The sequence below is a fragment of the Rousettus aegyptiacus genome, unplaced genomic scaffold (genome assembly GCF_014176215.1).
Source record: "Rousettus aegyptiacus isolate mRouAeg1 unplaced genomic scaffold, mRouAeg1.p scaffold_m13_p_8, whole genome shotgun sequence".
NCBI classification, from domain to species: Eukaryota; Metazoa; Chordata; class Mammalia; order Chiroptera; family Pteropodidae; genus Rousettus; species Rousettus aegyptiacus.
The window spans coordinates 89,073,477-89,145,565 of record NW_023416311.1 but is presented as its reverse complement, the minus strand read 5'-3'; the positions used below and the strand labels follow the sequence as shown (position 1 = coordinate 89,145,565).

Here is a 72,089-nt window from a genome sequence, read left to right as displayed (position 1 = left end):
ATTTTAAAAGACTGAAATCATACAAAGTATGTTCTCCATCCAAAATGAAATAAAATTAGAAATCAATAACAAAATAAATTTGATAAACTCACAAATATGTGGAAAATAAACAGCATTCTCCTCAACAACCAATGGGAGAAAAAAAAAATCAAAAGAGAAATTTTAAAATATTTTGAGATAAATAAAAAAATGAAGACATAACATATCAAAACATATAGGATTCAGCTAAAAAAAACTGCTTAGTGAAAAATCTATAGCTATAAATGCTTATGCATATTTCTAAAATGAAAAGAAAGATCTCAAATAAATAACAAAACCTTCTACCTTAAGAAATGGGAAGAAAAAGAGCAAATTAAACCCAAAGCAAAAAGAAAATAATAAAAATTAAAATGAAGATAAATACAAAATCTAATAAAAAATAGAGAAATCAATAAAACCAAAAGTGGATACTTTATAATCAAGGAAACTGATAAACCATTAATGAGATTGATCAACACAAAAAGAAAGAATACTCAAATTACTAGAATCAGAAATGAATGAGGAGACATTACTAACAACCTTACAAAAATAAAAAGTATTGTAAAGGAATACTATAAATAACTGTATGCCAATAAATTAGGTAATCTAGATAAATCAACTAATGAAGAAATAAATATACAATCTGAATAGAGCTATAACAAGTAAAGAGTTTTAATTAGTTATCAAAAAACTATCCCCAAAGTTCAGATGGCTCCGCCAATAAATTCTGCCCAACGTTCAAAGATTTAACCCAATTCTTCAATAATTCTTCAAAAACCAGAAAAAGAAGGAACACTTTCCAACTCTTTTTATGAGGACAGTATAACCCTGATGACAAAATCAAAGATATCACAAGAAAACTACAGACCAATATCTCCTATAAATGTGGATGCAAAAATTCTCAACAAAATAGCAAACTGAACACAGCAATACATAACCAAGTAAAGTTTATCCCAAGAATCAAGGTTGAATTAACATCTGAAAATCAATTAACGTAATATGCCATATCAACAGAACGAAAAAGAAAATCCCATAATCTTTCAATAAATTATGAAAAAGCATTTGACAAAATCCAATAGAGAAGAGAACTTCCTCAACCTGATGAAGGGAGTCTATGAAAAACATAGCTAGCATCATACTCAATGATTGAAGACTGTTCCTAATATTTGGAACAAGTCAAGGGCATTATCAAAAAATGAAAATATAGCCCAAAGAATTAGAAAAAAATTTTGAAAATTACTTCTCTGATAACAAATTTTTATTTAGAATATAAAAAGAACTCTTACAACTTAATAAAAGACAAATAACTCAATTAAAAAATGGTCAAAGGATCTGGAGACATTTTCCAAAAATGCTATATAAATTGTCAGTAAGTACATGAAAAATGCTCAACATCATTAGTCATCAGGGAAATGCAAATCAATATCATAATGATATACCACTTCACGTCTACTGAGATGGCTAGAATCAAAAAAATCTGACAAAATCGAGTGTTGACAAAGGAGAAATCAGAACCTTTAAACTTATATAAGACTGTGGGAATATAAATTGGTACAGTCACTTTTGAAAAGAGTATGGGAGTTCCTCAAATGTAAATTGGTACAGTCACTTTTGAAAAGAGTATGGGAGTTCCTCAAATGGTGAAATAGTTAAACATAGAGTTACCATATGACCCAGAATTCCACTCCTAGGTATACAAGATAAATAAAAACATGTCCATATAAAAACTTATACATGAAAGTTTATGGGAGCATTATTCATAATAGAAAATAGGTAGAAACAACTGAAATGTCCATCAACTGATGAATATATAAACAAAACATGGTATATCCATATAATAAAATATTCATCCATAAAAAAGGAATAAAGTACTAATACATGCTACAACATAACTGAATCTTAAAACATTCTACTAAGCAAAAAGAAGCTAGTCACAAAAGACTACATATTATATGATTCCAGTTATAGGAAATATTCAGAATAAGCAAATCTAGGGACAGAAAGATTAGTGGTTATTGAGGGCTATGAGTATGGGCAGTTAGAAGAACAAAAAGTGATAGGTAAAAATAGTGGGTTATTTTTTAAGTGATGAGATGTTTTAAATTTTACTGTGGTGATATTTGTACTTATTTGTGAATAGACTAAAAACCATTGAACTGGGTACTTTAAATTTGTAAATTATATGATATGTGAATTATATCTCAATGAAGTTAAAAAACAAAATTACTGACATACATTAGAGATCTGCCCAGTTCTCTGCTAATGCTGAAAGCTTCTCTCTGCAGCTCCTTCTCCTAGTCTCTCAATTCAGAGCACATGGGCAATTTTGGAGTTTTATAAGCAGATCACTTGTATTACAGTGAACAATAGATCTTACCATTTTTTCTATAAGCATGCTAATTTAATTCTATATCTTGCTTTCCAAAAATCTGTGAGAATTGTATTTGGTTCACTGAAGTTATTAAGCCTTGTGCTGAATTGATGCGGTATAAATTAAGAGTATAAAAATGAGGAATTACTCTCCAAGATTGTCATGGCTAAGATAGGGAAATGAAAGAAAATGACTTGATAAAATCACTTTTGGGACTTATAAGGGTCTTTAGCCATTAAATCATCCTCTTCATTTTACACATGAGAAACCTGAAGCCCAGGAAAATTCAGCATCTGATTCAAAATCACGTATCTAATTGTTGACCAATCGGCTCAATTTGCCAGGGATAGGAACTAGCAGGGAGAAAGAACTGGGGGAAATAAAGGGAGTTCCCAGTGATAAAACAGAAAGTCCTGGACAGACCACAACAAACTGATGACCCTTTGTTGACAGTGGCCATCAGAGTCTCAGCTAGCTCCTGACTCCTAATCCGGTGGTCTCTCTTCAAGGCCATGTTCTCTCAGAGAGTGAGCCCACTCTCTACTTTGAAGAAACTTCTGTGCCTACTTTCCAATAATCGCCCTCTGGATGAGAATTTTTCAAAATCCAAATTAGACTGTTAGTTAATTTTATTATATAAATAAATACTTACTTTTCAAGACCTAGTATTAATTTTTGACCATGAGTTGATCATTTTACCAAAATATTTAATATAAGTTCAATATCATATCACTTTTCTTCTCATTTATCACATTAATTCCAGTGAGATTTAAGTTTTCATGTCTAGAACTGATGTTTGCTATAGCATGCTGCTATGGAATGGGTATGTGGTACTCAGAGTCTCTCATCACTGAAATAATACACACCAAAAACACAAATACATGAACGAAAACTGTTTGGGGTGACTAATCCCCCCTCTCCCCTGGGCTGCGGTTATTCCATCACAGTCATAAAGATGTTTATGTGGAATGAGTTTCTTTTTGTTTATCTTAATCAACTGCCCATCTAATGTCCACACGGCCATCTTAGGATCAAATCTACCAGGAAGAAAAATAAAGACCTTCATAGTCTAAGGCAACAAGGCTTCTTCATCTGGAGTCTATAGACAATGTTGGGAAATATGGGAGTCTATGCAGCACAGGAAATAGCATGTCAAAATTCTTTTGTGTGCCTTGCAATGGAGAGAGGAGTTACATCATTTGTTTCATTCTCAAAGGAACTGCTGAACCCCAAAATGGTCAAGAAATTTAGCCTTAAATCTTTCCTAGAACAATGGTATCTCATGTTCCCTATGTAAGACACAATGGAAAGTAAAGTGGTTAAGCCTGACTCAGTGGAGAAGACTGATTAAGCCTTGATTAGCTCCCTAGAGACTATGCAGAGACAAACACTAAGAAAGTAGATTAAGAATAAAGGTACCAAGAGGGAGAATGTAAACAAAACAGAAGCTTAAAATCATTTCTAATACAAAAGGGAAAAAATTAGAGTGAAGGGAAAAGGATATAGTTACTGTTGATGTTGAGGAGTTTGTCTACTCTAAGTAACTGAGACAGTTGGGAAGTTGGGATCATTATGAAATCTAATTAGAGAAAACATCAATGTCCCAAAGCATAATGAGAAACTGTGACCACCTGACAAGTTTTCTGTAAGAAACTAAGTTAAGTATGTGGTTGCTCTTCATCACTTAAACTTTTACCTCTCACTCTTGAAAAACACATTTTGAGATTGAGATAAAGCAGCCTCCTTTTCCTGACAATCTGCAGAAGTCAAATTGGAAAGCTTTAAATCTCATAAGCAATTGAAGCAGGCAATAACCTTTTCTTTAAAAACCAACCTTTGCATGATTGTGCCCAGAGGCAAGGGTAGAGCTGGAAGAGGATCAAGTTGCCCTTTACACTTTAATTTTCTCAGTGACTGGTATTAAAGAATGAATCAACCATATTCTCATCAAGTTCTCTTGTGTTCTCAAACATCTAAATACTGATTAACTATCTGAGTTACAACACAGTAAATGCACTGAAGAATATTAATCATAGTCAAGCAATTGATATTGAAATGAAGGGATATTAAAACTAAAATACATCAATCTTGCAATGAAAGAAAAACAACATTGGTTTCCGATCAAAAAAAAAAAGTGATCTAGTAATGACAGAGTTCTGAATATTTTACAAATCAGACTTAATTTTTGTTCCAAGGCCTTCTTTTTGCTCCATTTCTTCATTTTATGTTTGCCTTCATACATCAGTGGTTTCAATTAAGGGCTTTTCAAGATGCATTTTCTAAAATATATGCATAGACAATATATCACCAATGATTGCAAAACTGTTTACTATGCTGGCACAGTAAAATCATTTTATGGCTTTTCATGTTGTTATATAGAAAAATATAAAAATTTATTACAAATCTTGGTCTTTCTAAAAAGAGATTATGATCATTAAATGCAATGTTGATATAAATATAATTTTATAGGGGACAAAAATTCTGTCTTTTGAGTAATTTATGCCTAGTCTAATTCTATGCATACCCAGGCACTTAACATTATTCAATGAGACATAACACTATAAAGATGCTGGCTTACTGGTATTCATTTTTCAAGATGATGCTTTTCCATGAGAGTGGTTGGAAAATTTCAATGAGAACATTACTGTAAAATCGAAGTCTGAAAACAAAGCTCAATTCAACTTATCTAGCCATTACTAGAATATTACTATGTGTTGGTAGTATATTAGACACTATCAAGTTTATAAAGCAATATACAATATTTTATATGCTCTCTAGGAGTGTGAAAGACTATTAAAAATGCAGAACAGACACTGAAAACAATTGGAAAGCAACACAAACCGGCAAATGACTACATATCAGACCAGAGCTGGCCTTTAAAAAATAAAAATAATAATAAAAAGTAGAGATTTAGAAATCTTAAAATATAATTCAGACAAGGAAATAGAATCAGTATATCCAGATATGGACCTAGTACATGGGGAAAGGTAAAGGAGATCTTGACTAGAAGAAATGGGCTTCGTTCCAGAAAAAAAGAGTACATATTGAGCTATAGGGTCAATAGGTAACACAAGACTATAATGAAAACGGTTCTTGGGAATATAAGATAAATCTTAATAAACATGACTGAAAGGGGCTCAAACTCTCAAAACATAAAATGTCATAAAATACCCCTTTGTTTAATACCAAGAAAATCTTTTTGTGGAAATTCCATTTTAGAGAAGACCATCAGTTTTCAATCAAGAATAAGACAAGACAGGAAAAGGTAGCAAAATTACTCAGAGCTTTTTCATATCACTTATGCCCGTGTTTGGTGTCTAAAACATCCCTCTAAAACCATGTGTGAAAATCTTTGAAGAAGAATATAGCATGTCTAATTGGAAAAAGCCCTATGTACACCCTACTTCAGATGAGAACCAGAGCAGAGGGCTTCAGAAGACCATATAATGTCATCTTTAATCAACAACGCACAGCAACACTAATGTATCTTCTTAGCCCAATGTGCCTGACATTTAGTTGCACAGACTAGCTCTCCCCACATCCTACTGTTCTCACCAAACACATGGCTTGAGTTTTGTTTTTAGTTGCTGCAACAAAACCAAACATCTCAACCAGAGCAAGCAACTGAAGTTGAGCAATGTGACACCATGGGAACATAATAAAATCAGCCGTCATAAAAAAATAATAATTAAAAAAAACCTACCCAAAAGACAGTCAGGGGTCAGACACCACAGGTTTATAGCCTATGTTAACCTTCTATGACATCGGTTCTTGCGTCATCTGTTGGCATTACTATAATTCTTTAAAGATTTAGTAAGTGGAAGGAAAAATTTATCTTATTGAAAGGACATCAAATAGAAACACACAAAACAGATGAGCTCTTCTTACTGTTTATCTAATAAATAAATATTTCATTAACTGTAAAGTTTAGTCAAACATTTGGGGCTTTTGTCTTTTTATTTATCTTTATAGATTTAGAATTCTCTGGGTTGAAGTGTATTTACTGATGCAGGGAAATACATAATCATAACATGGCATATTTTGTGGATACCCAGAAAATACTACATCTAGAGTTAGGGACCACAGACAATCAATGTACCTATTACTTGAGAGAGACTAAGGAAACAGGGCTCTTTTTACATTCCTTTCTTAGGAGGCTTGAGGAAGTAGATTCCGTTAGAAAAGAAAAAAATGGTAGAGAAGTTTTGAACAAGAACCTCATTTTCTTGATTCTAAGATACATTCTTCCCATATTTTCTGAAATTGGAATACTTCTTTCCATAGGCACACGCATTTAATATAGAACTTTTCCCAGACACTGTCATTAAATGGATGATGCATCTTAGAATCAAGGATATTTAAAAATATAAGAGTATAAAAATAAGAGAATTTGTAAGGAGATTTGTGAAGATAAGGATAGTTAAGGTTGGACAGTCCATGGTCTGGTCAGTGAGCACATCCTGTGGTTTCCTTCCCACCTTCACCCTTCAATAAGCCTAGGTGATGTGATTGTAATAAAGCATTCCTGATAATGTGTCCTCACAACTATGTACTTATAATGAGATCCATCTCATATGCAGAGGATCATGAATAAGAGATATAAAAGGATGTGAACAATGCAATGAAAAGGCAAAAGCATAATGTGAGGTTCTGACTTCATCCCAGAAGGAGGAATTACCTCTGCCACCTTCGTCTCCCATTCATGTGATCAATTATCAATCCACCTTATGAAAAGGTAGGTAAAACTTTGTTCCTCTTGTTTCCGTCAAGAGAGAGTCATGGAAACATATCAGGTCGACTGCTGATAAATTATACTGCAGAATGGAGTGCTGTTTTACAGAGGAAAATGATCCAGAGAGACAGTGTGAGGATACAAAAACTGAAATTTTAATTCTAGCTTCTTCACCTGGGTTTCATATAAATGACTTAACCTTTCCTTGACACCTTTTGATTGTCCCCCACTGTAACATCCAACGGAGAATAATAAAACACTGACTCACTTCCCAGGCAAGTTTTAAGCAACAATGAGTAATATCTTCAAAGGCCTTTTCACTGCCATTATTAAAGTTTAAAATTTCCAGTCAAAATAGCTTAATTTTAAGTTACTTGCTTAGTAAGAGCACAGTGCTCTTGTGTTTAATAGAGAACTTCATCGGAAACCAAAGCTGAATTTGAGATGGCAAGAGGTGGGGGACTGGTGCAGAATAGAGTACGTAGGAAAGGGAACAGCCACAGAAACCAAGTTTGAAATCTCGTATGAATGACATATCATTAACTATCGGCTACTTTAAGCAATAAGCTTTCTTTTAAGTGCAGAGCTTCTTAACCACCCTCCATAATCCACTCTGAATTTGTGTGATGGGAGAATTCACAGATCCACTGCTTAGTGGTTGCCTAGATCTGAAAAAAAAAAAAAAAGAAAAAACAAACAAACAAACAAACAAAAACAGGGCTTTCATTTGTGAGACTCTTCCAAAATCTGTTTTTGAGCAACTTAAAGTGAAGGACAAATAGCTACAAACGGCAGTCGGTTGCCTTGTGACCACTTTGAAGCCATTAATATAAATATAGATTCTTTCCCTGAGGAAAAATGTGAGCAGCAATCATTATTAGATGGTCTCCATATGAGGAAAAAGTCCTAACTGTGTAAATTAAGCAGCTACCGGTAGATCAATATCAGATTCAATCATGGAAACACTTCTGTATGCGACCTTGACAAAAATCCATCTTATTCAAGGTGAACAGGGAAGTTTGAAAATTTAAATCATGCATAAAGTCTCTTTCTTCTTAATTACTAACCTAATAATTACTTCCCTAGTATCTGTAAGCTACCTACTGGATAGATATCAGCTTTCTTGAAGACCCCCTACTTGCTATGATATGAAATTAAGAGTTCAATGCTGGAAGTACCTTCATGCTCTTCCAGCAGTAATTCTCTAAATATAATTTTTTAATTTTTGTTGATTTTTTTATTTTTCAAATGCAATTGAATACAATTTTATATTAATTCCAGGTGTACTACATAGTGGTTAGACATTTATATAACCTACAAAATGATCACCCTGAACCTTTCCCTCAAATCTGCACAACAATCCTCTCAACTGTGTTTCTAAAAGAATCAAAAACATCTGCCTATGCATGCCCTTTCCTCCTCCTCCTCTCCCTCCATCTCTGCCTGTCTTTCTCTCTCTCTCTCTCTCTCTCTCTCTTTCTCTCTTTCTCTCTCTCTCTTCCCCTCCCCGACATAGTCAAGCACACTCATGCTTTCCCACACTTGATGCTTGATAAATACTGGTAGATCCATCCAATAGTGTTATTTCCCCACATGTAAGAAATGTCTTTCTCTATTTTATCAGGAAATAATGAAAAAAAATAGTGAAAAAATTCATTAAAGGTATTAAAATGTCACACTAGAAAACATTTAATGCAAAAAGAAAAAAAGCACTGTACATTCAAGGATGGGAAAGACAGAAAGCAAACGGACGGAAAAAGGTACATGATGCAAACAACAACCACAAGAAAACTGGAGCAGCTATACTAACACCAGCCAAAAAAGACTTTTTAAAGAGTTACTAGAGGTAAAGATAGACATTTTATAATCATATATGGTCAATCCATCAGAAATAAATAACAAATATAAACATATGCATTTAACGACCAAGTCTCCAAAATATATAAAGCAGAACTTACAAAATTGATTCAACAATAATAGCTATTATTTCTCTCTAGAAAGATAAAGAACTAGAAAGGTCAAAAAGGAAGTAGAAGAATTGAATAACAATAAAACAAGTGGACTTAACATACGTACATATATATGTATATATGTATATATGACACGCTAATCAACTACTGTAGAATACGTTTCATTCCTATAGAAATTTTCATGTGTGCTTGGGAAGAAGAATACACAGTCTCCCCAAGCACACATGAAAATTTCTACACGATCTACACCAGATGCTAGATGATAAAATAAGTCTCGATAAATTTAAAAAGATTAAAATCGTATACGAAGTATCTACAAGCCATAATGGAATGAAATGTAAACATAACAAAAAAGTTTAGAACACATGCAGGTAGGTACAAATTAAATAACACCTTTCTAAATAACCAGCAGTTCAAAGATGAAATCACAAGAAAAATTTTAAAATCTTAAGTGAATGAAAATAAAAGCACAACATATCAAATATGGAAGGCATATAAAGCAATGCTTAGAGGAATTCTTAGTGTGGAAATACCTATATTAAAAAGAAAGATCTCAAATTAGTAAATTAACCTTTGCCTTAAAATGCTGAAAAAAGAAGCAGGTCAAAAAAAAATATGCAGAAGGAAGGAAATGATAAGCATATGATTGAAAATTAATGAAGCAGGAAACAGAAAAGCGAAAGAGAAAAATCAATGAAATCAAAAGTTGGTCCTTTGAAAAGATAAACAATATTGACAAACTTTTAGCTATAGTGACCAAGAAAATTAGAGAAGACTCAAATCACAAAAATCAGGAATGAAAGAGGAGACTTCACTTCTGATCTCACAAAATTCAAAAGGATTATAGGAGAATACCGTAAACTCATCCCAACAAATTACATAACTGAAATGAAATGGAGAAAGACACAAACTGCCAAAACTGACTCACGAAGAAATAGACATCTGAATGAACCTATAAAAAGTAAAGAAATTACATTAATAATTTTAAAACCCTCACATAGTAAAACCTGGAGACTGCTGGCTTCACTGTGAATTCCACTGAAGATTTTTTTAAAACTTAATGCTAATTCTTCACAAACTCTATCAAAGAAGAAAGTGGAGAAGAAGGCAGAGGTACAGTTCCCAAATAATTCTGTGAGGCCAGTATCATCCCAGTAACAAAACCAACAAAAGACATCACAAGAAAAAAAAAAAAAAAAACCTGCTACATATCTTATTTATATAGTCTCAAAAGTCCTCATCAAAATAGTACCAAACCTAATCCAGCAACATATAAAAAGGACTGAACACCATGACCAAAAGGAATTTATCCCAGGAATCAAGAATGGTTTAACATTCACATCAATAAAATAAAAAATAAAATAAAAAAGAGCTAAAAGCCACACAGTCATCTCAATAGATGCATAAAAAGCACTTGATAAAATATAACACACTATACACAATAACAAAACACTCAAGAAACTCAGTATAGAAGGACTTCCTCAACTTGATAAGGGCAATCTACAAAAACAAAAAACCAGCAAACAAAATAGCTAACATTATACCTAAAGGTGAGAGGCGGAATACCTTATCCCTGAGATCAGAAATAAGAAAAGAATATCTGCCCTTGCTGCATCTACTCAGTGTGATGCTGGAGGTTCTAGCCAGTGCAATTAAGCAAGCGAAAGAAAGAAAAGGCATATAGATCAGAGAGAGAGAGAAGCAAAACAATCTCTGTCTGCAGATGAAATAACCTTATATATAAAACATCCTAAGAAATCCACTAAAAAAACTATTACAGCTGATAAATGAGTTTATAATGTTACAGGGTACAAGATCGATATATAAAAATCAATATATTTCTACTCAATAACAATGAACAATCAAAACTGAAGAAATCGATTCCATTCAAAATAGCAATAAAAAGAATAAAATACATAGGAATAAATGCAAACAAAAAAAGTACAAAATTTGGACTCTAAAAATTATAAAACACAGTTGAAATTTTAAAAATCTAAATAAATGCAGGCATCCATTTTTATGGACAAAAAGACAATTTTTGAGATGGCAATATCCTCCAAATGGATCTAAAAAGTCAACAAAATGTATGTAAATCCAAGCTGGCTGATTACAGAATTTAATGAGTGGAACTCTAAATTCATACGAAATTGCAAAAGACCCAGTATAGTCAAGACAATCTTGAAAAAGAACAACAAAATAGGAAGACTTACACGTCCCGATTTCAAAACTTACTACAGAGATAGAGTAATAAAGACAGTGTGATACTGGCAAAAGCGCAGACATACAGATCAATGGAATAAAGTTAATAAAATAAAAATAAAAATAAAATAAATCATTAAATGTAATACTTTTAATAAAATTATTAAAAATAAATTTATACATTTTAAGCTCAATTGATTTCGACAGGGTGCCAAGACAATAAAATGGGGGGGGAAGAGTCTTTTCAAGAAACAGAGCTGGGACAACTGTACATCCACATGAAAACAATGAAGTTGAACCTCTTCCTAATACTGTACACAAAAATTAACTCCAAAAGGCTATTAAACCTCAATATAAGAGCTAAAACTACAAAGATCCTAGATGACATAAAATTACATCTGAGTGACCTTGGGCGAGGCAAAGCTTCCTTAGATACAATACCGAAAGTATAAGTGACTAAAGAAAAAAATAGGTAAGTTAGACTTCACAATTAAAACCAGTTGTGCTTTGAAAGATACCTTCAAAAGACAATCCACAGAATGGGAGAATATTTTTGCAAGTCATATATCTGATAAGAGACTTGTATCTAGAATTACAAAAAAAAAAAAAAAAACTAATTTTACTCAATAATGAAGACAAACCAAATTAAAAATGGACAAAAGATTTAAATAGATATTTATCCAAAGAAGATTTACAAATGGCAAATATATACATGAAAAATGCCTGGCTTCATTAGTTATTAGAGAAATGCAAATAAATCACAAAGACATACCACTACATACACACAAGGATGTATATAATTAAAAAGACAGATAATGACAAGTGTTGGTGAGGATGTAGAGAAATTGGAACTCTCATACATTAGGAGCAGAATGTCAAATGTAAAATGCCACGGCCACTTTGAAAAACAGTTTGATAATTCCTTGAATGTTAAACATAGAACTATGATATGACTCAAGAATTCTCTCTTAGGCACACACCCTAGAGAAATGAAAACATTCCACACAAACTCTTATAGATGAATGTTCATAGCAACATTATTTATAGTAGCCAAAAGATAGAAATAACCCAAACATCCATGAAATGATCAAGGGATAAACAAAATGTTGTATATCCATACAGTGTAATAAAATTAAAGGCTCACAACATACTGATACATGCTACAACACAGATAATCCTTAAAAATACAATGCTAAGTAAAAGAAGGCAGATTAAAAAAAAAAAAAGGCCACATATACTATTCTAGTCATCTGAAATGTCCAGAATAGTTAAATCAATAGAGACAGAACGTAGATTAGTGGTTGCCTTGGGTGAGAGGTTTGGGAGAAAATGAGGTGTGATCACTGATGGGCACAGGATTTGTTTGAGGGGTTGATATTTGAGGGATGACAAAATATACACAAGTGGACTGTACTGACAGGTTCACAAGTCTGTGAACATACTAGAAATTATATCTCCATAAGCTATGAAAGAGGGAAGACAAAGAGAGACAGAGAGACGAAGGGAAAGAGATATAAACTGAGAGAACGGAACTTAGAATTTGCAATGGCTGCCATATCATATCCAAATTGTTGCCTTTCTAGTCCCTCCCTACTCCACCATCTCAGATCTCATATTACCTTTCTCTTTTCAAAATTATTTCCAACTGTATTAGTTAACTACGGCTATGTAGCAAACTACCCCCAAATTTAGCAACTTGAAAAACCAACATTAATTCTTTCACCCTTTCTATGGTCAGGACTCTGGGAGTAGCTTAGCTGGGTCCTCCGGCTCAGCCTCTAGGTGTCTGCCCGGGCTGTAATCACCTCGAGGTTTGACTCATGAAGGATTTACTTTCAGCTCATTCACAACATGCCTGCTACAACACCTTAGAGCCTCACCAGCTGTCAATGAGATGTCACAACAGCTCCTTGCCACGCGGGCCGCTCTACAAGGCAGCTCGTCACATGCCAGCTCACTTCCTTCAGAGGAAGTGATGGCGCAACAGTGTGAGCGGCACGCAGGTCAGAGCCTCTTTGTGACCTGATCTTGGAAACGGCATGCCATCACTTTTGCTGCATTCTATCGCTTAGAAGTGAGTCACTCAACCCAGGCCACCCACAAGGGAGGGCACTGCACAAGGGCATAAATGCCAGAATGAAGAATCAATGGGGGCATCTCAGAGGCCGCCTGCCACAACACCTTACGCCCAGGAAGTCTGCTTTCCTCGCCACCTCACATGCCGATTTCACTCATTCTTGCTCCTGTGCTTTCACTCTTAACTCACTTTATTCCTCTAACTCCTTTACCAGTTCAGTCAGACCATTATTTAAGATGAGCTCAAATTCCATGTGTTCCACGAAACTTGCCCTAACTGCCCTTCATTACTCTCAATTCCTTCATGTTTTATAATTATACCACGTAATTCACCCCTTAATTATCTTCTGTCTTGCCTTATTATTAAAAGCATGTCTCATCTGACAGCACATGGTTCACCTGAGAATTTGTAAGAAATGCACACTCTCGGGCCTCAGCCCAGACCTACTGAATCTGAACTTGCATTTTAACAAGAGTCTAGGCGACTTCCATCCACATAAAAGCCTGGAAGCACTGCTGAACTGTACCATTCCTTATCGTTTTACCTTTGTAAGTATAATATTTCTGCTAATTACAAATAGTTGGAGAACCAGTAGCATTTCTTCTGGTCTTACACACAAACACACATACAAGCATATCAAACAGTGCTGAGCACATAGTAGAACACAAATTAAACCTGCCAAAGAAGAAACACCACTATGAACTGACTGACCTTTAAAAGACTAGAATACATGAAAGAATTAGAGACCAAAACTGTTAGGGTTAGAGTTAGTGTCACTTTCGGCAAGTCACTCAATTACTCTGCATTTTCATTTATCTGAAAAATGAGGGGACTACCACGGACTCTCTAATGTTCAATCTATTTCTAAATATTTATTAATCTACAATAAAATGTCTAAATATTTATTAACCTGCAATAAAATAATCCATAATAAAATTAGAATAAATACAATTGGATATTGCTTAAGGAATAAGAAAGCATTTTTGAACTCCTTTAGTGCCTAAATGTGGTCAACATGAACGGCAATAGTAAAAGCATTGCAGATGCGGGAAAATGTGGCTTAGTCCAGGTTGGTTAGTAAAAAGCACCTAATTGTGTGTCTTGTATTTGATTCCTCTTATAACCTAGGTCACGCCACATGTCAACTCAATTGAAGAAATAAAGTGCCAAAGCTCAAAATAAATTTTTGGCTAGAGAACAAGGGGCCGGCTAGAACACATGAAATCGCTCCTATTTGACATTCCAGAAATCTCCACAACACTCAGCTCTGCCTAGGAAAAGGAGCTTTGGGCTCCATCTAAAAGAACCAGAATAGAAACAAGGACTTCGCTTTCAAAAGAAAATTATGAATTTCCACCTGGGCTCCAGCATCTTCTGCTGTAAAGAGAAAGGAGGTGGGTTTGTTAACCACAGCAGCAGAAGGGAACACATAAACAGATTGTTTCGTTCTTTTCTTAAGGCGCTCAATTAAATTTCATCTTCCACCTGTAAGGTTCAATCCCACCCGCAGAGTTTAAATTGGTACTTCCCTGGAGGACCTGGACTCCAATTACATCTTATCTTTTGATCTTTCGATCTCTAAATCTTTTCAAGTTCAAGGACCCCACCTACTTCTCCTGTCACCATGCTCCCTACTCCTGTTCTCCCTGCTTCAGCCTTCTATCCTCTCACGTCCCAGAGCAGGTCATAATTCTTGAACAGTGTCAGTTTGCTTCACACATATTTTTTTAGATTCTTTGTTGTTAGAACAAGCCCTCGATGTGAAAAACTGGCCTCACAGTGATAACAAGGCTGAACACTTGTGAGAGAACTGAGAGCTATGGTTCAAACTGATGGATGAGCTATGGGGCCAAGCATGCCCCACACTTACACGTCTAAAATTCATCATAGCCCTTACGCCCTGCAGGACTGCTCCAAGAGACAGAGCCCAGCTACCTACCTTTAAACTTACGAGAAGAAGAATGATGGTGGTGGTGATGATAACAACAATAATAACACTAGTAATTGATGCTGTTGGCCGCCTCTGAGCAGAAGAAGCATATTTTTGGTTTCTGTCCTCAGGCTCCAAAGTGGTTCACATGATGCAAATTGGCTAAATGTACTCAGTGTTTTGGCATTTTCATTTAATCTCTCTGCCCACTCCCCATTCTTGGCGCCAATCTGCATTTTGAAATGTATTGCTGTTCCTGTGCAAACTGGACAGTGAGAACTATTCCCAGACTTTGAGATCATTAAGGACACACAGGTTCCCAGAGATCATTATCCTAGAAGTGCAAAGTAAAGAATATACATGGGGAGCTCAAAATCTGCCTAAAGAAAATAATGCATGTACCTTTCTGGCAGGTAAATTGTGATCACAGCCAAACTCTGCTTTAGTAAAGTTGTCTTGAAATTGTTCCTTCTCTAGAGCTAACCTCACGTACCTAGACAGAAATAACAGAGCCATCGCAGGGGAAAGAGATGCAGTGAGAATAACACTGGACCAAAGACAGGGACCTGGGTTCTAGTCCCAGTTCCATCACTAACTCTGACCTTGAGTGAGCCATTTCTCCTCCCAGGCACTCAGCATTTTCACTTGTGAAATGCAACAGCTAGATATTGCAGTAGTATTTCTCAAACTTCTCTGTTCATAAATATCTTCTAGGACACTTATTACAAATACAGATTTCCAGGCTGCTTCCCTAGAGAAGCTGGTAGGTCTAGCACTGAGGTCTAAGAATTTGCATTTTAACAGGTGACCCTGGAAATCCTCCATAAAAGCAACTTTAAGAGACAGGGAACAGATGACGTCTGAAAGCTCTTCTAGGTTTGCATTCCACAGAAGCCAGTCACTTTTAAGCATGTTCCTATAAGGCCCTGCTAGATCCTTAAGATGATAAGAAAAACAGCTACCATCTATATAGTGCTAGTCACTATTCTAAATGTTTTACTATATATGAACTATTTTAATCTTCACAACAATCTCATAAGGCAGATACTATTATAATCCTTATTTTAAAGATAAAGAAACAGATGCACTTAGATTAAATGACTTGCAAAAGGTGACACAGACAATAAAGAAGTAGGGCATCTAGCTCCAGTTTCAGTCCTCCTGCAGATGTTGAACGGTTCAGAAACCCCCAGCATTAGGTATTTGGTAAATACTAAGAAAAACTCTGTAGCAACTAATAGTTAGTTAGCAATCACCTACTATATCTGGGTCTATGTCTCAAGAGTTATGGGGCTGGGAAGGCAATGGTCTGGTCTCTTTCCTGACCGATGGTCTGCTTCAACCAGAGTAAACTCATTTTGTCTGTTTATCCATTGAGGTCCGTGTCAGATTTCATTTGGGAGCGGAAAAAAATAGTTCTTCTGATTAAAAATGGCGTGTTAAAAATCATTGGCCTACAGATTTGTATGGAAGCACAAAAGACACCGAATTGCCAAAGCCATACTGAGAAAAAAGAATGAGGCTGGAGTCATCACTTTGCCTGACTTCAAATTATACTACAAAGCGACAGTAATCGAAACAGCATGGTATTGGCAGAAAAACAGACACATGGACAAGTACAACAGAATTGAGAGTCCAGAAATAAACTCATAAATATGTGGTCAAATAATTTTCGACAAAAACGCCAAAAATACAGTAGAGAAAGAAAAGCCTCTTCAATAAGTGGTGATGGGAAAACTGAAAAGCCACCTGCAAAAGGATGAAACTAGACTGTTGTCTATCACCACACACCAAAATTAACTCAAAATGGATTAAGGACCTGAATATAAGACCTGAAACAATAAAATGCATAGGAGAAAGCATAGGAACACATTGGACTGAAAGAAGATTTTATGAATTTTCCCTCAAAAGCAAGGGAAGTAAAAGCTAAAACAAACGATTGGGACTACATACCAAAAAGCTTCTGCTCAGCAAAGGAACCCGTTGACAAGGTAAAGAGACAACTATCAGAATGGAAAAATATATTTGCAAGCAAAACCTCCGATAAGGACCCAATATCCAAAATATGCATAGAACTCATACAACTCATTAACAACAAAAAAACAAATGATCCAATCAATAAATGGGCAGAGGACCTGAACAGACACTTACATATGAAATATATGAAACAAATATATGAAAAGATGCTCAACGTCACTAGCTATTAGAGAAATGCAAATCAAAACCACAATGAGATATCATCTCACACCTATTAAAATGGCTATAATCAACAGAACAAGTAATAACAAATGTTGGAAAGGATGTGGAGAAATAGGAACCCTCATCCACTGCTGGTGGGACGGCAAGTTGGTACAGCCACTATGGAAAACAGTATGGAGGTTCCTCAAAAAACTAAGAATTGACCTACCATATGATCCAGTAAGCCCTCTACTGGGTATTTACCCCAAAGACTTGACAACCATGTCCAAAAAGATATTTGCACACTGATATTCATAGCAGCATTATACACAGTGGCCAGGACATGGAAGTAACCAAAGTATCCTACAACAGATGACTGGCTAAAGAAGCTGTGGTACATAAACACAATGGAATATTACTCAGCCATGAGAAGAGATGAAATACTGCCCTTTGCAACAACATGGATGGACCCTGAAATATTCATACCAAGTGAAATAAGCCAGACAAAAAAGGTTGAAAATTACATGATATCACTTATATGGGATACAAACCTAAAAGCAACAAATGAACAGGACAAACAAACAGAGACTCATGGACATAAACAATGGACAATGAACTAGTGGTTACCAGAAGGAAGGAGGAAAAATAACAAAATAATATGTAAAAAAAAAAATTATGTATATATAGTATGAAAAAATTAAACTGGCATTTAAAAAAAGTAAAATAAAGTCTTCCAATAAAAAAATAAATGAATGATGAATGAATGAATGAATGAATGAATGAATATCATTGGCCTAGGCTACTACCTCTTCATATGGATGAGAAAAGTGACTCCAAATGACCAAGGAACTTCTCCAGAATCACGTGGTAGGTCCCTGCCAGCTACCTCTAAAGTTCCAGGTTTCCAGACTCCTCTCTGAGTCAAAATGAACTTGTCAACCTGATGGACTTGAACCCATTAAAATTAATATAGATTAACAAAGCAGACATTAGAGAATTAAAGATCAGATCAAAAAATCAGGGCAGCACTTGAACTATGACATTTGCAGTGACACCCAGCAAAAAAGAAGGTGACTCAGATCTATGTCCACCCTAAGTATCTGCAAAATCGAGATCCAAGACCGTCTCCAACAGTAGCTATAGCAACACCAAAAATCAGAGGGAAAAAAATCAGCCTACATTGAAGTAGAAAGATGACGAATTCCAATTAGAGGACCTGCATATGTGCCACTTCCTACCGGAGTAATGACATCAGCGATTAGACAGGCCCCTAAAATGAAGCTCTCATGAGATCATATATGTCAAGAAGTCTCCCACTGTAAAGGCTTTCTATAAAGGCAATCATCTTTTAGATTGAAAGTTCCCATTCACAGCTTGGTTTTACTGGCCTGAACTTGTGAAATAGAAGAGACTTGCTAATTATTACACCATGATGCTGAGAGAAGGGCTGACCACATAAAGGAGGACTAGAGCCCAAAATCCCTGGGAAATTTCCCTGCCCACCCCTTTCCTTGAACTTCTGTTGGCATGATGATAATCATAATGAGGAAATTCTGCAGTGCTTGGGCATCAATGAGCTTCCAAGTAGATGTTGTGTCATGTTATCAGTTTATTCTGTGAATGACTCTGTTTCACCATCGAGCACCACTCAAAAGTCACCAGAGGTTTCTTAGTGGTTATGTTGGTATGGAAGCCAGTGCTGCCAATACCACACACTTTGCTTGCACTCTGCCACTGGTTAGTGGGCAAGGAGGGAGCTGTATGTCAGCGTAAGGGCAGATGCAGAGGAAAGGCACCAGAATACCAAAGTAGTGCCATCCTCCAAGGAAGAGGTTTCATATACTCTCTGCACCACACAGAGAGCTCTTAGAAGGAACAACTAATGAAATGTGACAGTCTCTCCTCATCCATTCTGAACGTTCATCACTCATCTTATTGACAAATGGATCGAGTGTTGACTTAGGTCAGTTTGGGCTGCTATGACAAACTACCACAGACGAGGTCGCTTATTAACAACACAACTTTATTTCTGACAGTTCTGGAGACTGGAAATCCGAGATCAGGTTGCCAACACGTTTGAGATCTGGTGAGGGCCGTCTTTTGGGTTGCAAACTGCCAGCATCTCAGTGTATCCTCACATGGCAGAATGAGAGAGGAATAAAAATATTTTCAAGCAAACATAAAGCTGAGTATCGTCCTCTAACAACTGCTGATAAAAGGATATATTTCAAGAAAAGGGAAAATGACCAGGAAGAAAATTTGAAACATATGAAGAAATGATGAGCAAAGAAAATGGTAAATATATGACAAAATTTGAACCCAAGCTGCAAAAAAAAGGTAATAGCAATGGGGGAAGGGTGGTAAAAATCAAGTTTGGGCACTAAAATACTTAGCAATATAATATATAAACCAGAAGGCTATGATTGGCAATCGATGTTCAAGTTTTCTGAAGTTTTGTATTGTTAGAGTACCTGAGGTCCAGGTTTATTAGGCAGTAAGTATATAGGAGCTTTGCTTAATAAAATGCAGTGAGGAAATCCTACAGACCAAATAAATACCACACATTGCAATGCTGACCAAAGTAGGAAAGGAAGACAGTTGATGGAACAGGATTTTATAAAGAATAACTTCCACTTTCAGAGTTTGGGAAATCAGCAAGATAGCAAAATTAAACACTGACATCTCACATCCTCCCACAGAAATAATAATTTGCAGCCATTCGTGAACAAAAGTGCCTTCGTGGGAGTTTTGGGATATAGGTAGGAGGCTGTAAAATCTTGATGGAGCCCAACACTGGGGAGAACTGCTTTAAGAAAGCAGGCACATGCCCTGATGGCAGAATTGCTGACTGTGGTCCTAACTGTGAACCAGAAGCAGCCCTATCCCCCTGTAGACTGGGCTCCAGCCCTGCCCTGCCATGATTCAGGGACAGTCCTGCAGCCTTGGAAACAGGCCTACCATTTACAGACCCAGCTATGAAGCCAGAAGTAGCCCCAAGCCCAAATTAGCAAAAGAAAGAAAACAAAGATTACAGCAGAAATAAATCAAAAGAGAATAGAAAAACAACAGAAAACCTAACAGATCGAAGAGTCAGTATTTGAAAAATAAATAAAATTGGCAAACACTTAGGTAGATTTAAAAAAAAAAAACTCAAAGAAAATCGGAAATAAAAGAAGAGATATTTCAACAGATGCCCCAGAAATAAAAGGGACCACAGGTACTATTATGAACAATTATGTTTCAATAAAGTAGATAATCTAGATAAAATGAATAGATTCCTAGAAACATAAACCAATAAAAATTAAATCAAGAAGAAATAGAAAACCTTAATAGAGCAATAACAAATATGGAGATTAAATTATTAATCAAAACTTACCAACAAAGAAAGCCCACAACAGATGGCTTCGTAGGTTACTTTTACCAAACATTAAAGAAGAATATAAGTCATTCTCAAAATCTTTCAATAAATAGAATAAAATTGTAAACTTCCAAACTCATTTTTGAGACCAGGATTATTCTACTTTATCAAAGCAGATAAAGACACCACATGAAAAGAAAACTATAGGCCGATAACCCTGATGAACATAGATGCAAAAACCCTCAATAAAACACTATCAAATTGAATACAGCAGCACATTAAAAGAATAATATACCATGACCAAGTGGGATTTATCACTGAGATGTAATAATGATCCAACTTACGCAAATCAATCATTGCGATACACCACATTAATAGAATGAAAGATACAAACCACATGATTATCTCAATATATGCAGAAAAAGATTTTGAAGAAATTCAACATCTAATCATGATTATAACTCTCAAAAACAAAGATAGGTATGGAAAGACTTTACCTCAACACAATAAAAAAAAATTATGAAAAGCCCACAGCTAACATCATAACCGATGGGAAAGAACTGAAAGCTTTCCCTGCAACATCTACTACAGGGCAAGGATGCTCTCTCACCACCTCCACTCAAAAGAGTACTGGAAGTACTAGTCAGAACAATTAGACAAGAAAAAGAAATAAAAACCATCTGAATTGGGAAGCAATATGAGTTTGCAGATGACATGATTATACGTGTTAGAAACCCTAATGACAAAGCAAAAATAAGTGTTAAAACTAAGAAAAAAATTCAGTAAAGTTTCAAGATAGAAAATCAACATCCAAAAATCACTGGTGTTTCTATACACTAATGATGACATATCTGAAAAGTAAATTTTTTTTAAAAACCCCATTTACCGTAGGAACAACAACAACAACAAAATACTTAAGAATAAGCTTAACTAAAAATGAAAGACTTGTACACTGAATATTTCTACATTGATGAAGGAAATTAAAGAAGACACAGATAAATAAAAAGACTTCCCATGTTCACAGACTGGAAGAATTAATATTGTTAAAATGTCCATAATATCCAATGTGATCTACAGAGTCAATGTAATCCCTATCAAATTCACAATGACAATCTTTACAAAAATATTTTCTAGTCCTAAGAATTATACAGAACTTTAAAAGACCCAAAGAGCCATGCAATCTTGAGCAAGAAGAACAAAGCTAAAGGCATCATACTTTCTGATTTCAAAATATATTCCAAAGCTAAATAATCAAAAACAGTAAGGTATTGGCATAAAAACAGACATGTAGGCCAACAGAACAAAAGCAGAGAGTCCAGAAATAAATCCATGCATTTACAGTAAACTGATCTTCTACGAGAGTGCCGAGAACACAATACGAAAGCACAACCTCTTCAATAGTGTTGGGAAAACCAAATATCTACTTGCAGAGACTAAAAGTGGACTCTTATCTCACACCACATACAAAATTGACTCAAAATGGATTAAAGATTTTAAGGTAAGACTTGAAACTGTAAAATTCCTAGAAGAAAACAAAGATAAAAACTTCTTAACATTGATCTCAGCAATGATTTTCTGGCTAAAACATCAAATGCACAGGCAACAAAAGCAAAAATGGACAAGTGGAACTACGTTAAACTAAAAATCTTCTGCAGAGCAAAGGTAACTATCAACAGAGTGAAAAGGCAACGTACGGAAAGGGAGAAAAGATTGCAAACTATATGTCTGATAAGGGGTTAATGTCCAAAATGTATAAGAAATTTATACAACTCAATGGGGCTAAGAACCTGAATAGACAGACATATTTCAGAAGAAAACGTGCAAATAGCCAACAGGTATATGAAAAGCTGTTCGACATAACCAATCATCAGGGAAATGTAGACCAAAACCACAATGAGGTATCACCTCACACCTGTATGGCTATTATCAAAAAGATAATAGATAACAAGTATTGATGAGAATGTGGAGAAAAGGGAGCCCTTCATGCACTGCTGGTGGGAATGTAAAATGGTATAACTATTATGGAAAGCAGCATGGAGGTTCTTCAATAAATTAAAAATAAAACTACCATATAATCCAGTAAACCTACCTCTGTGTATATGTCCAAAGGAAACCAAATCAGTATCTTAAAGAGATATCTGAAAATGAATGTTCACTGTAGCATTATTCACAAGAGTCAAGATATGCAAACAACCCAAGCATCCACTGATGGATGAACAAGTAAAAGAAATGCGATAGGTATATTATTACAAATATATATTTTAGATATTTATGTAATATATATTATTTGGCTGATTGAATGATCTCTATATATATCATTTGGCCTCAAAAAAAAAAAAAAAAAAAAAGAGGGAAATCCTGCCATTTGCAACAACATAGATGAACCTGGAGGACATTATACTAAGTGAAATAAGCCAGACACAGAAAGACAAGTACATGGTCACACTTATATGTAGAATCTAAAAGGGTCAAACTCGTAGGAGCACAGAGTAGAATGGTGGCTGCCAGGAGTTGCAGAATGAGAGAAATGGAGAAATGGGAAGATGTCAGTCAAAGGGGACAAAGTTTCAGTTATGTAAGATGAATGGGTTCTAGAGATCTAATGTCCAACATGGTGATGACAGTTAACAACACTGTACTGCATATTTGTAATTTGTAGAGAGGGTAAATCTGAAGTGGTCTCACCACAGAAACAAGCAACAAAAAACGATAACTATGTAAGGTGATGAATATGTTAACTAGCTTGTGATGATTATTTCAGAATACATACATGTATCAAAACATCGAGTTATGTACCTTAAAATATACAATTTCTATTTGTCAATTATACCCCAGTAAAGCTATGGAGGGGGGAGAATAATTCAACCAAATCTTCGAAAGTGAAGAAGTAGTAACCTCCATCCTAGCCCGAAGGCTAGGGTGACATCATAAACCTTCATGCCAATTCAGATCACAGCCACCCTTCCACAACAATTAGGCATATGCAAATGGTGATGCCAGTGCTTATGTGGTTTTCATCTCTCAAACTCTCATCAAAGCTATGTGAATCTCTCTAATCACTGGAAACCTCCTCTGAACTCAGGCTTCTCAATTTGGGGTGGAAGAGGTGGCAAGTGGAGAGGTGGAGAGTGAACTCTAACACCCAAACTGACTCTATCTGGTTCTTACAAATTATCAAATTTGATTTAAAAAAAAATAAAAGTTTTTACCCATGCAGACCTCTTAAAAAAAAAAAAAAAACTAAATAACCTGCTCTTTTAACCAGAAACAAATAATCTAATCTGAACAAAAGTACCTAGTTGAAATCAGTTTATTCTGTACCTTAAAATTGTGCTTCTGGGAGACACGCCTCAAAATTCATAAAGATGTCACCTCTGTCCTGTACGGAGTGTCTAGTTTAAGGTATGAGCATTGGGGTTGGACAACCTGGATCTGAACATGAGCTTTACTACTAACTACAGTACCTGACTGATCCTTAGCTTCATCATCTACAAAGTGGTGATGATACCACCTGAAACATACAACTGCTATAGGGATAAGTGAGATACGCACGTGGATTTCAGGAAAAAAAAAAAAAAAAGCTGGTGTCAAGGAATCAATCAATTGATGTTAGCTGTGAGTATTGATAACATTAATGGAGGCAGGACTGATGTGACTAATCTGTCACCAACACTGGACTTTGGAATTTACCGACACATAAAATGTTGGAAGCTGAGAGGACTTAAGAGTTCACTCGTTCTGACTCTCGTTTTCTAGATGAGAGTTTGAGACGCAGACAGAGAAGCATGGGGACTTGTCTAAATTCACGCGACCAATATAGGAAACTGAAATCTGAACCTCAGCTTCTCGGCTCCAATCTGACATTATTACTTCTATGTCAGAGCTCATGTTTTCTTTTACCTTCCCAGAAAATAACTTGTGAGGTTAATATAAACAAAATTGGAAGACTTTTCCTAAGCACACCCCAATGAACTGAAGGAACATGGGTGCATGGGGTCTAGCCAAGGAAAAACCAAGTTTGAGAAAAAATGTGTTTGGCCTCCCTGGATATAGGTCACTATACTGTGAAACAAAAACAAAGAAGCCAACTGTCACAGGTGCATCTCGATATCTTTCAGGCCTCCTTCCTTTTGCTTTAGCTCCCTAGGAACCCCATTTTTTTATATCTTCTAAAGTGACTGTCCTTTTTGTGCCATCACCAAATATCAACAAGTGGCCCATGATGTCACTCTGATAACTGCCTGACAGAAAATCATGCTTGTTGTGACTGAGGCCAAACTTTGCATATCATTATTTTCACACTCTTTTAAGTTGCTATGTTTCTGAACTGCTATAGCTATTGCAGGTTAAATTCAGTGAAGAATTTCTCCTTCTTGCCTGAGGCATTCTCCCGCATCGTCTCATTCACATCCAGGAAGAGCTCGCCTCACCCCCAGGGCCTGAGCTGGCGACCATTCCTCTGAAAGGCACAGGGCAAGCTCACAGATCACAGTGCAGCCTCTCAGCTAACTGGAACTGAAACATTTTACATCATGTTTGCTGCAGCTCCAGGTGACAGAGGTGACTTCAGAGGTGGACTCCTTTCTTAGGCAAGGCCCTTGTAGTCATAAAATCCACAAGTAACAGCTGAAATCACCTAGTCCAAACATCTTATGACACAAAGATTTACCAAGGTTCAGAAAGTTACTCACCAAAGGTAAATCCGGATCTCCTGACTTCTAACTCAAGGCTTTGACGTGGCATCACAAAGTCTACGGCAACCCTCACAGCTCTCAGTTCTGCTCTGCTGCCTCCGAAAATTCCAGGGGATTCCCTGAATCTCCTTCTTCTCTCCTCACCCTTCTCTGGACTCACCCTGACTTCATTACATATAACGTTTTCATTATAACCTTCTCTTAAGTCACCCCAAGTCCTAACTAAAACAAAAACCGAGGTCTAATGAAATCGTTAATATAAAACCACAGCACTGCTTTCAAAGGTAGGATAATAATAATGACTCGACCTCCAAGGAAATGAAGAAGTGATCAAACCACATGGCTATTTTTACCTGCTTGTAATTATAAAAAGATTTGTATGAGTATAACTAAACACATGGTCACATGGGCAGTGATTCAGAGCTCTCAGAAATTTCAGGTCACATTTAAAACAACTAAATTCAAAAGATCATGATCTCTTTCTTCCAATCCAATCCATGGACCAGAAAAGAGTCCCAGGGATCAAGCAACTGACAATATCACAGCATCTGAAGAACATCGCGCATGACTTTATGGACTCCAAAATTACCAACTGTAAAGAAAAAAAGAACACTACCACTCTGACATAATCATTCATTAAGCAACAGACCTACAGACTAAATTTCAGATTATGTGCAATAATACTGACCTCCGTGTTAAGAGGTCATTCAACACGATCCCCAAATCATGCAAAAAAAAAAAAAAAAGTTCTATTAATTAGTACCTTTATAAATACAAGAAACAGACCCTCACTGGGGCTAGCTACTACAACAACAACAAAAGAAAAAGGTGGGCGGAGTATAACATGTGGTGTAGACTCTGTCTCTCTCCCACCCAATTACCGACTCCCTTCTTCCAGTATTAGGCAATGGATGATGATTGCCTTATCCAGGGCATACTTTTACCCACTTTCCCAACCTCCTTTCTGCTACAGATGGCCATGTGATCTGGTTCTATGCAGTCAAAAAGAGGAAGTCTGCTGGGGAAGCTTCTGGGAAAGTTTTCCTTTCTTGATAAAAAGGGGCAGAAAAAGCTGGTGTTACCCCTTCCCCTGTGAACGAGGATGAGATTTTGGAGCTACAGCTTCCATCGATCAAGTAATTATGAGGGACAAATACATGGGAAAGAGAATCAGAAAGATGCCCTTCTGACAATACCAAGCCCCTGGAATAAAGAAGCATTGATCATTAAGGTCTTTCTGGAGCAACTGGGTCATTTCGCATTTTATTTGGAAACAATGGATTTCAATCGATTTTAATTAAATTCAGTATGCAACAATATTTCTTTCTATGAAGGGTATCAAAAACTAACTGAACTGAATGGTCCTATGTTTAATGTGATACATACGTTTCAAAGACTTGCAATTACAGTAACATTTTAAGTACAGTATCACATATCACAATTTACACTCCACCAACAGCATTAATCATATGTATTAAGGAAGTTCACTAAAATCATCAACTGTCCCATGCTGTCATTCCCAATGTGGCTGTCAAGCTTCAGCATACATAAAAATTATCTTTACATCTTAGTTTCTGTGTACCCTAGGTTCATGAACATAGAAAAATGAAAGATCATCTCTATATCTAGAAGCAAACTGAAATAGACTACAAAAGGACAGCTCTGGAATTTCGGTACGTGCTAGTATCTCTCCAAGGGAAAGACAAGAGATGCCTGTTACCCAAAAAGATGAATTCTGGCTTTTGTAACTACCTGGGGTTACCTTCCAGGCAACACTACATTTAACTTCCATGACCTCTCCTTTACTCATGAAGAAATCAGAGGACAGACAGAATGAGTGTCTATGTTCCTACCTAAGCTAAGGCTTTCAAATGAACAGAGAAGGCATTGTCTGTCTCTATGCTACTGCAAGCTTTCCCACAACTTACCCTTAATTTCATTACAAAAACAGCTAAGATTTATTAACATTTTCCATGCAATCTACATGTATTATTCTATCTAGGCCTCACCAAAATCCTCTGGGGTGTACACTACTGATAGTCTCATTTATCAATGAAGAAACTGAGACACAGAAGGTTAACAAATCTGTTAAGGGCACTCAGATAAAAAGTCTAAAACTTAGATTTAAACCTAAAAAGTTTGGTTCTGGAGTCAGGAGTCTAAACCACTATGCCATGGAGCAACTTATATGTGTTAAACATTTCAGCTAATATCTCCATGCCAACTACTTCAGAGGGTAATTCGGAAGTACGTATTTTCATAACTGGAAACAACCCTCTGGTCTTGACCTCCCAGGCACGCAGTGCCCAACCTACAGCCTACCCATCATGCAGATGAAAGCAGGAGCGGAAATGGGATTTTTGAAAGGGCTACTAAACGCTCCGCCTTCACTCTGAGTACTTTGCATGCCTAGAAGTTTCTATTAGCACTTGAACCTAGGGTAAGACAGAAAGGCTAAACTCATGGAAACTCACAGGCAGAAAATGAGCTGCCTATGGCTGCTCCTTTACAACAAGGACCCAACAAAACACTAGGCTTTTCATCATCTGGTTCTTCTGAAGCACTTCATAGGTGATGAGAAGGTGGCAAAAACCTCTCCATCTATATTTATATGCTGTAAAATGCACATAAATACTCCTCTATCTTAACAGTTCTTGTTCCCCAGTTTAAAATGTAACTGCCCCTTATAACTCAGTAATCGCCATCTGAAATGTGTATCTTGATGTGAGCTGGCCCATTAGATCCTTTTATGAGAGCTGGATTTATTAAGAGAGAAAAGAAGAAAGCAGTATCACTGTGTGTAGAAAACAAGGAAGCAGACAAACTTTGACTGCTTTACAATTCAGGCTAAGATCGGCCCTGGTCACCTGTGGCAAACAGGCTTGAGGAGTTAATAATCCAGGACACAAAATTTTCAGTACTAAAATAAGTACAGTCCCAGCAAACTGGAATCACAGGATTGGGGACCGATCATGGGATTGGTCATTCCATCTGTTCAATGCTCCAGAAAACGTTTCAATTTTCAGTTCTCTGAAGCCAATCCACTGTCCCTTAATGGGTTAATGGATAAACAAACTGTGTAATATCCATGCAATGGATACTAGAATAAAGTATAGTTCCAACAAACAAAAAAATTTGCTCCAGCAATAAAAAGAAACAAACTATTGAGCATGCAACAACTCAGATGAATCTTAAAGGCATTATCCTGAGTGAAAGATGCCAGTTTCAAAAGATGACATGCTACATGAACCCATTTAAAGGATAACCTTAAAAAAAAAATGACAGTGATAGATAACAGGTCAGTGGGTGCCAGGAGACAGGAGGTGAAAAAGGGTAAGAATATCTAAGGGTAACATGAAAAATTTTTTCAAGATAATGTAACTGTTCTCAATCCTGGTAATGATTATGCAAATGCATATGTTAAAACTTATAGAATTTTATACCAAAGGAAAAAAGTTACTTTTACTATGTGATAATTTTTGAAATAAAATAAATTCGTTCATTAAGAATGTTCCTGAAGATAAAAAGTTTATCCAAATATCTTTCTAAGACACAGGATAGAAAATACTGCACAAGGAATCGGGAAATCTGAGTTCTTGACCCAATTTCTTTTAAGTTCATGCAAATCACTGAACTCCAAGCTTCAGCTGTCTAATCGATAGAGTCTGGAACTATATGACTCTAAAATATATCTGACTCAGCTCTAAAATTCTAAGGGGCTAAAATTTTTGCATCATATGGAGTTCCCCAAGTTGTCTGTCTTAAACTCTGGCATACTAAAATTAGCTAAGGGTACTAATTGGAATGGGCAGACAGCGAATGAAGGTACTTCCTAATTTAAAATGTCTAGAAAGAAGAAGTAGTCTCTCCTACCAGAAAAAAAACAAAACAAAAAAAAAAAACAAAAAAAAACAAAAAAAGCGAATTTCAGACTAAGTTAGCTTTATTAGTTTGAGCACATAGTCACACAGAGGACCCAGTAGTTGATTTCGTGTAAATTTTAAAATCCTCTTCTTCACTTCTTGCTCCAAACAATACTTACACACCAAAGGAAAAGAGATAGAAAATCACGACTCTCTCTTGCCTGAAACTAAGACAGTATTTTGGTTTTGCCTCTATATGTGGAAGATAAGTTTGAGAAGGAAGAGGGGATTTTTTTAATGCTACATAAAAAGATTTGAAGTTACTCAAGTGGGTGTGCATTCAATCTGAAAACAGTCAAGCGGCTCATAGCTTCATACTGAAATTTCAAAAGAGAAAACAGTGGTTTCAGCTATATTGGAATTTCCCTTGAAATTTTTATCTCCATTTCTAATTGAGAAATTCCTGTGGAACTGAAGAGATAAAGGTCACTTTATAAAGCAGTTTAGGAATTCCTAAGAATATTAAGGGGAAATGCTCTATCAAATCAGTATCTTGCTGATACTAGGGAGGGATTTTAAAAATTATTAAAGGGAAGAGTGGAAAATGCAATCTTTCTTAAATTTTAATTTTTAAAACTTTTGATGTCATCGATTTGCTCCAAATAGTAATCTAATACTGAATAAGAATATTAGATTTTATAAATGGTGTCTTGATTCTTAATACTTAAAAGCTCTTGAGTATAAAAACTTCAGTTCACATACTCTCTATTCTCACTTACATCACCAAATTGTAGTTTCAAAAGAATGTCCTAAAAACTGCAACTGTATTGGGTTTACTGGTGTACTGGTAGCCACCACCCCTTAAAGCTGTTAACATTTAAAGATGTAATCTGGAAATTTAAAGTGAGTTTTAAACTAAACTAAATATGACTTTCCAATCCATTATCTCTTGGACTCTCAGAGCCCGGAGACCTCGGGCAGCATCAGATGCAACCTCCCAGCTGATGCTGAAATTCCTCTGGATCCTCTTGCTGGCACACTAGTTCCAGCAAACAAGCTGCTCACTACCACCAACCGCATGAGACCACGCACTGAGACCAGACCTGTTTCTGGAAGTTTCCATCCCTGAGACCAAGTCTCGTCCTCAAAGAGACCAAAGATGTTATCTCTCTTTCACACATCTGCCCTGTGGCTATAAAAACTGCAATAAAGTCCCTACCTTGGTTTTCTCTTTTTTATATTAAACACCACCTACCCGTTCAACCAACCAGTCCTCATGTGACTTGATTCTCAGCCCCTTTTGACTCTGGCTGCATACTTCTGAATCGCTAGGTTGTCAGTGTCTTTTAATTATGGTGTACCTGGAGCAGAACCTAGATATTATACCAACATCTCATTGTTCAATGACAGTTGACATAAATATGATATTAATTTCAAGCATACAAAATAATGATGAAACATTTACATGAAACAATAAGTCTAATACCCATCTGACACCATACATAGTTATTACAATATTATTGACTGCATTTCCCTACGCTGTACTTTACAACCCCGTGACTATTTTTATAACCAGCAATTGTACATCTTTACCCCTTTCCCTTCTTCACTGATCTCTCCCTCCCATCTGGCAACCATCAAAATGTTCTCTGTATCTCTGTATGAGACTGTTTCTGTTTTGCTTATTTGTTTTTTTGATCCCAAATACAAGTGAAATTATATGGTATTTGTCTTTCTCTGTCTGATCTATTTCGCTTAGCATAACACCATCTGGGTCCATCCATGCTGTCACATATGGCAAGATTTCATTCTGTTTTATGGCTGAGTAATATTCTCTTGTATATAGGGTACCATATCTCTTTGACTGCTCATTTATTGATAGACACGTAAGTTGCTTCCAAACTTTGGCTATTTTAAATACTGCAATGAACATAGGAGCACATATGTCTTTTTCAAGTAGTGTTTTGTGTTCCCTTGGGTAATTAACTAGAATTGGAATTGCTGGGTCATATGGTAATTCTATTTTTAATTTTTTGAGAAAATGCCATACTATTTTCTATAGTGGCTGCAACAATTTACAATTCCTCCGACAGTGCACAGGAGTTCCATTTTCTCCACGGTCTTGCCAACACCTATTGTTTGTTGATTTAGTGATGACAGCCATTTTGACAAGTATGAGGTAATATCTCATGATTTTAATTTGCATTTCCCTGAGTATTAGTGCTGTTGAGCATCTTTTCATGTGTCTACTGAACATCTGCATGTCCTCTTTGGAAAAATGTCTATCAGGTCCTCTGCCCATTTTTAAATCAATATCTTCTCCCATTCACTAGTTGCCTTTCATTCTGTTGATGGTTGCCTTTGCTGTGGAAAAACTTTTTACTCTGATGTAGTCCCATTTGTTCATGTTTTCTCCCCTGAGAAGACACACAAAAAAAAGTTACCGAGAACACTGTCAGAGAGTTTACTAAGTTTTCTTCTAGGAGTTTTATGATTTCCAATATTATATTTAAGTCTAATCCATCTTGAGTTTATTTTTACATATGGTTTAAGAAGTGATCCATTTCATTCTTTTGCATGTGTCTGTCCAGTTATATTCTTGCTTCTCTGTCATAGGTTAATTGACCACACAGACATGGGTTTATTTCTAGGTTCCCTAATCTGTTCCATTAATCTATGTGTCTGTTTTTATGCCAGTACCATGCTGCTTTGATCATTATAGTTTTACAATATAATTTGATACCAGGTAGTGTGATATCGCCAACTTCAAGATTGCTATGGTTATTCAGGGTCTTTTGTGGTTCCAATAAATTTTAAGATTATTTGTTCTAGTTCTCTGAAAAATGTCATTGGTATTTTGATAGGGAATGCATTAAATTTATAAATTGCCTGGATAGTATGAACATTTTAATGATGTTAATTCTTCCTATCCATGAGCCCAGTATCTGCTTCCATTTACTTGTATCTAATATTTCTTTCTTCAATGTCTTATAATTTTCCAAGTGCAGATCTTTTATTGTCTTGGTTTTAAATTTATTCCTGGGTACTTTATTTTTTGAATGGAACTGTTTACTTAATTTCTCTTTCCGATATTTCATTATTGGTGTATAAAAATGTAACCAATTTCTGAATATTAATTTTGTATCCTGCTGTTTTACTGAATTCATTGATCAGTTCTAACAGTTTTTTGGTGGAGTCTTTAGGGTTCTCTATAAATAGTATCACACCATCTGAAAATAATGACAGTTTTACTTCTTCATTTCCAGTTTGGATGCTTTTATTTCTTTTTCTTGTCTGACTGCTATGGCTAGGACTTCCATTACTATGTTGAATAGAAGTGGTAAAAGTGGATGTCCTGGTCTTGTTCCTGATCTTAAGGAAAATGCTTTTAGCTTTTCTCCATCAAGTATGATGTTAGCTGTGGGTTAGTCAAATATGGCCTTTACTATGCTGACATATGTTTCTTCCACCCCAATTTTGCTGAGAGTTTTTATCATAAATGGACGCTGGGTATTATCAAACACTTTTTCTGCATCTATTGATATGATCATATGATTTTAATCCTTCATTTTGTTTATGTGGTGCACCACATTAATTGATTTGCAGATATTAAAACAAACTTATATCACAGGAATACATTCCACCTGATAATGGTGTATGATCTTTGTAATATGTTGCTGAATTTGGTTTGCTGATATTTTGTTGAGGACTTCTGCAAATATGTTTATTGCGATATCAGCCTATAACATTCTTTTTTTGTAATGTCTGTATATTTTTGGAATCAGGATAACGCTGACCTCGTAAAATGAACTGGGGAGCCTTTCTGCCTTTTGAATTTCTTGAAATAGTTTAAGCAGGATGGGAGTTCATTTTTCTTTAAATGTTTGGTAAAATTCACTTGTGCAGTCATTTGGTCCAGGACTTTTGTTTTGGGAGAGTTTTCTGATTACTGATTCAATTGCATTGGTGGCAACTGGTCAGTTCAGATTTTTTTTCTTCTTGACTCAGTCTCAGGATATTGTCCAATTTGTTGGCATATAATTGCTGAGTATTTTTTATCATCATTTGTATTTCTATGGCATCCATAGTTATTCTCTCTTTCATTTCTGATTATATATATGTGAGTTCTTTATCTTCTTTTCTTGATGAGTCTGGTTAAGGGTTTATCAATTTTTTTATCCTTTCAAAGAATCAGATCTTGGTTTCATTAATCTTTTGTACTGTTTTTCTAGACTTTATTTCATTTATTTCTGCTCTTATCTTTATTATTTCCTTCCTTCTACCTACTTTGAGCTTTGTTTGCTGTTTTCTTTCTAGTTCTTTTAAGTGTAAGATAAGATTGTTTACTTGAGCTTTTTCTTGTTTCTTGAGGTAGGTCTGTATTGCTATGCATTTCTCTCTTAGAATAGCTCTGGCTGTGTCCCATAGATTTGGAGATATTGTATTTTTATTTTCATTTGTCTCGAGGTTTCTTTTAATTTCTTCCTTGATCCCATTGTTTACCCATTCATTATTTAGTAGCATGCTATTTAGCCTTTATGTGTTTGTGCATTTCTCAGTTTTCTTCTTATAATTGACTTCTAGTTTTTAGACCATTGTGTTAGAAGATACTTGATATGATTTCAACCTTCTTAAATTTGCTGAGACTTATTTTGTGGCCTAATATATGGTCTATCTTATAAAATATTCAATGCACACTTGAGAAGAATGTATATTCTGCTGCTTTGGGGTAAAAGGATCTAAAAATATCAATTAAACCAATCTGATTAATATGTCATTTAAGACCCACTCATATCTTTTTTTAACATGAAAGTGTGGAAGCCTTTTCATTTGGGTGGTTGGTTTTGGTTACTTTGTTTTTGACTGTGAAAAACCACTTTCACACAAGAAAAAATGTAAATTGTGGGCCATATACATGAAAATCAATTAAACTCCATCTTTACTTTTTCCAGTTTTATTGAATACAGTTGACAGACACTCTGTATAAATTTAAGGTGTATTATAGAACATCTTTATTCTAAAAAGAGCAAGGCCTGTTTATTAAGAATTATGCAGCGGGTTAGAAAAACGAATAAATTTTTTGAAGTAAAATATATGCTGGGTCTAAAGCATAAGAGACAAAAAGAGGGAAACATGGGAGGAAAGAATAAAATAGAGAATAATAGGCCATCAGAGATAGGAGAACAAGAGTGGGAGAGAAAGAGCGAAGGAGGGACAGACAGCCATGCGAGCATGCTCACGAGCACGTGAGATGCGAGACGGGCCGGCACAGAGACAGGAGGCGAGGACGCTGCTGGTGAAGCACAAACGGGATGTAAGTTTGGTTCTTTCCACAGCTGTCCACCACTAGAGCCCCGCTGTCCTGCGCACCACGTTCCAGAGGTTCACGTCAGGGAGACCCAGCTTTCCCAGTGGCGATCCCTGCCCTTTCCATGCCTGTAGGAAAGTAGCGTCCAACCCAACACTCGACATTCCTCTCATCTGCTCGCCCACAGTACAGGGAATGACGACAGATATTTGGTTCATACTTTAGGATTTCTGGATTTTGTGGGATTTTCACTGTGTTAACAGCAATGACAACCAAAAAAAAGGTTTGTTTTTTAAAAGATAATAATTATAGCTATTAGAGATGAAAAGCATATCTAAGGTCATATCTCCAATCTTTCATCTTTCAAATTTCAAATGGGGACACTGAGGTGACTTTCCCAGGACCTCGCAGTCCAGCAAGGGGGTAGCCATCAACTGGATCAGGGAGAGGGCAGAACGCCAGTGCTGTCAACATGAGGGCAGAATCATTTTCTAAAAAAATGACACCACTAGGATGGCCTGAGTCTTTGTCACCTCAAGTTTCCTCTACCATACATCTGCAGCCTTGGCTCGGTCATGGTACTACTTCCTGATGTGAGGACTGCTTTCCTTTTAAGGATAAATAAACAGTAAAAGCCAGTAAACTCTAGAATGATAAATGCCCTCTTGTCTCAATATTTCCTTCCCAGAAGATGGAATATGACACGCAAGGAAATTTCTTTTCACCGAAATAATAAATATTTACCGTAAGATACAAACAGGATGCTAAAGAAAGACTTGGAGTGATTTTACTTTCTGTCAATGCAACATTTTTTCCATGTCCTTGGGGCTATCATCCCAAGGCGGACACACAGAGAGTGAGGCTGGTTGACCGATGCTGGACACCAGTTCAGTCACACTTTAAGTTCAAAGGCCAGTGGGGGATGGGACCATGAGACATAATGCTGTGGTATTTACTCCACTCAAGCAAATTCCATTAGGTTGCCTGCCCCAAACCCACTCACCTAGTGGCAAATGCAATTCCCACAGCAACCAGAGGTTCTAAAACCTACTGAGTCTTATGTCTCAAAAGAGATTGGCCCCAATGCCTGAGGGCCCCAGTGGAGGAAGTCACCCCTGACAGTGCAAGTCATTTCTGTGAGGTGATAACAAGCCACTCAGTACCATTCGGCCACAGCCCAGGCTCTTATATGACTCCTGAGTAAATAATGGACCTTACATCATCTTTAATCCAAACGCTATTCACACCTTGTAGACACACTGAAAAATCCCATGATTCTGACCTCAGAACTGAAAGAATCCAAGTCAAATGACTCTTAACTCACTGATATGCTGAACTACACTGAAGAAGTTAAAAGCACTTACTGAACACCTACTCGGTACAGGGCAGCCTGTTAGGAGTTGCATGGGTGTGACTGGGAGAAAGTGAATGGCGATGACATGCTAACATAAAACTGTCCTAATTCCGATTTGTGGAAGGTTTGCATTCAGGTTACAGTTGGCCTTCTTCTTGCCCCGATTCCTAGACTGCTCTGCCCTCTGTTCTTACCATCAGCTTTCTGAGAAGGTAATACAGAAAAATTAAGGTTAAGCAAAACAATCCAAAAGAATTCTTTGCTAACATAAAAGTCAAAGATTACACTTGAATGTCATTAACCCTTGCTGAATCCCTGATCACACCATCGGTTTGCTTTCGTGGGGATGAGGGAGGGAGCATGGTCACAGAACAGCCCCTCTCGCAGTGCGACAGCCCCTCTGAAGCAATGAGAACACTCCTGCTGCAGCTTCCAATCCACACTTTGGTTCTCAGTTTTTCTACTTAGAGAACAGGTGCGGATGCCTCTTCCTCCCCATGATCCTTTCACTGTTCATGATGACTACATCAACCACATCAGTCTCCAGACTGAGTTAAAAGACCTGGTACCTCTTCTTACCTTAATCATCCTCTACGAAGGAACAGTCAATCCAAGAAAAAGGACCTTATTATGTAGAATGCAGAGGTGACAGAATATGAGTGCCAGCTGGACATCTACGCGGTGAAGGCACAAATACCTCTGGTCCCCTTGGAAGTACGACTGCAATAGATTGACTTTGATGTGATCCTGCCAAAGGCAAGGAACATACTAGATGGCATTTGATGAATTTTTCTAGCCTTATAGTTCTGATTCTTGGTTCTATGCCCTTAAGACATCTGCTATTAAAGGGAAGACTTCAGATTAGCATTATTGAATTTTGTAGAAAATACAGCCATAGGAGTCATGCACTTAACTTCCTTTACTGAGCATTCTATTACAAAGGAAATGAATAACCGAGATTCAGGTAGCTGGGGGAAATGTAATCAACATCTCTTGCTAACTGAGAAATATGAGAAATAACTTATGCTGATCCTTTCTTGAAGTGCTATTATTTTACAAGTAACATTTCTCAAGATTATTTTACCTACTAAGATAATATCGAGCCCCCATTCACACGCATCACAAAGTTCCAAGTACAGCAAGTCAAGAGTAAAAGACAATGGAAAGCGATAGTCACTGACTTCTAACGACTGTGTTTTTCAATTGATAAGTTTATATTAGTTAGTGTTTCTCAAAGTGTTGCCTATTATTAATCCTTTGCAACGGAATCCCCATAAGAGCTTTGCAGAAATGCAGAAGTCTGGGTCTCACCTAATATCTAGTGATTTAGAATCTCTGAGAAAAAGGTTCTTTTACAAGGTTCCCTAGAGATTTTTGAGTACACTAAAGTTTGAGACTACTGCCATAGGAACGATCTCAAGTCTAAACCATTCAGTAGATCCAGTGCAGGGAATGATTCAATTAAATGGGGTTAAAATTTACCTAAAGTCTCATCCTCCCATTTCTGTCTTATACTCAAGCTTACATTCCAACTGAATTCCTTTAGCTCTTATGATTGAGAGGAAATTGCTGAATGTTCCTGAATTACCCTTCAGCCACACTTGAAGATTTGAATATTAGTAATGCTTAATTAATTTATACCTGTTAAAGGAGAGTTCACATTAATTTTGGAGGAGTCAAAAATCAGTGGACCTTTTTAATAGATATTTTTTTTGCCTGTGGCATAATAATGTATATTAACTCACAAATTAAGGCCAAAGTTTAGATCTGGGCTTTTTAGACTTGATGTGGGTTAAGACATATTGAAAATTCTCCCAACCACCTCACCTATCTCCTGGTCCATCATTATCGATTATTATGGATTTTCTTCCTCTAGTCTAACAAGCATTCTGGTTCTGAATCCAAACAACTAATGGCAAAGAGAAGAAACTAGTCATTATTAAAGCATACAACATGCCAGGCACTGATTTCCTCCATTCTTTCTCGTATCGTTTATTCATCATCATCATAATTCTGGGGGGAGATAGTATTAGCCCTATTTCCCAGTTGAGGACAGTGGATTACTTGGCTACTGAATAATAAAGCCAGATACGATGCCAGGTCTCTGCCCTCCAGATCAGGAAGCTGCCTTTATTACAGCAGGCAGCCTCTTCTTCCAATGAAAATACACCTGAAGGAGGCCACTTGTTTGTTACACTAGTGAGTAAAAGATGTAATAGGGAAAATAATATTTTAAAGTCCATCATAGGGAATCTGAATCAAGAATGTGTCCCTCTAACTAGATGTATACCCTTGAAAAAAGTCACTTAATTTCTCTGCAGCTCAGTTACCCCATCTATAAAAGGATATCACCTATTCCCTTCTTAAGAGGAATAACTGAAACTAAGACATGACAGTGTGAATGTATCTAACGCCATAGTTAAAAGTTAATAAACTTTAGCTTTGGCTCTTCCCTTTTTTTATAACATCAATTGGTTGGATAAAAATATTTTTCTACAATATCTCCTGAAAAGAATGGAGAATCGAGAAGAATAATTCAGGCAAGTAAAGAGGCGCTGGAGAGTGAAAAGAAAAGCAAATATCGGCAGGTAAAATAAGAATATAAGAGGAAAAATTAGGTGGACACCCAAACCAAACTTCTATTTGACCAAGTTGTGAAGCCCTTTCTGACAGAGGTCCCACCATGCCTGTCTTAAACACAGAGAACTCAGCAGTGGCGGCAGCATATCATGAAGAACACGTTGAAGAATTCCAGGAACTCATACCTACGAAGGTTTCTCCCTTTAAGAATAAACATTCCCCTTGAAATATGAATTTCACTACTGCTGAACCATGTTAAGAACATTTTATCATAATACCATACGCTAAACTGAACTCTAGAGCTGAAAAAAATACTTGTAACTTCAAGAGGTGACCTTATTAAAGAGTACCACAACACTAAGCTATTAGACAGTAAAGACACCTCTCCACAACATGCGTCTCAGCCACCAAAACACAATCCCTGCAACAGAGAGGCATTCCCAGCCTCATGTTCCAAGTGTGACTGGCCTTTTCCGAGTTTGCCACACTACTCAGAACTAGAGAAAGAAGCCCTCTAAATTCCTCTTGTTCCTGAGACTGGCACGCTGAGGACTCTCACTCCCGTCTTGGCTACCATTCTGTTAAGAGCTGCAAGAGAGAACACTTGTCACCTATTACCCTGCTTGGCCATCAGGTCTAATACTATCATGACTCACAACCCTATTATCTGTTTATCAGAAATCAGAGCTCCCACATCATCCATCATCTCAAACATCCTGCACCTCTACCATTCTGACTCACTTCCCCAACTATCTTCAACTTGCTTGTCTGTTATCAACACTCTTGTTATGAGACGAATTGTGTCTCCTGCTCTTCACTCAAATTCATATGTGGTAGTCCTAACCCCCAGCACCTCAGGCTGTGACCATATTTGGAAATAAGGTCATTGCAGATATAAGTAGTTAAGTTAGAATGAGGCATATGGAATAGGGTGGCCTTCTAATCCAATATGACTGGTGTCCTTAGAAAGAAGGGAGATTTGGAGACAGGCACATATATAGGGAGAACACCATGTTGGACAACCAGGAGCTGGGAGAGGGGCCTGGAACGGACCCCTCCCTGGTGCCTTCAGAGGGAACATGTCTCTGCCAACATCACGACTTCAGAATTCTGGACTCCAGAGCAGTTAAGAAAATAAATCCCTGTTGTCCTAAGCTACCTGGTTTGTTGTGCTTCATAATGCATTCCCAGCCTGATGCAGTTCTTCTCCAAACACTTCCTCTCCTGGCTGCCTTCTGGTAACGGTGTCCTCCAGAGCCCTCTCAAAGGATTTTTCCTTCTCGTGCCCCTCCATACCTCAAAGCCTGGAAGTAGACTAGATGTCTTGCTCCCATTGCTCCTCCTAAACCATCTCTCCCTCTGTGCTTAAAAGCTCAGATCATTTGAAGTTCAAGCCATTATACTTTCCCTGCCTGCTACTGTCATCTACGAACTCTGGTCACTCCTCACCGCTGATTAATTATTTTACTCCCTGTCCCATAAGTTTCTTTTTACACCAAATCCTGTCCAAAAAATATTTAATGGCAGAAGCACTTTGCCCCTATAGGGGCAAAGATTATTTCCTCCACTCAAGCCCAGTCATCTGCTCACTCTGTTGTCATCACAATTAACTGTAACACTATCAAAGTCTCAGCCTCAACCTTCCCACTCTCTGAACACCATGTTCTAAGCTTTCAGCTCCTTTACTCTACAATCATCCTCCAGCAAGTCTTTACTTCCAGTTTTTGAGACAATTTACCGTCATCCTGCTTTCCCTCTTGATCACTCTTCCCATGGCGCCCCTTCTCTCTTATCCAGTTGAATCCTACCAGTCCTTAATTAGAATCACTGCCTTGAAAACACCCTTCATTCTTTCTCCCTTTTTGTTGTAGCACAACAAATGGCAAACGTTCCAACTCCAGAAAAATCCATCAATCTGCTTATTGTAGGACTCCATCTGAGAAGTTGAATTTGCCAGAGTAAAATCTACAATCATACTGTCTGATCTCCCTTTAAAGTTATGACCGTAAAAATATACTTAACAGCTGTCAATCCTCCCTACCAATTATCTACAATCCTCCCAGCAACCTCTCATTCCTTGAAAAATTTAACCCTTAGATTGCATCTTTCTTTCCATCACTTTTCCTGTGATTCAACAGTGATCATAATATAAGTGACACATGTAATACTACGAAATATTATGGCATATGTTTCTTGATATCATCATTACGGTCTTGCCCTCAACCTTACCTCAAGCATGCACTTCAGTAATTACACCTTAGATCTTCTTATCACTGAGATCCATAATCTCAATTCCAAGGATATCATTCTCTAATCTCTAACTTTTATTTTTACAGCTCACTTCCTTTCCCATACTTACTCTAAAATTCTGTTGGCCCTATTGGGACATCCAGTCCATTGATCCTACTACCCACCCTTCTCAAGTCCCTCCTTTACTTTTTACCAAATTTAGATCCAACACCCATCACCCATCATTTTAATCACCCTGACATACATCTTTATCTAGTTTGCTTCTTTCATACTTGCCTGACAAAACTCCAATCTATTAAAACCCAACTCTACGCCTACCACACACCTGAAACAGAGTAGCTGAATGTGGCTAGAGCAAATATGACCTCAACTATGACCTCAAATCTCAAAAAGACTAATACTGCTCAACAATATTCTACATTCCTCTGACATTCCCACTTTGAAGATAGCTCTTTTCATATTTTTTTCCTTTTCCCAAACCTCCACACAAGTTTTTTCTTTAGTCTTAGCTGAAGACTTGCCTCTTCCTAATAAAACAGAAATATTTAAAAATAATCCCCATATTCTTCTCACACCAAATTTGCCTGCTTACCTACATCTGTACCCATACCCTCTACCTTCATCCTGTCACATGGGTGAACTGGTCACAATCCTAGCTAAAGCTAAACCCTCCTTAATTGTCTGAATTCCACTCCCTCGCCCTTGCTTACAGATTCAGCTCCTACAGTTACCCCCTCTCCCGACTGCAACACCAGGTTTCTCGTCAGTGTACAACTATGCTGTAATATCTTCCATCTTAAAAATATGCTGCTTAATTCCATGGTCTTCCCCCAGCACCTAGCCCATTTTTCTATTCTCATTTACAGAAAAACTCCTCAAAAGAGATGCCTATGATAGCTGTCTTCACTAGGCTCACTCACATCACCAAACCCAACCTCCGATGCTTGGTCCCCATCCTACTCCAACTCGCAGCAGCACTGAACACAGTTAATCATGTCTTTCTTAACACACTTTCTTCTCTTGGCTTCCAGACTTTACTGTTTTGCTTCCTGCTTCACAAGCTGCTCCTTCTCCACCTACTTCACAGAATCCTCCTTCTCTTTTTGATCACAATGTGGTGAGGCGACCAGGGCTCCAGTCTAGACCTTCTTCTTCTCTAAGATTACACCTACTCCCCAGATGTTGGTGCTCTAATTTAGTCCAATGGCTTAATATTCTGTCTATATGATGATGACTCCCAAATCACCATCCTTGAACATTCAAACTCTAGATGTGCATATGCAATCACCTACAGGTCACCTCTTGGTATCACCCAAAACCCAACTCTTCATTCCTACTCCACAGCCTCTAAAATGTCTCCCTCTCTACTCTCCCAATAAATGAGAGAATATCCCATTACAACTCCAATTATGTAGCCGCAATCTAAGGATAGTCTTTGATCCTTCCCTGTCTCAGACTCCCCACACTCAATCAATCATCAAGGCTGGTTCACAATATGATCTCAATACACACATATGGAATAAATGAATAAATGAATAAACAAGCAAGTGTGTACAACTCTTTGGTGCCAGGAGTAGAAATTATGAAAAACTACTCCTTACAGTCCAAAGATACAACTAACAGCATGCATTCTTAACACATCTTTTTAAGAATGTATGAGGAAATGAAACCTGTAATAAAGATGCTGAGATTTATAGCAAGAATCTTCACTTCTCAAATTTGATCACTTCCCCTTAAATTACTGGTACAGTCTGCCCAGTGCTGCTATTTTGAGAAATCTAATTTCTCTTCTGTTAACTAGTTTAAGCTCTAATATGCTGCATTTTTTAATCCTTGCTCTCCAAATATAATAAATATAATATAAACTTCTGTAATATATTAATTGCCAACCATTGACTGTGTAACTGTTCCGGTGAAAACCTAGAGAACAAGATTAATTAACTTTCTAGATGAAAGAAGCATTAGCTTTGATGTACCAAAGCAAAAAGATAATGAGTCATATCAAATTATTTCTGGGAATAACCTCCAAGGGTAGAATAAATAAGGTGTTTTCTTCAACCTCATATTTTAATCTGATATTTTCTATTTGCTTTTCAAACTCATATTCAATTAAAAATGTAAACAACTAATGTTTTTAGAAATGAGAAACGTTAATTCACTTTTCTTCTGGTACACAAAGAACATTAGTGTCTATGAAAATGACTTGGGTCACTGCTTTTTCAATAAAGGAGCAGAAACATTGAGGCAGGGTTGACTCATATTCATTAGTATCTTAGATTTACTGTCATCTACATTCCTTTTAAGCTCTTTTAAATGAGAGAGGACTTTATAAATGACAAGTATGTAAATCACACATTTTAATAAAAATTACTTAGTAATTTTATTATAAAATCACTCCTCACACAGACAAATCAGTCACAAGACAGTTCATCTTGACATGGCCTCTCACTGAAGTACCCAACTGTCACAAGGTCAATTAGAATGCAGAGAATATAGCCTATCCAGCACCCCTGGAAAATTACTTCATAACTCATATGTTGACAGGAAGTCTGCAGTATTATCTGAAAACCTTCTCATCTAGGCAATAAACTGAGTCATTTCTGTTTTTCCATCTGCATTTTGAAAAGCTAACACAAATGAAAGGAGAAAGAAACTGTGATGAAAGAAAAGTGAAAAAGCGAATGTCTTGGAGAGGAGCAGAAACTTTCAATACAAGAAGATGGCGATCATAGAGGATCTCTGTGTCCACTGAAGGCATGACTGAAACTGTTACGTGAAGCACACTTTTTAAACTTCACAAGAAATGCCCGACAATAAACAGATCCCGAAGAAAGCTATTAAGTAAGATGTGGTCACTTCTTCACTAGACGGGAAGACACAGTGGTTAACAACATGGGCTCTTAGTGTCATTTATGACAAAAGCAATTAATGAACAAAGGACTTTGTTCATCTGCTTCCTACAGAAATCCTAAAAAAACTACCAGTGTCAAAGTCTTGCACTATATGACTAATTATGTGGCCTTGAAGAGTTAATTTTTCTACCTTCAGTTTTCTTCCTAGGAAAATTGATATAAGAGCAGCTGTCCAATGGGGCTGATTTGAAGGCTGACAATAATAACAGCCAACACTTATTAAGTGCTTACTGTGTGCCAGGCACTATTAAAGTACTTTAGTAGAATAAATTCACTTAATCCTTAGAGCAACTATAAGGGAAGATAGATAGGATGGATACTATTATTATCCTTTTTGTAGAAAAGGAAACTGAGGCACAGAAATGTGCTCCAGGGACTGGAAGAATCAGCATCACTCAGGATCTTATTAGAAATGTGGACTCTCAAACCCCACCTCAGATGACTGAATCAAAATCTGCTTTTAAGTAAGATCTACAGACGATTTCTATACACATTAAAGTTTCAGAAGCACTTGACTTAACCACTTGGCTAGAAGTGGTGGGGCTAGAAGCACTTGACTAAACACCTGGCTAGAAGTGTATTAGAGAAAGCACATTAGAGGTTGATTTTTATGATTTCTTCAGGAAGCAGATGCACAAAGTCCTTTGTTCATTAATTGTTTATTTTCATAAATGACACCAAGAAAAACACATAATGACACCTAGCATACACATGTAAAAGGTGGTGGTTATCATTACAGTATTTTAGGAATAGTGTGTACATAGTTCTACCTGGAAGTAAAAGAATATATATATAATGAGCATAGACTAAAACAAGAAAACAAACAAACAAACAAACAAAGAACTGAAAGTATCACCTAACAGCATTGATAGGAATTTAAATCACAGAATTCTAGAACTTCAACATTAAAAGGGAACATGAAAAGCTAAGAATTCAAATATCTTGTTTTATCTCTATGGAAATGGATGCTGAGAGAGAAATGAAGTAATTTGACTAAGGTCAACCAGTAAATTAGGGGCATAACAAGGACCTGAACTTGGGCTACATGGCTTGGTTCCTAATCATGCAATTATCACTGGCTTCTCTTTATTCCCTGCTACTGCACAGGTCAAAAAAGACAATTGCATAAGTAAGCAATTAGGAGATGCAAACGGTTTCACATTACTGTTTAAAGTGCTCTGCTGACCACAGAGGCTACTTTAATATCTATGAATATAAAATATCTTCATAATGTGTTTCTTCAGAAACCAGTTGTTTACTGGCTTCATAGTATCTTTTCTCATGGGTGTTTTCCTGGCATTTGGTCAGAACATTGATGCAAAATTGGTGTGTAATATTGTAAACTTTGGGCAATAGCATAGCTAGCCTCCCCTGATAATCCCTTAATCTATCCAACATTAATTCTTATCATTCTATGCATCTTCACAGAAAAATTTTTAAAGGGTAACAATGCTTTTATCTTCTCTAAATTACATCATATCCTCCCCCACATATACAGGAGTCCCCATCTCATAAATATTTGTCTTCCAATCAGTCCAGCTAAATTTTATTTTCTGCCTGCCCTCTGCACACTAACCTTCCTTTGCCTTTGTAAAAATAGACACCAACTCTTGACCATTCATTTCTCTTCTTACCTCTCCATTCTTCCAAGATACTTTATCATGCAAAATATGTTCAGATGATTCTTTTAGTAAACTATTTATTCTTTCTTCAAATTGCTCAAAAATTCATTTTTCCCAAAGAGTCATTTCTTTACTAACATGAATTGCTGAGGATGAATAGGATTTTTTTTTTAATTAGGCATTTTATTCATCTTTACCATGCAATGCTATCTATAGAGACGGCTGCTCTCCTTCGGGCTTATTACCCAGTTTCAGTTCGGATGGTTTGTGTCCCCTCACATGTTCACCGTTCACGATCCCCACCATCACTGTGTGTTCGCTGCTCTCTGTGGTAATTCGGGATTTGCTGTGCACATCTGTCAAGAAGTAGTTTTGCCTTCTTATTCTAAGAGGATATTTAGATATACCCTTCCTAGACTGTAAATATTTTTCCCGTAAGTAAATCTCCTTCAAGGCCTTAAAGAAGTAGGGAGCTTACTGTGTGACGAAATGTATTAAAAATTAACAGAAAAAAAAACTGGAACATGATTCATCAAAATACTAACACACTGATTATCTATGGATGTTTGGATTATGAATGATAGTAACCTGTTTACTTTTGCTTTTCTGTGTTTCAAGGTTAATAAAATAACATATTAATACTAATTTTAACAAGGTTAAAGTTATTAGGAACAGAAGTTTTGGCTCATATTGGCATCTGGATAGTAATGCCCAACACATTGGCACAAACATCACTCCAAAATTCAAACAAAAATATTTTTTAAAACAATTAAAAGGATAAAAACCCATCTAACCTACAAAAGTTAAGACTGACAGGTAATCACAAAACGGAAGAAATGAGATTAAGATAAACCTACATAAAATTGTACTCACAATACGTTCCAACTTGACATCATGAAATAGAAATCACCAAAAACAAGAAGAAAGATCTTTGTTACTTCTCTTCATATGTTCCCAGACTCGAAGATCCAAGAAATTAAAGCTAAAGAATAAGGAAGGTGTTCCTTTCCATCTGGTATATTCTCCTCTGTGAAGAAAGGAGTCACTATGCCCATTTACCTTTCTTGCTACCAGATATTCTAATCAGCTGCCAAAAAAATAATCTAATTTAATTCTAACAGCAAGAATTAAACAACTTATATTTTGTCACCACAAAGCAGATTTTATATATATATATATATATATATATATATATATATATATAATTTAAGTGCCATTTAGAAACTAGAAAAGTTACTCTTCAATAACCCTTGTATAGAACGAGCCAAAACTACAATGACAGAACATTTGGAAAATAACAAAAATGAGCACACTACATATAAAATACAGCTGTATAGTCAAATAAAGTTACTTTAAAGATTTTTTATTAATTTCTAAAATACAAATTGGCAAAGCAGTTAACTCAAGAAGTTAGAAAAAGTAAAATAGTACAAACTTCAGGAAAACAAGCAAAAAGTATTAATAAAATGCAAATCAATAAATTAGGAAATAGTAAAATAGAGATAAATTAGAATGCATAAATAAATTCAAAAGCTAGTTATTTTTAAAAACAAACAGTATAAACTAATTTAGGCAGGTATAAGTTTTAAAACAAGAAGTGAAAAAAAAAAGCAGATACACAATCTAAAATAGAAAAAAATGGTTGAACTACAAAAAATATATTTTTTTTAATTTTCAATTTTGAAAAAAATTAAAGATCAATAACCACGAAATAAATTGGGAAATTCCATCAAAAAATAATTCATGGCCTACACAACTGATAAACAAATGTTTCTGGTCTTTCAAGTAACAGATAATTCTTTTGCTATTTAAGTTTTTTTAAAGTATAGAAAAACATGATATTCCTCTAAATTTTATCAATCTAAAATAATCAGAAATCTGACAGAGAAGATAAAACTACAATCCCATCTAACTTATAAATATTAACATAAAATATCTAAATAAAATATTAGCAAAAACAAACCTTTCAAAGTAATTCAAAACATTTTTTAAAATAGACCATGGGGCAGATGGAGGCCAGACAGAGGCCACTGAGGGGGTTGGAGAGGCTACACAGGGCAGCCAGCCTGGTCAGCCCGAGCTGCCACCGCCCCAGCAGCAGCAGCAGAAGCAGCAGCAGCAACAGCAGGAACAAGTAATGGCAGCAGAGGCAGGAGAAGCGGTGGCGTCCCCTAAGGACAACAGGTTTCTGAGCCTGGACTTGCCCACATGTGTCCTGTACAGGTGCAGAACAGAATGGGCTGATACAGAGCCAGTACCACAGAATGATGGTCTCAATCCAATGGTCTGGGTCACTTACAGCAAAAAATTTAGAGATGTTTATGATTATTTCCCTGCCGTTCTGCAACATGAAGAGCTTTTAAACTAACAAGAGATGCTATTGAGTTAAATGCAGCCAATTATACAGTGTGGTATTTTTGATAAGTTCTCTTAAAGCCATTTCAAAGGAATCTACATGAGGAAGTGTACCACATCACTGCAATAACTGAACAGCACAAAAATTATCGAGTTTGGCATCACAGGCATTAGTGAAATGGCTAAAAAATCCATCTTAGGAGCTTGAGTTTGTTCCTGATATTCTTAATCAGGATGCAAAGAATTATCACACCTAGGAACATTGACAGTGAGTATTCAGGAATTTAAACTCTGGAGTAATGAGCTGCAGTATGTAGACCAACTTCTTAAAGAGGATGTGTGAGAAATAACTCTGGAATCAAAGATACTTCATAATTTTTAACACCACTGGCTACAATAATCATGCTATGTTAAAGAGAGAAGTCCAGATCACTCTGGAAATGATCAAATTAGTACCATATAATGAAAGTGCCTGGACCTATTTGAAAGGGATTTTGCAGGATCATGGTCTTTCCAAACATTTCAATCTGCTAAATCAATTATTTGATTTACAGCCAAGTCACAGTTCCCCCTAACTGACTGCCTTTCTCATGGATATCTATGAAGATATGCTAGAAAACCAATGCCATGACAAGAAGGACACTCTTCATAAAGCATAGAGTTTTAAGAAATCCTAAAGAAAGGGACATTATAAGAAAAGAATATTGGAGATACATTGGAAGATCTCTTCAAAGCAAACACAGCACAGAAAAAGATCCACCAACAATTGTACAGCAGCAACACCATCTAGAAGAACTTGATGAAGCGCATTTATTTTTTTAAAGAGATTCTAACGCAGGAGTTTAAAACCAAATTGACCATTTCCTTTGCTTGTGGTATAAAATGTGCATTGCACAGGTGTTGCTTTTTAATGAGAACTAAGTGTAATGCTGCTTGGGTGCTGTTGCTACTCAGACTAGCTCTAAGTAATTTGACTCCTTCAAAGCGAAGTAATTCAGGGGAAGAGAGAAGAGACAGAAAATCCCTTAAAGGAACTTTTGTAGTCTTATCAACATTTACTCTAAACCATTAGCATCGACTCCTCCTTAAACAGTGTATGCATTAGGAGTTGTAGCATTAAGGGTTGTGGGTAACTTGGATATGAAGTCACCTAAATTTCCACTCAGGCAGCAGAGAATGCAATTGTTACATTAAAGCTGCTACGCCACACTCGGTACCTCGCTATCACTATAACTAATGCCAAAAGAATGATTCTGCAATAATATCATATATTATCCTAAAAAATAACAATAATAAAATAAAGTAAAATAAAGTACACCATGGCCGTGGACAGTTAGGAAACATTTTAAGAATGTTAGCATGGTTCTTTGACTCATTTAGAAAAAAAAAGTGCAGCTTGCTGTCAATGTTAATTTTACATAAACATGCTCTTTAAGGCTGAAGCAAATTTGAGTAGCTTTCAATGTGAAAATAAAATATAAAAACTGTCCCCTAATGTAACAGAAATGTATACATAAATCGGATTCATCAAATCAATCTTTGGCTAATGACTGTTCAAGAATGATGTTAATGTCATATGTAGGAATACATGTTTTCTAGGATTTGACATTTTCAGTGATTGAGAGTTACTATATTTTTTTGTAAATGGAAATACCACTACTAAAAAAGAAAATGCTATAAATAGAATGATGTCCTTTGTTCCCAAAGACTATCGACATACTATAGCGATGCGAAAATAATAATAGTGGGATATTTTGTGGCAAACTTTGGGAGTAAGGTTAGGATTGCAATCTGGAAGTTTATCTTGGGGTAAACACTGCAGCTGCACCCACTGCCAGCAAATATTCTCAGGGCAAACGGGAAACAGGTTAATATGTAAAAGAAAAATCTTTAATGTAAGTTATAACATCAATAAACCAAGGGAGATAAACCAACCATCTCAACAGATGCTGAAAAAGCACTTGAAAATAATTAAACATTCATTCTTGATAATTTGAAAAAAAATTAATAAAAGAGAGAAAAATGCTCTCAACCGAATAGCTAATAGTCAATTTCACTGATAAGTGTGCCTGAAGGCACAATTATTTATCATTGTTCCAAAAGTCTGACCAAAACTAATAAGATAAAATAAACCATAAATTTAAAAGAAGAGATAAAATCATCATTATTATTTGTATATAGTACGATCCTTTACCTGTAAAATCCAGCACAATCAATTCGAAAAATTTTATATGAGCTGTTTATCTGAAAATCCATAGGTTAAAACATATTTTTAGACTGGCTGCCCAGAGAGATCTCCAATATTGTACATTCTACTTCTTTAGAATAAAGTTTTCTATATCAGAGTGGTAAGCGGAACAGGTGACTCATTTTTCTCTACCCATGGAACTAAGATGCTATTGGTAAAATGATAGTTCTAATCTTTTTTGAAATTTTCTTCATTTTCATACTAAATGGAGGAATTTAGTATCCACTGTCAAAGTTATTTGAGTCATCTGAGAAAGTCCCATCTTAAATGGCATCACATATTCAACGGTTGCCATATAGTCACTTATTTATTCACTCGACAGAATGTTCTAAGTCCTAGAGCATGCTGCTATGCATTAAAGATACACAGATGAATTTGATCTCACTGAGCTTGATATACGGCAGCAGAAAAAGACATATGCACAAAAATTCAAGTGGGACATAACTCACATAATAAAAGCACGTGCTGTGAGACCATAAAAAGGCAGAGTCTTTACTCTTAGAACCCTTTCAAATACACACTTAAGGGTCTTCACACAGAACCAAAGACCAATACTATGAACTCAGAATAGTTTTGAAATTACTGAATTAATATATCAGCTACTCTGGGGAAACCAAGTGATGCCTTAGTGTTCAAAGTTATCACCTAAATATAGTACATGAACTGCTACTTGCTAAAAACAAACAAACAAAAATACCTACTTGTCTATTAGACAATCCGTTGATACATTTTCACCTTGATCTGATTTGCTGTTTTGTTGTTGTTGGAGTACAATGGCCAACTGGGCTGAAGCTGCTGCCCAATCAGCAAGCATACTGCTGTGACATAAGGTAACTCCTTGAGTTGCAATGACGTTACCTACTAGCCTGTTTAAACTTAACCTTTAAATCCTGAAACACAGCCAGGCTACTCAGGCCTATCTTGAGCACCCTGACCCACTGTATTTGCAGCAGGATGCCAGAGCCTGTGCCATCTGTCAGGTAGAAGTGGGGCAACTAGACGAAGGACAAGTCAAAGACTGCCTTTGGACCCAGCAGAGGCCCAGTGAACAATAATGGGGCTGTGAACTGAGACTCGGTAACCAATAAACCAAGGTTCAGAAATCAAAAATACAGCTGCTCTTACTTAAACATAAGCTCTGGCCAGAGCATAAGTCTAGGAGAAAGGGTTACAACTTCTGTGAGCTTTGCAAACAATGGCTTCAGGCACAAATTACAGATTAAAATTACAATGCAGCCTTCATGTTTGCTCAATAGGAAATAAAAAAAAAAAAACTTGATTTGACAGCAATCATTTCGGCCTCAAATACAGAGATGGTGGTAGTCAATCAAATATTTATTGAGCATCTAATGCTCTGTATTAGGATCTATGTTAGGAGCTACAGAGCAACTCGAAAGAAGTGTAAGATATGGTCCCTGACTTCAAGGCAATTACAGTCTAGTTGACAAGTCATACTCTACCATAGTACCCTAAACTTATTCTTCAAAACTCTTAATACAAGTACTTATCACACTAATTTTTTAAACATCTATTACCCTAGGATGCTCTAAACTCCATGAGCTACTACTTTATGTTCAATGCCAAGTGCATAGTAGCTGCACAATATGTCTCAAATAGATGAATAAGTGGATATATAATTGACATGTTAGACACTTTTTTAAATGAGCATTGTCTGAATTGTGTTTAGTGTAAATAAGCACAAAAGCTGAAGAGACCTCTAAGGGCTTGAGTGATGGGAAAAAGCTAATTACTATCTTTATGTCCTCCATAGAGATAAAGACAAATCAAACACAGCCAAATATAGGAGCTTAAAATGTCTACTTGGTTTGTTAATTAAAAGCTGACCCTGCAGCTCCACGGCCCCACCAACCACGCCGTGCTCTCCCCCTACTGTCTCCTCTGAGCTATGTTCTCCCCATACCAATTTCAGGAGAGCGGGAATACAGTTCCATTCTTAATTCCGCCACACGGAAAACCAGGCTGTGAAGTGTAATAAATCATTAGTGAATTTGAAGATAGCATGAGTACAACCCACAGGAATCTACACTGTTAGTAGAGGTGGCCACTCAGAGCCACTGGGAAGGTCTGCTGAGGCTGGCAACACCTTTTCTGGTTACCTCAGAGTTTGCAGGTGCCTGTACAGGCTGACTCATCCCTCATGTTGATATTGTGCAAATGTTACCAGGCTGCTGTGAATGGATTGAGAAAGAGTTCATCCAAGCACTGTCACCAAGTTTAGAGTTTAAATTGTCCAACACATACATGTCTCCTCCCAAATTCATGATACAATAATTATCTGCAGTGGTGAGGGGAATCCTCTTGCCCCGTGCTTAAAAGGCCTGTTTTCTTTTTTTCATTGGGTACACTTTCATTGTCCCTTTTTCTGATATTGCTGATAGAATCCAATCGGCACTTCTTACATTTGTTTGATTTTCCCTTTCTTCTCTCAAAATTATTCCTCTACTGCATACAGACATGAACATTGTTCGTTTTCTTGCTTTTTAAAAAACATTAGCTCAAATAAGTCAAACAGAAAAAGTTGAAAACCACATGATGTCACTTATATGTGGGCTATAAATCTAAAAGCAACAAAGAAACATGATAAACAGAAATTTATGGACATGGACTATGGGCAGTGAACACACACTGTAATATATATATGACTTACTGTTGAATTATACACATGAAATTTATTGAATTTTGCAGATCAATGTCACCCCAATAATTTTTAATAATAAAAAAATAAAGAAAAAGAAAAAATTAGCTCTATCGTGATTTCTATTTTCATTTCTGATGTAACTGCACAACCCCGCTTACAAGCACTCTCTATTATTTTCACTGCTTTTGCGCTATTGGATCACGATGTAATTAATGGCATTCATAAAACATGACAAATAATTATGCATCTTCAAACTGGGGTGCAAGTGCCCCTGGGTTATATAAAAACGTTCCGAGGATAAGCAACCATGAATAGTTGTAAGCAATGAATTTCCAGATCCTCAGCTTCATTCTGAGAATGAACCTGTAATAGACCTATTTTCTGGACCTTGCCTTCCGTAACTATACACATGGAAATCCGAATGCATCTTTTTACTTATCTTCTGACACCAGTCACCTACCAACCACTACTGTGATTGCTTATTCATTCATATCATATACCTGCCACATTTAGATTAATGAGAATAAGCTAATATACCTTTTGTACACCTAGTATCCTCCACTGTTTTTGCTGTTGAATTCCACTGAAACCTATCTCATTCCAATAATCAATAATACCCAGATGCAGATAATGTGCTAACATATCTATGAGCCTTTTTCAGGGGTTTCAATTCAATATGGCAACATAAAAAGATCCTAAACTCACCTCTTCCCATGAATACACTGAATCTACCACTACATATGAAACAATTCTCTCTGAAAAAGAAATAAAAATAAAAACTGGCTGTCAACTCCTACTCAACAGGCTAACAAGAGAAGGTCCACACTGAAGTGTGTTGAAGCTGGGACACAATCTCACCATAAAATCCCCCTCTGATCCAGGGAACCACAGTCAGGGGGGAACTCAAGCTCAAGCTTCTCCCTGAGGAGCAAAGGGTTTGAATCCCACATCATGCACCCTAACTTTTAAGACCAGCGCCTGAGATGAGCCCCCCAAAAATGTAGCTTAGAAAACCAAGAGGGCTCACGTTGGGACTCACCCGTCCTAAGCAGGGTTCCAGCACAGAAGCAGCTGATGGAGAGGCTCCCGGACTTCGTGTGGGACTCATCTGCTTGTCTTCCAGCTTTGGCCTGAAGGCAGGTCTCTGATGTGACACACATTTGGGGGCTTCCTACTGGGGAGCGCTCCAGGGATGGGCGCTGGCGGCACCATCATCACACTAGCTGTCTGTCCCACAACAGAGCACCAACACCTCCCGGAAAGGAGCTTTTGCACCTGTCTGATGCTCGGTTTTTACGTGCGGAAGCTTGTTTTACTTTCGCACCACCGGTTTTACGTCAGCGCACTGGTTTTATGCCCAGAGCCCCGGTTTTACTTCCGGAGCCCTAGTTTTACGGCTAAAGCCACTGTTTTACGTCGAGTCCCAATTTTACGTCAGGAGCCCCATTTTACGTCTGGAGTACTAGTTTTTTAGTTTTACCCCCAGAGCCCAGGTTTTCCATCTGGAGTCCTCATTCTACATCTGGAAAGCCAGTTTTTGTGACTTCCATCCAGGGCACACTCAAGTCACCTGGCACTGGTGGCCAGCAGGGCTTATGCTTCTCGTCCCGTAGGACTGTACATATTTGTTTGAGCCTTTTTCATATTTTACCTTTATGTTTATAAATGTAACTATAAATATTTGCAAAATAAGTTGCTTTCTGTTATAATAAAGTTAAATCTATTCAGAGTACATTTTTTCTTACATCTATCAAAAAATATTAATTTCAAATTTCAATTCATTTATATACATAATTTTTGCAAAGTATATGTGATCAATATAAGATAGTCAAGCACAAAAAATTACATAAGATTATGTTTTGTAGAGGAAGTTGAATGGAAATAAGGTCAAGAGGAAATGGAATGGTATAAAATATTAAAATCTTGTTCACATATTTTTAATGTGGCATTGTGGCTATTGAATTGATATATTAAGAATCTATTGAAAAATTTTTTAAGTAATGTGATAGTTTGTTTTAATATTAATATTTATAATTGGCCAGAAATACATTCTCAATAACTTAAATATTTTAGCTGTTAATTTAATGTGGGAGAAACAGATTTTTTTCAGTATTGTTTTGATGTGCAAGCAAAGAGTTTGCAATGTTTTTAACTTGAGACTTTTTTCAGATGAGATGTAGGTTGGAGGTGAACTATCAGTTGATAGTCACAGCTGGCTTTGTTAACTCTCATAGTGGTGGCTAACTTGATAATGCTTTCTGTTATTGGTTCTCCTTGAAAAAAGGAAATGATAGGCTCAGAGTGTCCAACTGTCAATCTAAAGAAAGCTGTGAAAGCCAGAGGGCTAACACAGACGCTTTGAAGGAGACTCATCTCTTCCAGCTGCAGGTCAAACTGTTGAATATTAGGCACAGAATCTAATTCTAAAGATAGCAAGATTGCAAAAGAAACTAAATATAGGCTTGAGATTCACCCATGCCAAACCCAAGGCCTTGTAAGAAAAATGGGCTACTCTGAGATGTAGGGTGAGGATGTTTCCTGGATGAATCAGAAAATCTTCATCTCTTATATTTCCCTAAACTCTTCAGGAAGCCAAACGTGAAGGAAAGCTTGGATACCCTGCAAGGCCTTCATTTGAAGCTGATGCATGTCCTCAAGAACCACCATCCCTCATTACCCTCAGGCCAATAACAAGGTCAGGTCTTCGCACAGCTGACGCAGGCATACACAGCCCATACTCTGGAACGAAATAGCTTACACTTAGAGGAATCACAGTACTTAGCTAATATGTACCATAGGAACTGAGAGAACACATGCAAGAGTAGATCTTGAAAGTGTTGGTCCAAGGGAAGAGATATAAAACCAGATAAGGGAGAATTTATTGAAAAGGGGGACTACTACTAATACACTGCTGGGATCCTTTCTTGGAACTTAGATATGATAGGTCCGTAGGAAATAAGATGAACATGCCAGAACTTCGTTGGCATAATATTAAGGGTCAGAAAGCTCAGGGAGGTTGGAATATTAAAGCGTATTTATTACGTAAGAATCCAATCCATGTCTATGTTCCCTGGAAGGGCCCAGAGGATATCCCTTCGCTAGAGCAAAAGAATGCATGGGTAGGGCATAAGGAGGATCTTTAAGAAACAGTAAGGGAAACACAGTACTGACAGTAGAAGATGGTACCATATAGCTCCTCCCTAGAGTCAAAAGGGATGCCAGAATTCCAGATTAATAGGGATCAGCTGTTACCATTTAATTGTGGATGTAGTTACCAAGTCATAAGGTCGGAAGTGCATTGAGGTAATTTGTTGATTTGTTGATAGAATGATAGAAATAATACACTCAGGATCAGATCCAGAAGGCACCAGTAAATTATATAAAAAGGCAGCCCTGACTCCTATGTCATATAGCTTTGTTGTACTAACACCAATCCCTCAATTTATATATAAAGCCTCATGGGAAAGGCAGACCTTATCAGTAGGTTGGAAGAGACCACTTCTCCCTCCTCGGTGACTCGGCTAAGGCATTAGCTAGAAGAAAACACTACAGGACTGAGAAGTTGTTCTCAATAATATGATGTATGTGCTGAATCAACAGCTAAAAAACAATACTATATTACCAATAGCTATAATGCATGGGTCTCGGGAGCAAGGAGTAGAAATCAGATTGGTTCTTCTCAGCATCACCCCCAGTGTTCCATTTGCAGAATGTGTGCCTCTTGCCTCCCACATTGGGGCGTCTCTGTTGATGACAAAAGCAAGGGACACCATAGGAACCTGCTTGGTGTCCACATATGCACACAGAGGTATAGGAGTTACTCCTTGTGGAGAAAAACTTTGACTAGTGGGGTGTAACTAATGAAAAAACATTTCCCCTAAGATGCATTTCATTCTGTTCCTCAGAAGCTTCCTGGAACTGAACAACCTGTCTTCCTCATAGTGGTTCTAACTTGATAACACTTCCTTGTGTGGACTTCCCCTTCTCGTTTGCTTCAGTAGGTCTTTCCCTCACTCCTGCACTCCGCATTAACAGTCCACAGTAAAGTACTCAGGCTCTCCTTTCTGAAGAACTCTAAGTAGGAAAGGTCCTGTGCTAGCAGTTTACTTAGAAATTCACCCCCAAACATTATTAGCCTCTCCTCTGCTAGAAACAAGCTTCTAGCAATCGTTTTTCTTTCTCTCTCGCTCTCTCTCTCTCTTTTTTTTTATAATATATTAAGGTACAACTTATATACAATGGTGTGCACAGATCTTAATTGTACAGCTCAATGCATTTTTAAATTTGTATATCCTTCTTGCCAACAAACTTTAAAGATAAATTCTCTCCCCCCAAAATAATTTAAACTCGTATCTGCACAGGTGCTTCATCACATGTGGATCTATTCTCTTCTTTCTATAAGCGAAATACCACTGCTCTAGCTCAGGCCTCAGCAACTCTCACTACAGCAATCTTCCAATGGGCTTCCTCTGGTCTTAACGTCTTTTAATTGGTCCTTCACTGCCACCAGAATAAGTTATCTCAATGGCAAACCTGAATTTGTTCACTCTCCTGCCTAAAATTCTTCAATGGCTCCTCATTTCTTAAAGGATGACACTGAGCTTCCTTATCTTGGTACCTAAGGCCTTTCAGGATCCAACCTCTGCTTACCTTTCTAATCTCATTTTCTGCCGCTCCTCAGTTCTTGCCTTAATACTTACCATCTATCACCTCCTACATTGGCCTTGCTGTTATCCCAGCTAGAATGACCTCTTCTTTATTTTGCACTGACTCTCACCACTGCCTATCTACCTGAATAAATTTTACTCACCCATTTTAGCTCAGATTGTAGCTGTCTCATGCCAGAAGCCTCATCTTATTTCCTTTTCCCAAGCCACAACTGCTCTGTTACAGGCATCGTCCTAGCCTGAGGCCTGGCACCCTAAGGTGTCCTGGTTACCCATAGCTGAGTCACTGCTGAGCTATTCTCACTGATGGCTCATGGCATCACAGGTCCCAACCTACTGGGTTCTAGTTTTCCATGTCCCTAGTATTGTCTTAGTTACTGTCTACTTTTTCATGTCTCTGCTTGATATTCTAGTTCCTCAAAGTCTAGGTCTTCCACCCTTTATCCTCTTCTTCTAGAAACTATGTCTCTGATCCCTGATGGCTGCCTGCCAAGTGCACCTGGGTTAATTGCTTGACCTTCGAATCTCTATGAGTCACCTGTCCCAGATCTTGGGCTTGGTTAGACCAAAGGTGTGTGCTATCTGTCCTTCTTACCTTTGGGCCTGGCATCCAGTTTTGTACTTTCCTTCAAACTCATTTTATATTGATTTTCCTGGATGTAATTATAATCCTAATCTTCCCCTGGTCAGTTTTGCCTCTCAGAACTTAAAGTAATTCAAAGCAGAACAAAGCTTTGGAGTGAATTTAGAGGTAGTAACTCACTCAGAGTGGGCTCAGCAATTCGCCAAATTTTCTGACATCGAGGAACTGACAGTTTGGTGGGAGAATGCCAACAAACAAGCTCTTACGAAGTCATCAGAAAGTGGACATTTACAAGACAACCACTTCATAGTTCATTAGCCTCCCTCTAGGCTACCTGCCTTAAATTATTTCATCGACTTATTTTTTCCAAATGCCCTAAAATGCAAACCATTTTTGCTTCCCCCAACATCTCTGAAATTGTATTGGTAGAAAAAGTTGAAACTTTGTCCCAAAGAAGACTGGGGCATTATTTATATATTTATATGTTAGCAATGTTTCCTTTATGTTCAGCATCAATTTGTTTGTGTTTCCCTAACTCATCTGCATCCTTCCTTCCAGTAATAAATGACATCCAATTTAACAAGACCTCCTTATTGCACACAGGGTAACATTTGGTACATCATGTATGGCTGTCCCCTGCTTTGATGGATGTCATGGAATTTGGCTATCTACTCCAAAATTTCCTTCCTTGCTTCTCCTCTTTTAATTCCCTGAAAAACTAAGGCGGGGATTAATATAGATGTCCATGCTATTTTCTCATTAGTCATTTCTAAATCACAACAGGAAAATGGTTAACCAGGTCATTTTAGGATCTTTGGCTATTTAAAAAAAAAAAAAAAAAAGCTTTCCTCCTCATTTCTTTGTTATTGTTTAGTTGTTGTAAAGTTTACTAAATCACTGATTGTTTGATCTGCAGTTTTCAGGGGAGAGAATTGTGTTTTGCTGAGTAAAGTACAGGATGCTCCATTCTCTATGTTAAAGATGAGATATTGATTGATTTTTTTAAATGATATTTGCGTTGGGAATATATATTACTGCTGAAGTATTTTTTTCAAATTGAACAATTCACAAATGGATTCAAAATGGCTCTTTACGGATTAAAATACTTCTGAAGAGTACATGATCTATAATAACAAAGTAAATCACCAGTATGCGAATAAAATATTGATGATGTCTTCTTTCCCCCATTAATTGAACTTTACATCTAGTGTTTCAGTTTTTGTGTAATGGGATGGCATTATATTCACACTGATTCTAGCCTAAAAATGTTTCAATTAAAATTTCATCATAAAAAATATTCTTTGTTTCAATGATATTGGGCTAGAAACAAAAGCTAAAGTGACATTTTCAAAATAATTCATTTGATATTGGTAGCTTATCAGTGACTTTGTCATAAACTCAGGACAATCTCATTGAAAAATTATCTCTTGAACTGCCACAAAATCGTGGAGAAAATAGATTTTTGCCTCACTCATAAGCATTAGCTCTTGATTCAACCAAAAAGGAATTTTAAAACATTCATAAAACTTATCTCAGCCTATGGAGAAAGGTGCTTATTTAACTCATGTTCTCCCACTTAGACCCTATGAACAAACTGTTTTTTATATTGCAATTTCAGTCGAGGGTTCTGGAAACAATATCCCAGTTATCCTCCTCATCATAATCATCATCACCATTACCACCTGTGTGTGGTCAACCATAAGATGGGTATAGCAAGACTGAAACCAGGGATTTTCAAACGGTTGACTCTAAAGAAAGAGGGTGGAAATACAGCTCCAAAATCAAAAGGAAGGACCTGGCAGGGTGTCAAAGCTGAGGCTAGTTATCAGGTATCCAGTATAAAGACAGTAAGAACCAGCGAGGGAAACACAGCTGATACAAGATCCTGTTTCTTGGCTTCTGAACCATGGCTTTTTCATTGCGATTATCATCAACTATAACAGGATGTAGAGTTCCAGAATGGGTATATATTTACATTTTAGGAGAACAAAAGAAAATGACATTAATGTTAAAAGAAAAAAATGTCACCAGGGAAGAAAAATAAGAGAGACAGTCATAAAGAAAGATTGCACTTGGAGTTAAACCCCTGTTAAATCCTATGAAAGTGATGACACATTGGGTTAAACTATATACACTTCAAAACAAGCTATACTATTCATCTTATACTACAGAGGAGGAATTAGGCTCAGAAAGTTTAAGTGGTATGTCCAAGATCATGCGGCTGAGAGTAATGAGGGAGAATTGAATACCATGTTCAATGAATGCAATGGTCGTCTGTTCTAGTGCAGATGCCAGCGGTCCTCCAACTGAGCTCATGTTACTATCACATAAAGATCTCTGAAAAAGTCCCTGTGCCTGGGCACCCCTCAGGGTCAGCTGAATATAAATCTCTAAGGGAGCCGAATATCATTGTTTTTAAAAAGTCTGCTGTGTAATTACAACGTGTAATCAAGGTTGAAAACACTATGCTGGTAAAAGGCTACCTAAAAGCTGCGAATTAATAGGCAGTGAAAAAGCCACCCATCCAGGACACAAAGTAACCAATATTTCCAAAGACCTTATTGATGGAGTTCCTGGAACTGGCCAAAACAAATATTTTTGGCCAGAAGCATATTAGCAGATGATTCCTTTCAGCATGTTTATAGCTAATTCATAGCTCAGAAAGGAAGTTGAAAAACAATGATAAGTGGATATAACTTCCTGTTAAAAACTCAGAATTGCATAGATATTTCCTGTAGGAAATATCTAAGTTAATTGGGGCATAAGAACTCACTTGAAAGGCCACTGCAAGAAAATAATCAGAGCCTAAAATTTCTCAGTCCCCTTTGCAATAAAGCCTCTTTACTTTTCAGAATAATTCAGTATGTAAAGCTTTAAGACATGTAAAGAAAAAGATCAAGAGAGAAGTCAAGCTGGAGTCTTATAATAAGCAGTTTATTTAAAGATTAGGAGTGAAAAACATTGTTTAGAGAGAGAGGATAACAAAGAGAAAGGTGCCTAGGACTGAACTTTAAGGACCTTAAGATCCTCTTAATAAAGGAGTGGTGGAAAGGCAGAAGGAAAATGGGAGAATGTAGGGACGTGAAGCTAATAGAGATCAAGGTTTCCAGAAGTGAAGAGTGTCCATCTAATCAATCACTGCTGGGAAATTAAGGATGATGAAGACAGAGGAGTGTTCACTGCATTTGGTAATATGGATGTCACCAGTGACCAGTGACATTTTTTGCCATGTATTTTATTCCAAATAAACAATTATACCTCAAATGTGTTCTGCCAAGAAATTATACCTCTTATGTGTTTAATGGTCAAGTAAGTTGGAAATCCTGACCTAGATCAATTTTACTGCTAATATTTTTAAAGTTCCTTTTACACAACATAAACTTCAGTTCTTTGAGAGGGGGAAGGGGAAAGAAGCATTAGAAAAGCTGTGTTAGAAAAGAGAAAAATAAATATTTAAATTTATCTAACCAATGTTGACAAAAAAATCATACCATACTTCTATTTATTTCTCTTAACCCATAAAAATTTTTAACAAAGTGTGCTTTAATTTTTTTAGTTTCACTACTTCAAATGTTTGTAAATGACAGGATGCTCTTTAGAAAATTGTGGTTGGAGGTAAATTTAGAAAAGTTTGGGTTTGTGATCTTTACTTACCAATTTTTAAAAAGTAGAGTCGTACTATATGATTTCAATTATATGACATTCTGGACAGTAAATAGTAAAAATATTCATTTCCAGGCTTTCAGAGGGAGAAGGGGAGGATTGGCTAGGTGATGTGTGGGGACTGGTCAGGAAGTAAAATTATTCTGTGCGATACCATCAAGGTTGATCCACGACATGCATTTTTCAAAACCCATGTAACTTTATAGAACAAACAATAAACCTTAATGTATACAATTTTTTTATTAAAAATTATTGGAGTAACATTAAGAAAATCACATAAGTTTCAAGTGTACAATTCAACAGCATGTCATTTATATTTAGAAGGTCTGAGGAATCTCAGGAAGAATCCAGACTATGACAAGAGAATCTGTGTTACAAATGTATGAAATAGCCTCACTGAAGGGGAGTGGAGGAGAAAAGGTGCTAATCTAAGTAAATTTAGAAATGGTGGAGTCTGTAAGATTAAAGGCAAAGGAACTGCTGATAAGCACTATAATCGGTAAAGCTATTTCCCACAGGAGTACAGGGGTAAGGCATACCAATTCTGATTCTCCTGTACATATGTACTATAACTGAACAATAAATAAATGGATAGCAGATGGTGGGAGCCAGGTTTCTCAACATTGGCGTGGGAAGTTATAGAAGAGCAAGGGGTAGGAGCTAGTATGATCTAACGCCTTGCCCACACCTCTAAATTTCCATGTGGACACCCACAGTAATGGTAATGCACTGGGTCCTACTTCTTAAGTGACCTTGATTGTAGCTTCCCAAATCTGAAAATAGAAATTTGAATAAGTTTCATTTCTCAGAATATTTATGCCTTATACACTGGGCTATATGTTATTTTTTTTTTAAGATTTTAAATTGTGATATTCAAATAAGTTTTAGTGGATTCTATGATATCTGACAATTAGTGAAGATTGTCTACAAGATTTAATAACAAAAATTTCAAAAATCAAATAACTTCTTGGCAACTTAAGAAGCTAAACTTCAAGGAAGTTTTCACTGGGGAAAGATTCTGTGAAGTGTCTTTTCAATTAACTCATATTAGATATGTCAGCAAAGCACCTAAAATTGCCATTGTGTCCAATACCTGCCTTGTTTCTGACTCTTGGGCGGGAGGCAGTGGATAAGGCTGTGAGAAGATTAGGGATTTGTCCTTTTCAGCATCGCTCATACAGGGGCTCCTTTGCATGTCACCTCTCAGTTCTGCATGAGGGAAGATGAGAATGCAATTAAAATCTTAATTTACCACAACATAGAAAAGCCTACATTACAAATCCTAAATGTTATCTTATTTTACGGGAATTTTAATTACCTTTTGATATTTAGTTCCTGCGCACTGGTTTGAAGTGTACAGACTTGAAATTTTAGACAGCTAGATTTAGGGTTTGACTTGGATATGCATAAAATGAAATACATTTTCCAATGTATTTTCCTTTTCAAATTCTTTTGAAATTTAAGTACTATACCCTATCTCAGGTAGAAAATTACCTAAAAGTAGGATATTAGGGCAAGACTGAACTTTACAAATCATCTTACCTACTTCCTCTTCCCCTTTTGACTGTTGGGGAAAAAAATGTCCAAACCGAGTTGTTACTTCTGAGCTCCCACCTAATGATAGGCATTGTACCAGACGTTGAATATGTATTATACCATCTAGTCTGCTCAATGCCTTCATGAAGAATTCAATATTCCCTAGTTTAAAAAGAAGCAAACTAAATTACAAAAGGTTAAGTAAAATAACTGAGTCACTCTGGAAGTAAAATCTTTATGGAGACTTGAACCTAGAGCTGAGATTCAAAGGCTGTGTTCCCGCTCCAACACCGAACAACTCAAAGAGGTAACAGGCTGTTAAGCCAGTAAGTCCACTGCAAACTTTTCATTTACCTCTAATTAAACATAATATTTCCTTCTATTATAAATATAAATTAGTAGCCACTAGTAGCCACAAGTTTTAAAGTACCTATAATTTTATCTCCATTAGAAAGCACAAATATTTTGATATCACAGTGTAGCTGTTACAAATACCTGAAAATATTATTTGTGCTCATTATTGATATGAAGTTATGTGGTCGTTGTCTGTGTACTAGATCTTGTTTTTAACAAGTTAATAAAGCGCATTTCACAAATCTTTAAAAATATTGATAAATATCTTTCAAATAACATTGGTTTTTCACTGAAATTTTAAGTATTTGATTTTATGTATTAAAAATTCCATTCTGCAAAGAGACCTAAAGATTGCACAAGACTGCCTAAAAGTTTTTTACACTAATAAGATTAAAAACTACTAACCTAAGGCCATGTAATTAGGAACATTTTAATACATGATGACATACAAATTGGTTTTGTTTATTGTATTTTGATTGAATTAAGACATCAGTTCTACTAGCCAATAGTCTCCAAACTGGACATCACATATTTCTCAAGTAATTTCTCATAATATATACTCTGTGAAAGGATCTTTTTTGGTAAGCTTATAAATCAGCCTTTTGCATTTGTATCATCAGAAGAAATTCGATCATTCGCTGCCACTTCACCTGTTCTTAAATACTGCACCTTACACAGAGTAGGTCAGTCTATGATGAGATTTCAGGGATACTAGGAAGGATTTTGTTTTCATCTTCCTTCTTCCTCTACTAGATTCATGGTAATTACTGATGCCCGTAACTCCTTTTAGGATTTAGGAGAGTCCCTTAGAAAAATTTTGTATTATGATTAGGGATAAGAATTAATAGTAACATGCCCTCTAGGAAGAAAATAATTATTAACAATCACACAGAGGCATAAATATGTGACAACAGACATTTGCACAAAGAAAAGTTTTCATAGATCTGTGCAGTAAAAAAGCATCAAGCCTTTCCGCCCAGCCGCAGCCATCCGGCAAGCAGAGGCGGGCGCTTACAAGTGCGTACAGGAGCTGTGGAGGAAGAAGCAGTCAGATGTCACGTGCTTACTTCTCAGGGTGCGCTGCTGGCAGTACGGCCAGCTCCCCTTGCTCCACAGGGCGCCCCGCCCCACACAGCCTGATAAAGCGCACGGGCTAGGATACCCGGCCAAGCAAGGTTATGTCATATACAGGATTCATGTGCGCTGCAGCGGCTGCAAACGCCCAGGTCCTAAGGGTGCGACCTATGGCAAGCCTGTCCATCACGGTGTTCGCCAGCTACAGTTTGCCCCATGCCAGGGAGCGAGCTGGACGCCACTGCAGGGCTCTGAGAGCCCCGAATTCTTATTGGGTTGGTGAAGATTCCACGTACAAATTTTTTGAGGTTATCCTCATTGATCCTTTCCATTAAGCTATCAGACGAAATCCTGACACCCAGTGGATCACCAAAACAGCCCACGAGCCCAGAGAGATGCGAGGGCTGACGTCTGCAGACCGCAAGAACCGTGGCCTCGGAAAGGGCCGCAAGTTCCACCATCCTATTGGTGGTTCTCACCGTGCAGCTTGGAGAAGGCACAACAGTGTCCAGCTAAACCGTTACCGCTAATACAATGTTTGTAAAATTCTTACCTAATAAACAATTTAGGACGGTCAAAAAAAAAGGCATCAAGGAGGTAGAACAAGAACACAGCAAGAGAAACAGCACCAAGGTCGTTCCCAACTTTGCCTGCAGTTGGCTCTAAACATCAATGATTCGCTTCTAGTTGTTATAATTTCCAGTTCGTGGGTTTGTCATGTGTCAACGGGAGTATTAATACGGTGCTTGCCACTTACATACAGGCTGTGTGGTGAAGACTGCCAGCCTCCTGGGTACCAAACACTTTCCATTCACTCAAGCAAATGTCATAGGCCACAATCAGTGATGGCAAACCCATCTCTTCATCAGGACGGATCTCACCATGAACTGTCCTTTCTTTCTCTCATAACACAATTCCTCAATCCCTAGTCTTCCCACAACCCAGGAAGAATGCAATTACATGTGCTTTTAGTCTGACTCATTTTCTGATGGTAACAATCAGTATTTAAGCTAATTAGAAAGATTCTTTTGATGTTCTTTTATTTCATTCATAATTAGTCTCCTGCTGTATATTTTTTTAAAAAATAAACTCCCAGCCAGTGGTGGGAAGAAAAGGAACAATCTTGCTATCCTTAATTTCTATCTAGTTTCATGGAATTTTCACCATCTGGTCTCTTGAAGAGCTTATAAAATAGAAGATGTTTAGAGAAAGAGATTCAGTTACTATGAGTAGCCCTTAATAATAGAATTCTGAGTCCGAGTCCAAAGGGGGACCAGATATGAGGAAGGTCAAAAGTCCCAGAATGCTCTCTCTCTTTTGGGTCAGTTTCCTGTTTTCATCAAGTCTCAACTGAAATTCAAGTTAAATTTCCAGACTCCAGCACCTTGGCACAGATGAATTTAGCAATTAGTCAGCATCAGAAAGCAAGACCATTGGGAATGGACAAAGACATGGGTAAAATTAGATGTAAAGCAGAGGTTGGAGATTCTGCTGGAGAAGTGTGTGGTGAAGGGTGCTGTTCAGTTTAAAGAAAGGAGAGAATAGGAGGGCCTTACAAAGGTATGCAAGAGATGAACCCTCCTCCAAAGAAAGCCTTCGGCATTTTAATTAACCACTGGCTTTATTAATTAAATGACCACTGTTCTGAGGCTTGAAAGAAAGGAACTCAGAGTATTAGTTTTCATTTGTTTGTTTTTTTCTAACATGTCACAGGGCAACATTAGTGCCTGCCAATGTCAGCCTGGACCAAGAGGGTGAGTGTAGTCAGCGGCAAACCCAAGGTCAGACTATTCACAAGTTCTCCAGGATGGCTCATGACTGGAATTCATTTGGTCAACATTTTAGGCAAACCTACAGAGAATCCTACAGAGAATGCTACGGTGTGATCCTTGCCCTGCAGGTGCTCGCAGTCTTGGATAGAAAGGAAGAGCCCAGGCCACCCCCAGACACTGACACAGTGACACAGCTTGGCTTAGTCTCTGTGGGTGAGGTTCACAGAGCACTGCAGATGGGGCTCACGAAAAGAGGGCCTCTGTGGCCTCAGCAGGAAGCACCATTTATATATCTCAGGATGATGCCACAGATAGAGTTTACTATCTTGTGTGTGCAGATGTGGCTGCCAAAAACAAAAAACAAAACAAAACAAATCTCCTGTTCGTTGCCTGTATGTGAAGACCGGTATTCGATTTTAGCCGCAGAAACTATTGCTGTTCCAGATGTTGGGGGTTTCCAGCCCATGTTCTGAGTTGGGCTCCTTACTTTTGTTCAGACAATAAAATTTCATTTTTTATCCAACTGTTGCAGACCATCTTTACTTACCCATGGAGATCCCCTGAAGTCAATAACCACTGCTTCATATCAAATTATGGGTCAAGGTATATTTTTTAAAAATTCTCAGCCTAGCTTCTCTGTAGAATCCTGTCTCAATTTCCAGTTTCTGGGTTGTACAATTTACCTCCGCTTCCACACAAATTTCACACTGCAGCAGAAATCCCGCCCCGCCCCCAGTCACCACCACCATATTGCTAAAGCTGTAAATACCCCTAGGTGTACAGTGTGCCATTCTTCAATACCTCCAAGCAACAGAGCATATCGCCTTTCTGAATTCCTTTTTTCTCTTCTTTGCTTAATGAAACCCTGTTCATCCTTCAAAACCCAGTGGAAGGGTGACTGCCGCTGTGACACCTCCATCCTAACAGTCATTCCTCTCTAAGTTGCCACATTTGGCTCTGACCTCCATCAGAGCATGGATACTGCATTCAGTTGTGTTGTTTCTTTATGTAAATCCCCTTCTAAAGATGAATGGTTATTTTTCCAGCACATAAAATGGTTCCTGACCAATAAATCGCTAATGAATTAATAAAGAAATTAATAGCCTGCTCCCCTGATAAAATCATTTCTCAGCAAGCATCGATTTAGTGCTATCATACCAGATGTATGACAAGACATCTGGGGGAGCATTTGAGATCTTGCTTTCTGGCATATGTCATCAGTTTGGTTCAAATAAACTGCTATAAATTTTTTTTAAGCCATCATTGCAGCTCAGAGATAAAACTGAAGAAAGGGTTAAAAGTTTGGGTGCAAAGTTTTAACTTGAAGAATCCTCGGAGTTCTTTTTTAAGAAATTAGAGCTTCTCCTCTATAGACTTCAATTTGCTCAATAACTTGATTTAATCATGCCCACACACTGTCTGTAAAAGACACAGTAAGGTCACTCTGAGCTTGATCCAGTTCAACAAGAACGGCAGGCAATGATGCCCTCATCACTTCTAACTTGCATCAATCACTGCCCAGAAGCAAGAGAGAAGTTCAAGTCTTGATTGGTTCCTAACAAATATTACTAAACACTCTAAATACCTAACTCTGCAGTTAATCAATAACTGGTGGAATTCTAAGTGTTTACATTTGGAAAGGATCTAACAATTACCTGTTCTGGCTACAACCATATGGGGCAGATGGTTGCCTACCTCTGCTTGCAAACATCTACAGACAAGAAGTTCCTTATTCTGTGAGCTATGCATGAAACTGTTAGGCAACTGTAGAGATTAATGACCAAATATAAAGCATAGTACCTGGTACATAGTAATTGCTCAATAAATGTTAATTATTGGCATTTTTCTCATTATAAACTCTTAGCCCTTTGTATTTTTCTGACAATTCCTTCCATTGTGAGAATTTGAATGTTCATGCCAAAGATGTTCTCTCCTATCCTCTGATGACAGAACACTGCTGGGCTCTGTGACAAAGAGATGATGAAAAGTCCTCTCCCCAACCATATGCTACATATTGTCACCTAGAACTTGAAGCAATATTGCTATATTCAAAGTTCTACAAAATTCATCTCTAATGTAAGCTAATCCAAGACATTGGGCAGGGAATCATCCTTCTCATCTCCAACCTTTCCAAAGCTCAGCCATTGGTCACCTACGGTACTTAACCTCACTATTACCTACTGTCACTTAACCTCACTTGGAGAAAATGAACACACACACACACACACACACACACACACACACACTATCTCCATAAGAATAAGTAACTGTTTCTGTATCAGTAATAACAAATTCACATATGGGAAAAGAAGGTACAGTGTCTACAGAGATGCAGCTCTAGTTAGAGCATACATATAACTTTCGACATTGTCACATAGAGCAGTTTTTAGTTACAGAGTGCTACAGCTCTTAAACATGCACCTTGGTAATTATGAGCTAACTTCTGCACTTAAAAAACAACTATCCAATTTCTCCAGTTTCTTCAACAAAAGAATTCTTCCTGCCAAAGGCATATTCAAGTCTCCAGCTCACAGAGATACAATCACGACATTAAAATGGCAGGTTATTTTGCCTTCACCTTCTACTATTCCCATCCAAGTTTCAAAAATCTAAACTCTAAGATCTAAGAGCCAAGTGTCACTCAGAACTCACATCCCAAATATTTATCTTCTCCTCCTCAGAAATTTCTGCAAGAAGCTCAGAATAGGCTCTTAGCCTGGCTACCTAGTCATCTGAAATTTATTCATCGGTTCATTAAATAAACGTTCTGAGTAATTTTTTTGTGTGAATCATATACCCTTCCCTATTGTTTTCCCCTGATATGTTCCAATTTATGGAGTGCCTATGAGAAATGTGGAAAATCATGCCTAATTCCCTTCCCACTGATTCCATTAACATCGTTTTGCTTATTTTTCATTACCATGAAAATTTTTCTTCAGTTATGATAAAAATAAAGGTAAAGGTGCAATACATGCTATGTAAAGATAGAGTGTGTTCTCATATGTTACTGTTCTTTAAGAGAAAAAGACTGTATGTAAGTCTATGCTCACATAAATGTGAAAGACCTCTGGAAGGACACATAGGAATTAGATCAGTGATACCTCTGAGGAAGGGAACATTGCACAACACTGACATAATTTTCAATAAATTTAGAATTAACTTTTTAAATTTCATTATTTAAAAAAAATTTTTAATGGTGACATTGGTTAACAAAATTCAATAAGTTTCAGCTGTACACTTTAACAATAAGGCATATATATATTTACACTGTGTGTTCATCTCCCATAGTTAGATTTCTTTCTGTCACCACATATTTGACCCCCTTTACCATGTCTACCTCTCCCCTCCTCCTTACCCTCTGGTAACCAGTAGTCTGTAGGATTAACTTTTGAATAAAAAAATTCTCAAGTCAGCTCTTCCTTGATAGAGAGACTCTTATATTTTTTGACTCTTCTCAATGATGAAGCTCTCCAAGCCCTATCTCCCAGCCCAAAGGGGAAATTGCCACCTCCTCGCTTACGGTAATAAGTGCCACTGTAAAAAAAAAAAAAAAAAATCACAAACTAGTGGCTTAAAACAACACAAATGTATTTATTATACATTACTGTAGGTAGAAGTCTGACACAGGTCTCACTGGGCTAAAATCAAAATGTAGCAGAAGTACAACCTTTTCTGGAGGCTCTAAGGAAATATTCCATTTCTTTGTTTTTTTCCAGCTTCTATAATATGCCCGTAATTCTAGGCTTGTGGCCCCTTCCACGTGTAAAGCCTGCAATGGCTGGTCAAATCTTTCTCATATTTCTTGATTCTAAAACTGATTCTCCTGACTCCCACTTCTACTTTTAAAGACCCTTATGATTTTATGGGACTCACCCAATAATACAGAATAATCTCCCAATTTTAAGGTTAGCTGATTAGAAATATGAATTCCATATGCAATCTGAATTCCCCTTTGCTATATAACATAAAATATCCATAGGCTCTAGAGGTGAGGACATAGATATCCTTGGTTAGCCATTATTCTGCCTACCATAGCAAACAGATTGGATAGATTGATGATAGATAGATAGATAGATAGACAGATAGACAGACAGACACATATGTACATATGTACATATAACATATGGTTTCTGAAGAGCTATAGCCCCCTCCAAGGGATAGTTGCTTTTTTTTTTTTTTTTTTTTTTTGCATTATAAAGCATGATATTCAAAATCTTTGTCTGAAATCATTTTGGAATTCCTTTGGCACTGCTGGGAGCCATTCCAAGACATATGAGGAGGTACTTCAGGCAGTCTATTGATACATGCTCTTTAGCCTGACTTCCTGATCTCAAATGTCAGGTACACCACTTATAGTGTACAACTTGTGCCTCAGTTTTCTCACTTGCAGAACGAAGATAGTATCAGTACCTCTACCACAGGGTTGCTGTGAAGCTCGAATGAGTTACTACTACCTGAGACAGTGCTAGCACTTTATGAGTACCCCATACGTGCAGCCTAGTTTGACTGGACTCACCTGCATGACCAGGAGTGCTCACGGAGGAACAGCTCCCAGGACGCGGGCATGTCAGCCCCAAGGCAAAGTCCTGTTTTTGTCCTAAGAGCCTTGAGAAGAAAATTTTAACCATGTTTTTAAATCAACTTTAGTATATCTAGTTTTTTTTTTTTTTCCTTTTGATTTTACCATATTGAAAGGTAAACTACCAGCCCGTGTGGTTCAATACTAAGAACCTAGTATTGGGTTATATGGATTAAGCCAGATAGTCTTTGCCATCAAGGAAACCACCACATAACGGGTATGTAGTATGAACAAACATGAAACTTAAACAGTCAAGAGATTTAACAAAAAGATCAATTTCTAGAGCCCCAGATAGTTTGGATCTAATAATGCATTTTGACCTGTTACATTTTGGCTGCAGGGTACTCAGACGGGAAGTTCTGTATACCAATTTTCATTGTTAACACAAAGGAATCTGGACACCAAAGTGTCATTCAAGGCACCTTACTCTACAATTAGAATCATGTAATTGGACCAAACTACATTTCAGTAATCTTTCAGTAAATCTTTCCACTAATGTCTGGGGATTATTTCTGGGAAATACCTTAAAAGATAGCTTATTTATCTCTTTAGGTTTACTATGCTAAAGAATTATCCAATCCCCAAAGTTCAAAGACAAGCACATGGTATCTCAGTTCAACACTAAGCATTATTTAAAACATAACAATTACACTGAAAATCTTTTGGATCTTACTGTTAGAACTTGGTAACAGGCTATCCTCATTCCCATGAAATTACTGCCAAATTGGAATCAGTAATCCTACCTCTATTTATTCTCCTTTCAAGTATTTTGGCAGCAACTCTGACAATACTCGAATGTCCCTACCATGGAAAAGGAGTGCAAAATTGACATTCTATATTCTATACTTTATTATGATTGTCAAATGAAATTCAATTTTATATTACCAAATATAGCAATTTCTTTCAATGCAGTAATATGTATAATGAATAAGCTAAGGAGAAATTAAATACTGCCTGCCAAGTATTCTATTACAATCTGATTCAATCCAGTCTTCAGCAAATCCATAATTTTCATTACACCTGTTAAAATGTTCTGAACTAGCAGTCTCCTATTTTAGGTTTTTTATAAGCAGGATGAAATTTCCTTTAATGTGAATAATACAGCCAGACTCCATGAAACAAAGGTTTAATAATATTTGTCTACAGCTCCCTTTTAGAAATATCAGCATTACAAAGAATATTA

The 72,089-nt window shown here is 36.9% G+C and overlaps 2 pseudogenes; both read left to right on the top strand.

The window, feature by feature from the left end:
• The first annotated feature begins 13,184 nt into the window (after nt 1–13,184).
• Nucleotides 13,185–48,682, top strand: LOC107512425 (annotated as a pseudogene).
• Nucleotides 48,683–64,238: 15,556 nt separating this feature from the next.
• LOC107512426 lies at nt 64,239–65,085 on the top strand (annotated as a pseudogene).
• Nucleotides 65,086–72,089: the final 7,004 nt, after the last annotated feature.